We start from the raw sequence: 72,089 nt of genomic DNA, 5'->3' as shown, positions 1-72,089 counted from the left end.
TATATCGTCTGCTGGTTTTCCTGGGGTGTCACATATTGCAATGTACAAAAGTGTCGTTTAACCTAGAATTCATATTAGAATACCTTGGGGTATCATCTAAACCAAGAATCACATCAATTCACACAATTTACACAAGCTTAGCATTCAATTAACGACTAACGGAAACACCGCCAAACGAATATCCGAACAATATCAAATCTTTTTTTAGTGACCATCTTATGTTATTTGGATCATTTTGGTCTAGTAATGGTCACTTAACACCTTTTAAACACTTAAACACTAACACTTGAAAACAAATGAAACAAGTTGCAAACATGGACACCCCCAAGTGGGACCCACACCATCAAGTTACTGCCTAAAATATCTAGATATTTTACTTCCTTTTGCAACTTGGTGAAGTTAGTGATGGTTTTAACACTTACTTTCTAAGCTAACTAGCCATTTTCATCACAAATTACACCTTTTATTACACACACTCTCTCAACTATCATCTTTTAGCCAAGAACACCCACCAAAAACCTTCACATTTTTTGCCTTTCTTTGATGATCAAGATGGAGCTTGAATGAACTTAGGAGGATCTAAAGACACTACAAGTTGAAGCAAGCTTTTCTTTCCATTCCATAGCTTCCAAGCATCAAGATCAACATTTTTCTTTTCTTTGATCATCATCTAGATCATCCCTAGTCACAAGTGCTAGAAGTGAGCTTTCTAAAATCTCTTTTTCGTACTTATTTATGTATATGTTGTTTAAAGAACAAGTATTAACTAAAACAATCATACAAAATAAGATGAAAATACAAAAAAGCAAAATAAAAATCATGATATATAAGTTGGTTTATGTTGTGGGTTAAAGCTTATTTCTTGTATATTTGATCTAGTTATGGTGAATATCATATGAATAACTTGTTAGATGATGTTTGAAAACATGATCTAACAAGTATACATGAAAGTGTTAAAAGGGTTATGTTAAACATAATGTTTCATGGATGATCATAATCTTTAATAATAAAGTGAATAGAGTTTTTCACTAAAAATAATGCTTTTACAAGATTTATAAAAAGAAACATACAAGATGGGTTTTGTATAAAAGTTTAACAAAACTAGAAGCAAAGAATGATTTTTGAACTAGTAAACACATATAAAGATCATACTAAAACCCTACATGATTATGAGTTCATCTTGTAAGGTTTATGCTATAAATCTCATGTGCTTTTGCTTAGAAACAAGATGAGTAAATTGTTGGTGATTTTGAAAAGAAAAAGATACGTTTTATTAAACATGGAAAGTTTATGTTTCAAAGGAAATATGGCCAATTTTTTTAGAAATCATATGTTATAAAAACAATCATTTTTGGCAAAATCTTTATTAGATTAAAAAGATTTTAAAGAATAGTTTTTATAAAAGCAAAGTTTGATATAAATATATATCTTTGAGAAAATATATATTTCGTTAACTTAACAACTTATGTGCTATGTGTTATTTGTTTGTATTAGTTATATGTATGATAACTAGGAACTTGAATACAATGGTACAAATAAACACAATGTACATTTCGACTAAAGTCATACATGACTACATGTAAATACGCCTTAAAAACAACTTACGGACATTCCGAGCCTTCGGACACAACTTATGGTCAAAATGAACGACGGGCGAATCTATAAACATATCGCCATTCCGAGGAGTTACTACGACGCTTAGGCGATCTTTCGACGCGGATACATATATATATTACCGTTAACAAAAGTCGAAATTTTAGAAACTTATAAAAACATATATGTCTTGTATTTAACTAAAAACTCCATGTATGGTGAATTTTATAAAATGAAAATGTTTTATAAATGGGCTTATAATTACAAATGGGCTTATTTTTATAAATGGGCTTATACTTACAAAAGGGTTTATTTTTATAAATGGGCTTATACTTACAAATGGGCTTATTTTTATAAATGGGCTTATATTTACAATTGGGCTTATCTTCATAAATGGGCTTATCAAAATACTTGGGCTAAGCCCAATAACATGAATACATGGGCTAAGCCCAGTGTCAAAATATATGTGCTAAGGCCCAACAAGATTAAGCCCAATAACATTAATACATGGGCTAAGCCCAATGTCAAAACAAATGGGCTAAGGCCCAATAACATTTGGGCCCAATAAAATTTGGTCCCAATAATATTTAGGCCCAATAACATTATGGCCCAATAACATAAATTAATGGGCTAGGCCCAATAACATTAAGACATGGGCTCGGCCCAATGACATATAATTGATGAAAATACAATTATACAATTTATTCATACAAGACATGAAATCAAGAGTACATGACCCGATGATACAACACACAAGATACAAGATTACATATATATATTTGGTGAAATATATATGTATATATATATGTGTGTGTATATATATATATATATAACAGTTTAACAAATCATACATCTAATACACAGTTCAATGAAAAACAAAGACATACAAGTCTTACACACATTCAAGACACAAGACTTGTACTCAAGTCATTTATAAAGACCGAAGTGTCTAACAAATATAAGAACATTTGTAGGTCGCAACACTATTCAGGATGACCGCACGTGAGATCATAGTTACTTCTATTCACGGACGCGATTCTGTGAGTTCATGTCTCCTATTCATTTTAAATGTTTTACAACTTTACAACTATCAGGGAAAATACATGTTTATAGTATGATAAGTCATGGAATGAAACACCTTATATCATGTGCGATTAGGGTCATACATCTAAGCACCATTAATCCAGTTTGGACCTAGGTACAGAGGGTTAGATCTAATGGGTATTGGCGAGCCCCACTCTTGGTGGTGGACCCATACAGAAGAGTGCGTTTGTGTCCTAGTCGATAGTAGTCGACACGAAATCGTCTAGGTTTGGATTGCTTCCTAATTCGTCACACATATTAATGTCATCGCGAACTTTTATACAACTCACATTTTACATACTACATCATTACATACAGATACATTTTATACAACTCACATTTTACAGATACATTTTATACAACTCACATTTTACAGATACATTTTATACAACTCACATTTTACAGATACATTTTATACAACTAAACTGCATGAACTCGCCAACTTTTGTTGATGTTTTCCAACTTAACATGTATTTCAGGAAATTAGTGGACCATGCAGACATTTCAGTCAAGGAAAGCAAGTATCAAGACTCCATGCCACCATTTGAAGGGTTTGCCCGTTATATACGGCCTCTTTGCGGTGATATAGTGGTCAAAGCCTTGACATTTTAAGACTTACATTTTGATGTATAAAACAATGACAACTTATTTTCATTCGATGGTTTGTAACCAATACATTTAACTTATGTTGTGTTCTTTTGAAACGATTATGAAATGGCATTGGAGCTTGTTTTTATTCATTTAGTATGTTCACTTATATTGTTATGCAATGAGAACCGATCAGATCACACCTCGCGCTTCCGCAACGAGCAGGTGTGACAGGTTGGTATCAGAGCATCGATTGTAGTGAACCAGGATTCTTTCTCGAGTCTAAGTCTACAATCTCTAGGGACCTCTCACGAAAACCTCTTGTTCATGTTGAACATATTATAAATAAAATTGGACAGGTCAAAAAGGTTTTCATTGCATAAACATTTTTCAAGGTCCACTACAAAAAAAATTCACTTCACATAAATCAAGCGAGGACATTTCCATGGGTGAAGTCTATGAGAAATAGACACATTACATTAACAGACTATGTGCCTACAATAAATTACATTATCAGTTTACGCATTATAAACGGTTTACAAGTTCAGCTTATGCAAGATAGAAATCCTTGTTAGATAGGATTTTATGTGATTATATATAAATGATTTATATATGTGTTCTAAGGAATATTGTGGCAAGAACAAAATGACTTCGACTTCGAATTCCATTTTCATCCTTGACACACATAACATGGTTAAGACACGGCATCTTTTACACAAGATATGATACTCTATTTTCAAACATGACATATTTTATACAATACATCTTCCATGAGAATATCGACCTCATGTCTATTGCGGAGCTTATGACAAACGTTGTTCCTAAGTGAGACCATAAAGTATTGATCCCTTGGAAGATGGTTGCTTTCTCGCGGATGCTGAGATGCCTGACTTCAGTAGTGACGATGAGGCGGAGGTGGCAGCCTTGGACAACAACTCCATTAGTGGGACGAGGTCCATGTGGTTCATACAAATCATAATTGACGACACCCTTGTCCAGACAAGGAAGATGAAGTACTCATCTTAAAGGTGCCTCTCCAGTTGTTATTTTTACAAATTCTCTCTATTCCTATTTCATCTAACGTCGTGCCGTTCTGCGAGTAATGACAACGGACGTTGACACGTGAACTATCACATAGTTTCCTTCTATGTTGAAGGTATATAGACAATAGTGTCCTCTCTCCGACTGATCGCCTGATCTGAACGAGAGAATGCTAGGGTAACCATGCAAGACAATTTATTATTACGGAGGCCCACGTAATAACAACTTGTAGTGCATGGAAATTCTGGTGGACTCTGCGGGTCAAGCTAATGATCACTATCCATTCAAAATTCTTAAGTGTTCGAGTTTCTATCCAGTAGAACAGTAACCGAGATGGTTACTATAAAACCCTACAATACAATACAGGAAGATGATACGTATTCATTCACGTCTAAACATTTGATCTATAACACGAATTGTTCAAGACTAGTCATCTAAACAAACAAAACTTGTTAACCACTCATGGAGGATCTTTCCTCAACATTCTAGAATTTTGTACATGAGTTGGTTCCTTGGTGTCTATGACACCTTATCTTACTTATTGGAAATGAATACAATAAATTCCGTCATTTGACATTTGTCCTATCCAAAGGGATAGTATGGCATGAGCCATGCTACAACTCCCTCATTGCATTCTATTCGACATCTATGAAGATCTTAATGATCTTGTTGGAGCTCGTGAAGCTCAAGCACTATTACCATATTCGTCACATGGGCAAGTACGACAAAGGAATTTGTCTACTTCGGATGATCAAAGCCTATGTAGTATGGAATGCATACTATAGGGACGGAGGCCACTGGTTGGTTTCCCCTCCTCAACAAATTATTTCGTTTTCCACTTATACATATGTCCATTACACGCAAGAGGCGCTACACATTTTGGTTGCGGTTATCCACATTATCATTTATTCAAACATGTATGAACAATACGATCTTGAGGATTTTATGACCAATTTCCTTCTTCATTCTTGGGCACATGATAGACTATATTTATCCAAAATATATGTCTAGATTCTTTTAATGTTGTATATTAAAAAGATCATGGCGCCAGGAGGATGGTCTACACCCAAAAAGGGGTTAACTAATCAACATCTCACAGTCAAACTAAAGTTCTTATGGAACCACACGAGGGTGTAGAAATTGCAAAACATGGGGTTAATCGGGACGACACTAGTGACGGTACTGGTGGTACTGGTAGTTCAAGTGATTCAAATCCCGATGGATCGGGAATGAGTAGCAATGCCACACCAGAAGATGCGACTACACAAGCCCTTAATTTTAAGACTTTTCGGACTGTAAGCGGCAAGACCTCCTTAATACGAGAGGTGCGGTAGGTTCTCTCTGCCACGTAAAGACAATGAAGTCGGTTAGTCATACTAGGAAATGCATTCCTGAGTAGACAATTAGATACACAGAGAGTCTCCTGCTGAACGCAGCCTTAACTTGGTGGAATCTCCAGGTACAAACGCTAGGAAGGGATACAGTGAAGAGGTTGTCGGGGGGAAAAATTCAAGGATCTTATACGAGAAGAGTATTGCTCCCTGATTTAAATTCAAAGGTTGGAAACAAAATTCTAGAACTCGGTCATGATTAGAGCCAATGTTGTTGGTTACACTCGAGGCTTTCACAATATCTCAAGGGTTGTTTCCATACTACGTAACACCCGAATTCAAATGCATTGTGCGTTACATATGGGATTTAGCCCGGAGATCCGAGGCATGACCGCATCATCCCACCCTACCTCGATCACTCAAACAGTAATTACTCGACACGTTTCCAATCAACCAACATTTCACATCCATGTTATTTGATACTGGTGTCAATTTTAGCTTCATCCCAACATTTCACATACATGAGTTTCATGGCTAGGGACGGGATTGTCCTAGCTACAATTAGGCATTGGGTTATCCTACATCTACACGTTTCCAATCAACCAACATTTCACATCCATGTTATTTGATACTGGTGTCAATTTTAGCTTCATCCCAACATTTCATATACATGAGTTTCATGGCTAGGGACGGGATTGTCCTAGCTACAATTAGGCATTGGGTTATCCTACATCTAAACATATGGTTGGGTTATCCAACATCTAAGCATATGGATCGGGTTATCCTACATCTAAACATATGGATTGGGTTATCCTACATTTAAACATAGGGTTCCTAAAGCTTTACAGTGAAGTCCTCGCCACACAGAATTTAAAATGTACTTGGCCTAGAGCCAAGTAAGCTAGGCGTCCCCTCATTCTATAGAATCGACATACGGTAAACTAGTCGAGTCAAGGAAAGTTGTTAGAGGGTGTTCCTTGGAACTTGGGGAGCGAAGATTCAGTATCGATCTCTTACCCATTGAGTTGGGTAGTTTCGACGTAGTGGTTGGCATGGATTGGTTATCCGATAACCAAGCCGAAGTCTTGTCATGAGAAGGTCATTCGCCTACCACCACTGAACAAAGAGACACTTGTTATTCACGGATAGAAGCAAGACACACCATTGCGGATCATTAATTACAAGAAGGCACAGAAGTGCTTACAGAAAGGTTGTATTGCCTTTCTAGCACATGTTGTCGATAAGAAGGCCGTTGGGCCACAACTGACAGATATTCCAGTGGTAAAAGAGTTTCCTGAAATATTTCCTAAATACTTGTCGGGACTATAACCATATCGACAAGTCGAGTTTCATATCGACTTGGTATCGTGAACCGCACCCATAACCAAATCTCCATATCGATTAGCACCTTTTGAAATGCAAGATTTATTCACACAACTTCAAGTGTTATTGGATAAAGGATTCATTAGACCAAGCTTCTCGCCTTGGGGAGCTCCAGCTTTGTTTGTAAAGAAGAAGGATGAAACACTCAGAATGTGCATCGACTACAGAGAGTTGAATAAACTCACCATCAAGAATCGGTATCCACTATCGAGGATTGGTGATTTATTCGATCAATTGCAAGGTTCAAGCTTCTACTCCAAGATAGACTTACGATCGGGGTATCACCAATTACGAATTTAAGAGGAAGGCGTACCGAAAACGGCTTTTCAGACTCGTTATGGTCATTACGAGTTTCTCGTTATACCTTTTAGTTTAACAAACACGCCTGCGGTCTTCATGGACTTAATGAACCGCGTGTGCAATCCATACTTCGACAAATTCGTCATAGTGTTCACTGACGACAACCGTATCTTGACAAATTCATGATAGTGTTCATTGACGACATTTTGATATACTCACGATTGGCAGACGAGCACGAACAACATTTGAGAACCATCTTAGAACTACTCAAGAAGGAGAAACTATACGCGAAATTTTCCAAATGCGAGTTTTGGATTCATGAAGTACAATTTCTCGGGCATATAGTGAACGAGAAAGGCATTCAAGTAGACCCCTAGAAGATCGAAGCAATGAAAAACTAGGAGGTACCCAAGACTCCAACTAAAGTCCGACAATTCTTGGGATTAGTGGGGTACTATCGGAGATTTATAGAGAACCTTTCTAAAATTTTCTCAACCGCTAACCTCCCTCACCCAAATCTAGAAACAAGAAGAATCATTTCAACTTCTCAAGGATAAGTTGTGCGATGCACCAATCTTATCACTACCCGATGGTACCGATGACTTCGTAGTTTACTGGGATGCTTCGCATCAAGGATTGGGTTGTGTACTTATGCAACGGGAGAAAGTTATCGCATACGCATCGCGTCAACTAAAGATTCACGAAAAGAACTATACCACTCACGACCTCAAGTTAGGCGCGGTGGTATTCGCTTTGAAAATATGGCGACATTACTTATATGGTTTTCAGTGTACGATTTTCATAGACCATAAGAGTCTTCAGCACATATTCAATCAAAAAGAACTAAATATGCGTCAGCAACGTTGGATTGAATTGCTGAATGACTATGATTGTGAAACTAAGTACCATCCGGGCAAGGCGAACGTTGTAGCAGACGCCTTGAGCCGCAAGGAACGAGTTAGAACTTTGAGAGTTCGAGCATTAGAGACGACGATTCAGAAGGATCTTACCACACGAATTCATGATGCACAACAAGAAGCGCTCAAGGAAGAACATATTCGAGCAGAAACATTTTGAGTCACAGAAAAACAATTAGTGCCAAAAGAAGATGGAACTTTATAATTTATGGGTAGAATTTGGGTTCCACTCTTTGGCGGCCTTTGAGATGCTTGACTTGCGCGAAGGGCAAGGCCGAATATCAGAAACCCTCGGGCTTGCTACAACAACCCGAGATTTCTGGTTGGAAATGGGAACGAATATCGATGGACTTCATTACGAAATTACCCAGGACCTCAAGAGGCCACAACATGATATGGATAATCGTCGATAGATTGACAAAATCCACACACTTCTTGCCGATTCGGGAGAAGGATAGCACAGAGAAACTAGCGGAACTCTATCTCAAAGAAATAGTGGCTCGTCTTGGAGTGCCTATTTCAATCATTTCAGACCGAGACAATCACTTTATTTCAAGAATTTGGAAGTCATTCCAATAGACCTTTGGATCTCATTTAAATCTAAGCACGACCTTTCATCCACAAACTGACGGCCAGAGCGAACGGACAATCCAAACACCCAAAGATATGCTTCGTCCGTGTGTTTTGGATTTGGGCGGCAACTGGGATACTCATTTACCTTTGGTTGAGTTTTCCTACAACAACAACTACCATACAAGTATACCAACTGTACCGTTTGAAGCCCTCTATGGTCGAAAGTATCGCTCTCTACTATGTTGGGCGAAAGCAGGCAATAAACAACTAAGTGGTTTAGAATTAGTCCAACAGACTACGGATAAAATTTTTCAGATTAGAGACTGTATCAAGACGGCTCGCGATCGACAAAAGAGCTACGCAGACAAGAGACGGAAGCCATAATCTTTCGAGGTCGGAGACAAAGTCTTGTTGAAAGTCTCGCCTTGGAAAGGCGTAGCAAGATTCGGTAAGCGTGGAAAGCTTAACCCACGATATGTAGGACAATTTGAAATCTTGGAAAGGATTGGCACCGTTGCCTACAAGCTGAAGTTACAAGAAGAACTAAGTAGTGTACACGGCACATTTCATGAGTAGAATCTTAAGAAGAGTCCAACACAAGAAACAGTTATCATCCCGGCGGATGAAGTTCACATTGACGACAAACTCCAATACACTGAAGAACCTGTTGAGGTCATGGATTGGAAGATCCGGAAAACACGGAGAAGTCGTATCAAGTTAGTAAAAGTACGTTGGAACTCTCGACACGGACCCGAGTATACTTAGGAACGTGAAGATCAAATCAAAGCCAAATATCCTCACCTGTTCGAGAATACTCCTGCAAAGGATGACTTAGCTTGAATTTCGGGACAAAATTCTCAATAACAGGGGGAGAATGTGACAACTGCCACTTTTCGGTGACTTTCTTACACTGAAAGTACTCATTTTTAGCTACATTTTTATGCGTTTTGAACATCCAAACTGCATATTTCATGACATACACTTAGAATACTCATGGAATACATACTTAGGATGCATATGATCCATTTATATTAAGCACATTTGAAACGGTTTAAACAATGCATCAAAACTACTAGAAAAGCACCTAGTAAACTGGTATTCTGACGAAAACGCAGGATCCGCAGAAACCATCTTAATGACATCTTTAGGACTCAGGCGAAAGTCCAACATCTAATATACATTAAAACCTAACTAGGAATGCAAGGGTTTGGTTTAATACCTTCCCGAAGTCCGATAGCACTCAAAACTGCCCGAAAAGCACTAAAAGGCACAATTTCAACAATTTTCTGTAGAAATTTTGCAGAAATAAGCGTTGTAAGTTTATTGCAATGTACAAAAGTGTCGTTTAACCTAGAATTCATATTAGAATACCTTGGGGTACCATCTAAACCAAGAATCACATCAATTCACACAATTTACACAAGCTTAGCGTTCAATTAACGACTAATGGAAACAACGCCAAACGAATATCCGAACAATATCAAATCTTTTTTTAGTGACCATCTTATGTTATTTGGATCATTTTTGTCTAGTAATGGTCACTTAACACCTTTTAAACACTTATACATCAAAGCATTTCCTAATAACTTTCGAATAAAACTAACACTTGAAAACAAGTGAAACAAGTTGCAAACATGGACACGCCAAAGTGGGACCCACACCATCAAGTTGTTGCCTAAAATATCTAGATATTTTACTTCATTTTGCAACTTGGTGAAGTTAGTGATGGTTTTATCACTTACTTTCTAAGCTAACTAGCCATTTTCATCACAAATTACACCTTTTATTACACACACATAACAAACTCTCTCAACTATCATCTTTTAGCCAAGAACACCCACCAAAAACCTTCACATTTTTGGCCTTTCTTTGATGATCAAGATGGAGCTTGAAGGAACTTAGGAGGATCTAAAGACACTACAAGTTGAAGCAAGCTTTTCTTTTCATTCCATAGCTTCCAAGCATCAAGATCAACATTTTTCTTTTCTTTGATCGTCATCTAGATCATCCCTAGCCACAAGTGCTAGAAGTGAGCTTTCTAAAATCTCTTTTTCGTACTTATTTATGTATATGTTGTTTAAAGAACAAGTATTAACTAAAACAATCATACAAATAAGATGAAAATACAAAGAAGCAAAATAAAAATCATGATATATAAGTTGGTTTATGTTGTGAGTTAAAGCTTATTTCTTGTATATTTGATCTAGTTATGGTGAATATCATATGACTTACTTGTTAGATGATGTTTGAAAACATGATCTAACAAATATACATGAAAGTGTTAAAAGGGTTATGTTAAACATAATGTTTAATGGATGATCATAATCTTTGATATTATTAAAGTGAATAGAGTGTTTCACTAAAAATAATGCTTTTACAAGATTTATAAAAAGAACATACAAGATGGGTTTTGTATAAAAGTTTAACAAAACTAGAAGCAAAGTATGATTTTTGAACTAGTAAACACATATAAAGATCATACTAAAACCCTACATGATTATGAGTTCATCTTGTTAGGTTTATGCTATAAATCTCATGTGCTTTTGCTTAGAAACAAGATGAGTAAATTGTTGGTGATTTTGAAAAGAAAAAGATTTGTTTTATTAAACATGGAATGTTTTTGTTTCAAAGGAAATATGGCCAATTTTTCTTAGAACTCATATGTTATAAAAACAATCATTTTTTGGCAAAATCTTTATTAGATTACAAAGATTTTAAAGAATAGTTTTTATAAAAGCAAAGTTTGATATAAATATATATTTTTGAGAAAATATATATTTAGTTAACTTAACAACTTATGTGCTATGTGTTATTTGTTTGTATTAGTTATATGTATGATAACTAGGAACTTGAATAGAATGGTACAAATAAACACAATGTACATTTCGACTAAAGTCTTACAAGACTACATGTAAATACGCCTTAAAAACAACTTACGGACATTCCGAGCCTTCGGACACAACTTATGGTCAAAACGAATGACGGGCGAATCTATAAATATATCGCCATTCCGAGGAGGTACTACGACACTTAGGCGATCTTTCGACGCGGATACATATATATATATATATTACCGTTAACAAAAGTCGAAATTTTAGAAACTTATAAAAACTTATATGTCTTGTATTTAACTAAAAACTCCATGTATGGTGATTTTTATAAAATGAAAGATGTTTTATAAATGGGCTTATAATTACAAATGGGCTTATTTTTATCAATGGGCTTATACTTACAAATGGGCTTATTTTTATAAATGGGCTTATACTTACAAAAGGGCTTATTTTTATAAATGGGCTTATATTTACAATTGGGCTTATCTTCATAAATGGGCTTATCAAAATACTTGGGCTAAGCCCAATAACATGAATACATGGGCTAAGCCCAATGTCAAAATATATGGGCTAAGGCCCAATAACATTACGCCCAATAACATTAATACATGGGCTAAGCCCAATGTCAAAACAAATGGGCTAAGGCCCAATAACATTTGGGCCCAATAATATTTAGTCCCAATAATATTTAGGCCCAATAACATAAATTAATGGGCTAGGCCCAATAACATTAAGACATGGGCTCGGCCCAATGACATATAATTGATAAACATACAATTATACAATTTATTCATACAAGACATGAAATCAAGAGTACAAGACCCGATGATACAACACACAAGATACAAGATTACATATATATTTGGTGAAATATATATATATATATATATATATATATATATATATATATATATATATATATATATATATATATATATAACAGTCTAACAAATAATACATCTAATACACAGTTCAACGAAAAACAAAGACATACAAGTCTTACACACATTCAAGACACAAGACTTGTACTCAAGTCATTTATAAAGACCGGAGTGTCTAACAAATATAAGAACATTTGTAGGTCGCAACACTATTCAGGACGACTGCACGTGAGATCATAGTTACTTCTATTCACGGACGCGATTCGGTGAGTTCATGTCCCCTATTCATTTTAAATGTTTTACAACTTTACAACTATCGGGGAAAATACATGTTTATAGTATGATAAGTCATGGAATGAAACACCTTAGATCATGTGCGATTAGGGTCATACATCTAAGCACCATTAATCCAGTTTGGACCTAGGTACAGAGGGTTAGATCTAATGGGTATTGGCGAGCCCCACTCTTTATCGTGGACCCATACAGAAGAGTGCGTTTGTGTCCCAGTCGATAGTAGTCGACACGAAATCGTCTAGGTTTGGATTGCTTCCTAATTCGTCACACATATTAATATCCTCACAAAACATTAATGATCAATGATTTCATTGACGCTTTACATACTACATCATACATACAGATACATTTTATACAACTCACATTTTACAGATACATTTTATACAACTCAAATTTTACAGATACATTTTATACAACTCACATTTTACAGATACCTCTTATACAACGAAACTGCATGAACTCGCCAACTTTTGTTGATGTTTTCCAACTTAACATGTATTTCAGGAAATTAGTGGACCATGCAGACATTTCAGTCATGGAAAGCAAGTATCAAGACTCCATGCCACCATTTGAAGGGTTTTCCCGTTATATACCGCCTCTTTGCAGTGATATAGTGGTCAAAGCCTTGACATTTTAAGATTTACATTTTGATGTATAAAACAATGACAACTTATTTTCATTCGATGGTTTGTAACCAATACATTTAACTTATGTTGTGTTCTTTTGAAACGATTATGAAAATGGCATTGGAGCTTGTTTTTATTCATTTAGTATGTTCACTTATATTGTTATGTAATGAGAACCGATCAGATCACACCTCGCGCTTCCGCTACGAGCAGGTGTGACAATGCAGGTGGAGCAAAGAAAAGGAATGCTTTGTCGATCCTCAAGGAAACCCAACGGTTGATCCTGAAAAAGTTGATTTTGAATCACTAGTTGCTGCAATACCGACTGTGAGTGTCTGGTGTAAAGGACTTCAGGAGATTCCAAGGTATAAAGAGAAGGTTGAAGAAGGCATAAAGAAAGTGATCTATGCTAGTCTGGAGAAGAAGAAGAAGAAGATGGTTGAGGAGATTGTGAATGAGAGTATAAAGCTGGTGAAGGAAGTGAAGAAAGAAGACGAAAAATCTGAGGAAGCTGTTGCAGAGAAACAGCAAGTGTTTGTAGAAGATCAGACTCAACAAGCAAAAGAAGCCACAGTGCCAATCACTGAGGTAACTAATAAAACTGATTCTTCTGATCAATCAAATGATAATAAAGCTGAACAACAGTGCAAGAAATGCATGGAAACGTGCAGTGCTTGTACTGAAAAGGATGAAAAGCTTAAAATCAGAGACATTGAATTCACCAAAATAGAAAAGATTTCAAAGATAAATGTCACGAAAGGATTGAAAATGAAAAGTTTTTGAAACAACAAAATGAAAATTTGAAACAAAGATGTGATGATCTAGAAAAAGAAAATAAAATGTTAAAAGAAAAATGTTCAACTGTTTGCAACGAATGTGTTCCAAAAGATAAAACAATTCAAGAGTTGCAAAAAGAATATGATGGAATGAAATTGTCATATCATACCGTAAAAGAAGCTTATGAAACTTTGAAAAGTAAAGTCAAAAGTTTAGATGATAGATTGTCTGCATGTCAGAAAACAACTAAATTTCTTGAAGCTAGATATGAAGGTAAACAAATGGTTTTAAATCAGTATATTGACGATGTCGCTAAGCTTAAACAAGAACTGGCAGACAAAGAAAAGTTAGTCAATAAACTTCAAAGTTATCATGCATCTTCATACATTCTGGAACGTATTTTCAATATCACACCCGATGGGAAAGAACCAGAAAAGAACAAAAAGGGAATTGGGTCTGAATACCATCAGGTTCCACCACCGTTGGAGAATAATTATACATTCTATGATGGCGAGAAGGTGGAAAAAGAAATAAACATGGTTGACCAGTTACCCGACAACATCGATGTGACTTACACCAAATCTGATGACATCAGTGATTCAGAGGTGGTTGGTAAGGTCGTTGAAAGTGTTCTAGCAGAGGAGTCTACCAAAACAGATAAGTCTGAATCACAAGATGAAAATGAGGGAAGTTTTCATGATAGTTATCTTAAACACTCAAAACCTGAAAAAGTTGTGAATGATGATTCAAAAGGATTGGTTTATACCATGATTGGATCGGACAAACTATTTTCGGATAATGAATTCCCAAATCAAAATGTGATTTCAGATAAAATCAACAAAGTTTTCAAACTGGTAGAGATTCAAAAGTCTGAAACTTCAAAGTTTGTTGGAAAAGGCAAGAAAACTTTTTATAACAAACCTGGTTACAAAAAGAAAAACATGAAGGTTGGGTTGGGTTATAAAAAGAAACAGAATTGGAAAAGAAATGAAATGTCAAATTATCAGGAAAAGATGAACTTTGTTCACGGAACAAGTTCTAAAGAAGAGAAAGAACTCCAATTTAGACAACAGTCTAATGAAAAGTTCTATGCTCAAAAGAAAAAGCAACAACAACAGGTTAAAGATGTGTCCAGGAGAACATGCTTTAAGTGTGATCAAATTGGACATCTCAGTCGAAATTGTACAAATCTTAAACCTGTTGGTGTTGAAATGAAAAAGAAGTCTGAGGTTGTGAACCAGAAGTCAACCAAGTTTGATTCAAAGCAAACTTGGAAGCCGAAAATGTCAAATGCAGACTCACAACAAACATGGAAATTGGTGACACCCAGATTTAGAACAACACAAAGTTGGAAAACAATAGTTGATGCAGCAAAACCAAATCAGTTTTGGAAACCAAAAGTTGTTGTTCAAAATCAAAATGTTCAAAAAGATTCACATTTTTACAAAAGAGGTACTCTAAAAGGTCAAACATGGACAGCTAAGAAACAAATGACTTCGGTAAATGAAGAAAAAGATGATCTCAAAATTGAAAAAGTCTTTGTACAAAATGACAAAGATTTTCCGAAGTTAAATGAATCTTATTGTGTCGAAATGCCTAAGGTCAAACAGACCTGGGCTAATTTGTTCAAGTAATTGAATAGTCTGAATGTGCAGGTGCTTCTGAAAGAAGATGAAAGGAAAATCAATAGAGGAAGCAGCCTGGCACGAGAGGAAGAGGCTGCTGATCCCTGCAATTGTTAAACAGGGAGTTTGTTTGTTTTCTGTACATAAATAAACCATATTTCAAAACCATAAAAATTTAAAAACCAAAAATATGTTTTTATTTTGTAAAAATTTGAAAAATCAAAAATATGTTTGTTTTTAAATTTTACAAAAAATATGTTACTTGAATATGCTGAAACCCTCACGGCGGAACAAACATGATTAATTTCACAAGATTGAAAAACGGTTTTCAAACTGTAAAAGATCAATGTGTTGTAAATAATGGGGGTACGTTATATTTTCTACAAAACAGAGCATGTGAAGCAGAAAATGGATGGCGAGACAAAGCTGTCAGTATCAGGTTGTCAAATTTTCTTTAAATGTTTTGAATTTTAGGGGGAGTAAGAAAATATATCAGAAAATCCAAAAACATTTGAAAATTTGAAAAAGCCAAAAACATGATAAAATTCAAAAAGAGTTTTTGTGTAAAAAGAGGAAATGATAGTACATCAGTAGACAATCACAGTACGCTAAAGAAATGGAATGTTTTAATGTGATAAACGGTCTCACTGATGATATGCCAGTAGGTTTTTACTCACTTAGTAGATTGTTTTCGAGATATAAACCTAAATATCAAATACTTACTTATCTCGTGGGGAACATCTCTCGGATATATGGGTAACCCCCGAAATCTTGGTTGAGAGATTGCCTGATTCTGAGATACTAGGTCTTTATACTGTTTAATATCTGGGGTATTATACCTGGTCTTCTGATATTCTGGAAGCAATGGCCTAGACCTCGTATAATACTTTACGCACTTTAAAAGCTTACCCTCTGCACAAAAATTGAAAAATATCGAAAGATATGAATCAATTGCAGTTGAAGAAAAGATTCCCTAAAGGGAACACACCTAAAGTCGAGCTTTCATCTCTTTGACTGAACAGAAGTTCATACCTGAGCTCTCAAGGCCTCGCACTAACCCAGATACAGATATCAGATTGGTATACTCACCTGTAAGACTGAATCTAGGGAATTTTGATACGGGAGTATATTCTGAGGTGGGTCACGCGAATAAGTTTAAGTCTTTAAAACACTAATTCGTATCTCGAATCGATTGAACTTTGTGTGAAAATTTAAGTGGATCAGTATACTGACAATCTAGGTGAATCGTTTAGAACTTAAAGTGTTTAAAGCTCAACGATACTAGTGATTTGTCATAAACTGATATGATCCTCTGTCGCGAACTAAAACAAAAATATTGTCTGTAAACATGTCTGTAAATATTTCTTTACTGCTTTACATTTTCAGAAAATTACAAAAAGATTTTGATTCTATTTTATTTTCAACAACCGATGTCTGAAAGATGAGTTTCAAAATCTAAGTATGCTGATCGTGTTTCTAAAAATAAACAAGTTCATTAATTTGAAACTTAAAGTTTTTAATCAAAAATCAAAAACAGTTTGTGAAATCTCCAAGGTTATTAAATTGGACTTGGATGATTAATTGTGAGGGATTTGGATGCTTAAATTGTTAAAATCTGTTGTAAAGAGCTAGATTTCGATGTTGGATACTTAATACTGCCAAATCTATGAAGATTGTTAATAGGGGAAGAGAATCAAGTTTATCCTGGATATATTCATATTATTATATTTTAAAGCCAGGATATTGTTTAAAAGTTTTTAAGGGCCAGGTCACAATTCCTGGACAATTGAAAAAGCTTTCACTGTCGAAATATTTTAGCTTATGCTAAGAGAGCCAGGTCATCAATCCTGGATGTTCAAAATGCTTTTACTTAAAAATGTTTGAGAAAATGCAGATGTTGTACCAGACTACGATCCCGATAGCCGAGTCTAAGGGGGAGTCTGAAGACGAGTTCAACGCAAGGGGGAGCGTGCATTCAAGGAGCCAGGTAATCATCCTGGAGGAGCTTGTAACCGGAATGCCAGGTGTCGATCCCAAAAGCACGGGAGCTTGACGAAAAGGGGAGCCTGAAGGAAGAGTCTACCGAAAGGGGGAGAAGCTGAAGCTGAAGACAGATCCACGGGGATTCTGTTCAAGAAAGAGGGAGTCTGTGTTGCTGAAGACGGATAAACTTTCAAGAAGACTCAGAGAGAGAGAGAAAGACAAGACGCTATGAGATTGACTGCGGCAATATCCAAGGGGGAGTCTGTTAGTGCATTTATGTCTATCGCCTCCGTCAATCAGTTCGTAGCAGTAATCAGAAGGAATCTAGACTTTATATTGTAATACTTAGGGAAAAGGGAAGGTGGCATTTAAGTAATTAATGAGAAATCTCATTAAGTCCCTTGGCCTATAAATAGAAGTGCTAGGGTTAGAGTTTAGGACTTTTGCCATTTCTAGACTTGGAGCTTTGAAGGTTAGAGAGAGAGTCTAGAGAGAGAAAGTAGCAAGGTGATTGTTAGGATCTGAGTTTGGATTGATTGTGATTTGTGTTTGAATTAAGATGGAATTATGAGTGAGTTGTGCAGCGAAAATTAAATGGAAGCAAACTTTTCACAATCAAACAGAAGAAATGCTTTCAATCATACATTTTCAACACAGAATCAAATGATTAAATTTATTTCAAACTTTGATTACAATGCATGTATGATTCGCAAACTCCCCCTCAGCCCGAGCTCAGTATTTGTTCGTGCAGGAAGAAGATGGTGAATGAGCTCAACAGAACAGTACAGAGTACTGTTCTATTTATAGGCACTAGCAAACTACTGAGCATCTAAGCTGACGTCACCATGAAAGTGACATCTAACCTCCAAACAAACTCTTAACAACTGACCTATACAAACACTACTATGCTAACTACTGATGTTACAATTCAATAAATAAAGTAAACATAAACTGCTGTTGTATCCTTCCACTGCTGTGAACCCAATAGTACTTGTCATGATCAGCAGTGCTTCAAACAAGGCAGTAGATTGAGTAGCAGAGCTTTAGTTCTTCAACAGACTTTGACTTGATCAGCAGTTGTAGGTCAGCAGTATACATTATCAGCAGATAGGAGGTCAGCAGATGTTGAAACCACTTTCAAGGGGAGAGACTTGCAACCAAACATCTGCTTATTCTGGATCCGCTGCTCTGATCCAGTTTTGGCTTTCATTATCTGTTCCTTTGGCAGGGTTCAGTCCCAACAATCTCCCCCTGGAACAGATAATGCCAAAACTCTTCATTATTGTAGATATTTATTGCCTCATCAGCAGTTCTCTTATTTGCCCTTTGAGTTGCAATTCAAAAGTTAAGGCATCTGTATCATCATCATCCCTGCTAAGTGGAAGATCAAGGAGATCCTGTAAATCTTCAAGACTCTGGCCAAGAGCTTGTTCCCTTGTTAATTTCTTCACTTCTCCACTAGACTTGAACACTGTCAGTACGTGGGTCTGTTTATCAGTTTTCTACTTTAGTACTTTTGAGCCTGGTGGGTTTCTTGGGAGATTTTTATTTGAAGAGGTATTTGGTGATGCTGGCCTATTCATGACTGGCTAAGCAGTACTTGCAGATTGTTCCAGTTCAGATTCTTCTTTCATCATTAACATAATGCCCTCTTTTACAAGGTCATTTCCAGCAATTAGATCTTGAACTGTTTCAGCATCCAACTGGTTTTGACTCCTTCTTTTGTAGATGGCAGCACCAGCAGGAGCAGTGGTTCTTTTGGCTTGCAGCTTTGGTGGTCGTTTTGAAACCTCTGCTTTGGAGTAGTCAGGTTTTTGTGGAGCTGTTGGATCTTTCTTCCTAAGTTCCTCCAACCTTTTATAGGTGGCCCTGACCCTGGCTTCTCCCCACTTTGACACAGAGTTCCTTGACCCATAATCAGCTGTAATAAGCTCCTCTTTCATTCTCTTCAACTCTAATGCCTTTTCAACTTCAAATTGTTTGAATTTTTTAGGAGGAGTCTGCTGGACTTTATTTTTGATCATTTCATGAATCCTGGCTACTTCCTTTTCAAGCTCAGGAATGGTCCAGTGTTTGTACATGTGTTTCTCCCCCTTGTATTTCTTGTAGGTCATGATATTTTCAATGTAGTCTTTTCTCAGGGTCTCATCAGCCCTTTCTGAAATTTGTTGACTAACATTTTTGGCAAATTGCTCCATTGTTCTAACCTGTGTGAAAAGAAACTGATAGTTTTGTTGAAATTCCCTATCAGATTTCCCTTGTTTATTTTTGTTAGCGATATCCTCGGCTTGCTTGGCTTTAATTTCTAAATATTCTTCAATGTTGTTTGGCCTAGGATATCCTTTAACTGAAGGCAAGCTCCTTTTGGCAGGGTTATCCTCATAGTAGAAAGATTTGATTTCATCTCTAATTTCTATGAGTTCTAAAGGAAACACAACTCTTGTCGTCAATTCCTGGTACTTTAAACCATCACCCAATTTAATGGGATCATCTGATTTCCCACTAGCAGTGGTTTTATCAGATGTTGAGGTAGGGAGTGTACTCAACAACTGATGCCCCTTTTTCTTGGTACTGGAGTCTTCTTCCTTCAACACTTGATAATCTTTTGACGGAGCCACTGGTTAATACAAACTCACTAGCAGATAACAGAGGTGTTATGGAAGGAATTGCCTCCATGGAAGTCTTATTGGTGTAACCACTGTCCAAGTGTAGACCTGTAGGTTCAACACTTGTAGTGGCTGCTTCACTTGGATTACCACCAAGATTTACTTGTAACTCAAGTGGTGTAACCTCCTCAGGTTGTGTTGGTGGGTTAGCAAAGGTTGATACATCAGGCCCATTCTATTGTTGAGGTATATTCTCATGGACAGGTGATTGAGAAGGACTGGTTTGTGCCAGGTTCAGATCAATTGCATCCAACGGTAGTTTGGTGTTTGGAGGAATTGGGGATGTGAGTTTGGGTGTAGAAAGATGAGTTACCCCGGGTATTGGGTTGTGGATGATGGAAACAAGTGCTTCCAGAGCATCATGATGTGGTGACCCTTGTTGTACAACCTGTTCTTTTTGTGAAGAGACAGGAGGAGTTTCGGCTAGGGTTTGAGATATTTTTACCAACTGCTGTGAGGAAGTAGCAGCAGTGGTTTGTTGTGACTTTTGTGCTGTCACAGGCAGTTGCTCTGGTATCTCATCCTCCAGAGTTGCCTTTTTGGTGGGTTTGGGGGGTTTTTGATTTTTTGATTTTTCTTTTTCTGTGGCTTTTTGGTGATTTTAGGTGTGGGTTTCAAGGCAGTTGGTTAGCTACCTTGATCACCTTGAGCAGTGGGCACAGCAGCAGATACCTGAGGAGCAGTGTTTGCTGCTAAAGTCTGCTCAGGCACCTCTGTTTGTGTTTTGCAAGGTGTTGACATTCTTGTAAATGTTTCAGCAGTTAAGCTGTTTATCTGAAAAGAGTCACCTTGGTTTATTGCCGCAATATCATCCTTACTGAATTTTATCTCAAAACAATAACTTAAAAATCTTGGAAACAGTAAAAATGATTTTGTTTCAACATTTTTAACCAAATCATTGAAGATTACCTGGGAATAATTGAAATTTTCTTCTTGAAGTATAGCATATCCCAGATTTTGAATCTTCAATGGTATTTCATTAAAAAAAGTGGTTTTATTTGAAACACACATGAGGAGGGTATGGAATAATAATCGTGTTGCAGGAGGGAAGAAACCTTTTTGTAAGGTATCCCTCTTTATCATTGTGTCTGCATACCCTCTCTCAATGAAGTCAATTTTTAACTCAGTTTTAGGGAAAGAATTTTTACCTTCTTGATCATCGAGCTGAAAGACCTCTGATAAAGATTGCGGTGTGATGCGGACTATCTTTTTCTGCAGAGTAGAGTTAATGACTATGACATCTTCACCTTGTTTTTCAAGGGTACAGTTTTTCCAAAACTCTCTCTGAGTTTGCAGGTAAATGGGTGCATCAACGGTTAACAAAGTTTTGTACTTTGATGCGTTGAGCATATCGAGGATGGAATCAAATGTATCGATGTTGCCGGGTTTTGTGAGAAGACCCAGAAGATTATGAGACGGTTTGTGTGGGATTTCTGTGGAGGTAGCCTTTTGAGAGGCCCCTTTAGAAGATTTTGCGGATGATTTCCATTTTGTCATTTTGAAGATGAGAATCGAAAATGAGATTGTGGAGAAATTTGATGAAATGTGATGGAAACTGCTTTAAGAAGAGAACTTTTAAGAATTCAATTCGACGGTGAAACCCTGTTTGGGGTTTGAAAGGGGGGTTTTATGGAGGAAAAGTGAATGCTGACGTGGCAGCGGTTACAAAAGGTCTGACCACTATGTACTGTCCGCATGCCATCCCCTGGTGAAGTGAAGGACAATACTTTTGAACAGTACTTTTTGTGAAAACAACTGGTGAAGACAGTAGTTGTAATGGTAATGGAGAACAGTGGATGCTTTTAACTATCAGTGGATAGCACAGCAGTGGATACAACACTGATTTTGAACATCAATGCTTATCAGAGGAAAATGAGAATAGGGGATGACTTTCAGCAGTGGACAGACGTTTGAAGTAGAGCAGACTTTTGAACCCATCAGTGGTTATGGCAGACTTTTAGGATTTTTCATGAAAAATTCATTTTTAGCTATTTTTAAGGATGGATTTTTGATTTTCTGAAAACATTTTAATGCTTTTATTCATATAAAAACAGGATTTTGCCTGCTATTCCATGTTTAGCATGCCAATCCTAGAAATCAAGCTTTCAAAGCTGGATGTGTCTAATGCTTTGGTTAGCACATCTGCCAGCTGATCTTTAGTTGGAACATGATGCAGAGAAATCAGACCTTTTTCATAGCAATCCCTCACAAAGTGATGTCTGATGTCGATATGTTTGGTGGTTGAGTGGGAAACTGGATTTTTGATGATATTTTCTGTTGCCTGGCTGTCTAACATGAGTGGAGTCTTCAAGGCAGTGATACCAAAATCCAGTAACTGATTTTGAAGCCAGAGCAGTTGGGCTGTATAGCTTGCAGCAGCTATATATTCTGCCTCAGCAGTGGATGTAGAAACAGCTGCTTGCTTTTTGCTTTGCCAAGATACTAAGCAATTGCCTAGGAATTGGCACCCTCCTGAAGTGGACTTCCTTGTTTTATCACATCCAGCAAAGTCACTATCTGAGAAACCTGAAAGCTCAATTTTACCATCAGCTGGATACCAGATACCAAGTGTGGGAGCACCTTTAAGGTATCTGAATATCCTTTTTACAGCAATAAGGTTTGACTTTCTAAGGGTTGATTGGGATCTTGCACAGACACATGTTGCAAACATGATATCTGGTCTAAATGCAGTTAGGTACAACAAAGACCCAATCATGCTTCTATATAAGGTCTGATCAACCAAATCATCCTTTTCTTCAGACATGACCAATTTATTGGTTGCAATGGGTGTACTACATGGCTTACAATCATCCATATCAAATTTCTTTAAAAGTTCTTTGGCATATTTGCCTTGATGGATGAAAGTACCATTTTGCAGCTGCCTTACTTGGAGACCAAGAAAGCACTGGAGTTCACCCATTGCACTCATTTCAAACTCAGCTGTCATGAGTTGCCTGAACTCTTCACACATTTTATTACATGTGCTTCCAAAAATGATGTCATCCACATAAATTTGGACAATCATCAAATCCTTCCCTCTCTATTTTAAAAACAGTGTTTTATCAATCCTGCCTCTGGTGAAACCAATGGAAAGTAAAAAGGTGGACAGAGTTTCATACCAGGCCCTTGGTGCTTGTTTCAAGCCATACAAAGCTTTATTTAGGTTGTAGACATGATCTGGATTAAATGGATCCTCAAAACCTCGAGGTTGACAAATATAAACCTCCTCTTGAATCTTACCATAGAGGAATGCACATTTGATATCCATTTGATACACCTTGATGTTGTGGTTGACAGCAAAGGCCAGAAAGAGTCTGATAGCTTCAAGTCTTGCTACAGGGGCAAATGTTTCATCATAGTCAATGCCTTCTTCTTGTCTGAAACCTTGAACCACAAGCCTGGCTTTATTCTTGACAAAAATACCCCTTTCATCAGTTTTATTTTTGAAGACCCATTTTGTGCCAATAGGACTCACACCCTCTGGCAATGGAACAAGCTCCCATACTTGTTGTCTTCTAAACTGTTGGAGCTCCTCTTGCATGGCTTCTACCCAGCTGTTGTCTTTCAGTACCTCTTGGTACTTGACTGGCTAATGGAGTGATAGAAAACCAGCAAAAAGACAAATGTTTTGGGATTGCTTTCTTGTGAGCACCCCTTCATTAATGTTGCCAATGATTTGATCTGGTGGATGAGATTTCAAGAAGATGAGCTCTCCTTGGTATGGGACAATGGCATTGAGTGGTGAAGGCTGCAGATGTGTATCATCTGAGCTAACCACTGCTGGTGACTTTGATGACCCAGCAGTGGCTTCAAAAGGTGGTGGCATAGGAGGTAAAGATGTGGACACCTGCTGACTTTGATCCACCGTTTGAGGACTTTTGTCAGCAGTGTTTGATGATGTGGAAGCAGTGGTTAGTGGGCTACTTTGGTCAACAACTGTTGAGGTAGCAGTGGTTGAGCTTTGACAGCTGTTTTGGACATCTGCTGCTCTTCCCATTGTGGCAGACTTTTGTTGAGGAATGATGATCACATACCCATAGTTTGGTGATGAATTTTCTGATGGACCTGCACTGTTAGTCTGGACAGAAGTATTTTCAAAAGTGAATTTTTCAAGTTCAAACAATTCTGCAGGGCTTGCAGGGATTTTCAGTGATGAAAGTTCATTGAACTTTACATTCAAAGTCACTTCCACTGCTTTGGTCCGTGTGTTGAACACTTTGTAGGCCTTAGCAGTGGTTGAGTATCCCAGGTGGTATCCCATATCAATTTTGGCTGCAAACTTTGAGATAGAATCTTTTAAGTTTAAAATGAAACATGGGCAACCAAAAATTTTGAAATATGAGATTAATGGCTTAATTTTATACAGAATTTCATAAGCAGTCATTTTGTGCCTGGGGTTGATCAAAACTCTGTTTTGGACATAGCAAGCAGTATTTACTGCCTCTGCCCAAAAAGTTAATGGCAAACCTGAATCTGCAAGCATGGTTCTGGCAGCCTCAATCAATGTTCTGTTCTTCCTTTCAACAACCCCATTCTGCTCTAGTGCTCTAGGGATGTTGTACTGCCTTATAATCCCTTTCTTCACACAGAAAGCATCCAACTCCTTATTTTTGAATTCTGTGCCATTGTCACTCCTGAAGACTTTTAAATTGCTTTTCAACCTGTGTCACAAAGTCTTGCAAAATGCCTGCAGTCTCATCTTTTGAGTGTAAAAAGAAGGTCCATGTAAACCTAGAGAAGTCATCAACAATAACCAAACAATATCTCTTCTTTTTGAGACTCATGACTTGCACTAGGCCAAACAAATCCATGTGCAGCATTTGCAAACACTGGGTTGTTTTGGACTCTTCAATAGGCTTGAAAGAGCTTTTATGTTGTTTTCCTTTTAAACAGGAAACACAATGCTCAGGACATGAAAACATATTTTGTGGTAAGCCTCTCACAAGGCCATTTTTTGAGATTTCAGTGATGGTTTTGAGATTAGTGTTCCCCAGTCTTCTGTGCCAAAGTTCTGTCTCTTTGTTAGAGGCAGCTGATGTGACAACCTGTGCTTTGATATAACCTGTATGAACAATACGTGACTAGTTGAAGTGTTTGATTTCAATGGAATATTATGTTGTTATGCTATGTGTTATATGAATGTGAACGTGTGGTATATATTTCGAATAATAAAATCATTAGGGCCGCACATCTTGTCTTTCGTCACACATCTTTCTTGGCCCAACCCCACTCACAAACCACTTGGCCGACTCGAGACCAAGGGCAGCCCATTGATGGGTTCGGACCACTTCCCTTGTGCGTGTACACATACCCATTATGGGGCTTGTTCCTCATATTTTGCAAAGATAAGAAAACACTCAAACCCTAGAACTCCCTCCTCTCTCTCTCTCTACAACTTGACGGCAGCCCTTCCTTCATTCGAAGCCCTTGAATCGATTAAACCTCAGTTAGTGTTTCATCATAGTAGTTTGCTTAATACATGATACTTGATGTTATGCATGATGATTAATCTTTGATGTTGTGACAAACTATGAATATATGATTAAATGATGTATGTGTGATTGTTGTCTCTGAACGATTCATCCGAACCCACATGATGATCATGATATTAGTGTTTGGTTTAGAATTAGGATTTATGTGATGATGCTCTATAAATTGGATTGCATGATTTAGATCTAGAACCGAATGGATGTAATTTAATCGGCTGCATGTATGCGTATGATCGTTGCTTAATTAATCAAGTTGGAATGACTAGGGTGGCATATTAGATATTCAAATCACTGATTCGAATGATTCGATGATTGCTGTTCTTGGTTTGATTACAATTAGGGTAGTATGATTATGCATGATTGCTGAATTGAATGTTGTTTGATCTGATTTGAAACTGCCAAAGTTGCTTGCTGATGTTACGGATATAAATGAGCCGCAAATAAGGAAGTCTGTTACACACTTAGTCTCGACAAGGGTGCGAGTCGAGAACTCTCAGTCTCAACTCGAGACCACACCTTACCATCACACAGACAGGACTCGAGACCTCGGTTGCGGGTCTTGTTGCGACTCGAGACATGACTCGAGACCACCTGAGCTCGAGTGATAAATGCATGACTCGAGACCTTTAGCTGTGACTCAAGAACGTTAAGGCTATGACCCGAGACTGCGCTGTCTCGACTCGAGATCCCTAGTCTCGACTCGAGACCACATGATCATACATTCTGTTTGGACTTACAGGCCCAACCATTTGGGCCGCATACTTGGACTTTGTTTGTTTACGTGATGCTACTGTTGAACTCATATGTACTGTTAACTGCCATGATTATGCGTGTAAGCCATGATCACTGCTTGTATGCAACTTATTAGTAAACGTGTCGAAAACCATACGTGCATTACTTAAACCTAGACCTGACTGTATGGTAACCATGTTAGGACGTGGTTGACCACAAGTGACTCAAGTGACCTTTCGTTTATCTGCCGAGCAAACCAAGGTGAGTTCACACTCTTACCAAGGCATGGGATTCCCGGGGTTGGGAATGGGATGGAATGATAACTCGTACTTTCATTGTTACTGGAACATGTACCACGGTCCTTGTTAGGGAAAGGACACCGATAGATACATCTAGACTAGTAACCGATGGGAAGCCCCCACTAATCTTCGCAAACATGCCTGGAAGGCCGCGATACGAACACTAATCTTCGCAAACATGCCTGGAAGGTCGCGATACGAAAACTAATCTTCGCACACATGTCTGGGAGACCGCGATACAAATACAACTAGTCTAGGATACATGGGAACCCCCCACTAGTCTTCGCAAACATGTCTGGGAGACCGCGATACGAATTAATACGATACATGGTTTACAAAATGAACATATGCTTTACGAAACGAATACTATAGCTAAACAACCAACTGTGAACTCGCTCAACTTCGTTGTTGACTCTCTGTTACATGCCTTGCAGGACGTTAGGTACTCATGGAGCTTGCACTGGGAGGCGCAGTCGTTGTGGGACATGGACAGTGGATGCCATGTTAAAACAATATAACACTTTAAACTTATTACTTATGTTTGGGTTTTCACAATTATGCTTCCGCTAAACATTTACTATGCTTTGTTTTGAACACCTTTCATATTGTTTGGTTGAATTACATTTATTACTTATTATGTTACATATGATTGGTGGCTTGATCCTGGTCAGTCACGCCTCCAAGCGGTAGTACTCCGCGTGTGGATTTTGGGGGTGTGACAGCTGAGAACAGACAGGCATCAGCTCTGGGGCATTCTTTTAACATGTCAACAACATAAACATTGCCACTTCTTTGAGCAACAAGTTTAGTTGTGCCTTTCTTGATTATTGCTTTAATCTTATTAACCATTTCTGGTCCAACAATCCTACAACAATCCTTAGTGAAAAATGAGCCAAACCCTTTATCACTCATTTGAGACACACTCAGGAGGCTGAATTTTAGATTGTCTATAAGATTGACATTTTCAAATTTTACATTTCCAGACTTTACTGTACCAGACCCTAGAACTTTTCCTTTACTATTATTACTAAAGGATATATCACCCCCTCCATGAATTTTGAAATCTTGAAGAAGGGCTTTACATCCTGTCATGTGCCTGGAGCCTCCACTATCTACATACCAAAGACTATCTAAGCATGCAGAAGCTCCCTGCACATGAAGTAAAAGGATTAGTTCATAAAGGTCTCCAAAGCCAACAGGGCTTTGGATAGGGTCTCAACAGTGTCTGGGATGGATGCAGATGTATGGACAGTGGTTAGCACAGGGGTTTGAACATTTTTGAGAATGTTTTTCTCTAACCACTGTTGGGGGTCTTGACCCATCATCTGTTGATAACCAAAAGGATGTCTGTTCACTCTTGGTTTATATGACTTTTTGTAAGCCTCATAAACGTGTGGAATCCTTTGGTATGATGCTTTGTCCTTGCCTTTTCTGAAATGATTGGCTGGAGGTGCATCAGTCACCTGTATATCCCTTTGAACAGATGTTTGGTTCAGCTGTTTCATGACAGCAGTTTGGACAGGGACAAACAGTGGTTGTTTCTTGGTGAATTTAACAGATGATGCTGATGAACTTAAGGATGTTTTTGTAGTGTACTCTTTCTTCTTCTCATCAAAGATTTTGAGATACACACATTCCTTAGTTTTGTGGTTATTTTTACCACAGATGGTGCAGCTTTCAGCAGGAACAATGACATTTGTTTTGTTTAGATCATGTGCTTTTAGATGAAAACAATCTTTTGTTAGATGATTCCTCTTTTCACAAAAATCACAAAACAGGTTTTTAATCTTTTCTCTTTTCTTCCTTTTCTCAGATTCCTTTGCAACAGAGTTTTGAACCTCTGTTGGGATATCTTTGATAGGAATGACCCTTGCTTTTGGAGCTTTTACACCATCAGTGGTTGTGAAATCCATTGGTTTGAAGTTTTCCAGAATGTCACACTCATCAGACCATGTGGGTTTAAATTGGTATTTCTCAATCTCTTCAAAAGTTGAAGATCCCACAGATCTTTCCAGAGTAATTTTGTTACCAAGTTTGTCAGTTAACTTCTTGGCCACTTTTGTTGGTTGGTATGATTTCAGAAGAAAAAGCTTGTATTCCAGCAGTGTTTACAGGATCATCATATTTCCTTTGTCCTTTACCAAACTTGACATTGCTTTTAAGCTGTTTCTCAAGCATAACCTCATACCCTTTACAAGATTCTACCTTTCTTTCACAGGTGATCTGGGTAGACTCCAACTCCTTTTTGCAAACTTGGTATTTTTCTACCATAGTTTGGAGTTGAGTTTTGGTTATGCTTTGCTCTTCTTTTAGACTGCTGATCTCTTTATCTTTTTCAGCCAATTTGTTTCTGAGTTCTTTTAATGAATTTTCAAATTTGACTTCATCAGATAAGATTTTATTCCTAAGGTTTTCATTTACCCCTTTGATGTTAGCAAATGCAATAATACATTTGTCTGAACACAGTTTTTCAAGAACTTGAGGTGATACCTTAGCAGCAGCCATCATGGCACAGTCACATTGATGATCACCTTCTTCATCAGCTCTCTTCTTTTCTTCTTCCTTTTTGTCTTCTTTGGACCAGGGTTCAGACAGTGGTTCAAGCAGGGTTTCTGAATTTTCTTCCAGCAGTAGTTCACCAGCAATTGCAGTAACCACTGCTTCAGCAACTTCATCCACTGTTTCAGCACTTAGCTGTTCACCTTCAGTTTCTATCCCTTCTGGTATTGACTCTAATGCCATCAAACAAAATTCATCATCAAAAGTATCATTAGAGGCATAGAGAGCAAAATTTTCATCACCAAGTTCATCAGGCATGCTGCTCCAATCAACAAAGCCTTGTGTGAAAAAGCTTTGTTGATCTGGTTGTGTCACAGTTGGAGCAGCTTGTTGAGGTGCAACAGGTTGCACTTGTGCCTGAGAACAGGGGCCTGAACATACTGAATTTGTGGAACAGTGGTTTGAATATAATGCACAGGCACATGGGTTGCAGCATAATGAGCAGTGTTAACATGTGCTGCAGGGGCATATTTGGTATAGTGCACAGTGTTTTGTTGTTGTGGTCTAGGATTTGAGCCAGGGTGAGTGATTATAGGACCAGTGGTTTGACTCCTACATTCCGTAGCAAAATGACCTAGCCTATTACACTTGTAACACTTGATTTTTGACTTATCCAACCCCACCCTTAAATTCCAATGAAGCCTTGGGAATTTTCTCCCTGTTCTTTTGTAGAATTTGCTTGTTCTAACACTAAGCAAAGCCAATTGATGCAAAATGTCCATCTCTTCTAAGTCAGTGGGATCAAAATATTGCCAATCATGTAGTTCAAAGCATAAGTTATCTGACATCTGGTTTTCAGTATTTGTAGTGAAAGCATAATTTGCAGAGTGAGAATCAGAGTTGTTAAAATTTCCACCAGCAGTTATGTCAATAAAATGATCATAACTCTGATCCTTACTGCTGCTACCAGATTCTTCCTGACCAAATAGAGTTGTGCTGCCAAATGAATAGTCATCAGCAACTTTTCCAGACTCTTGCAACTTCCTTTTCTGGTTTAACTCCCTTTCATAGGTCAGGAGTCTACCATGGAGTTGGGTCAGGGTCAGATCTTTGAACTCAGCTGAATTCCTGGTGACAAAAGCAATTGTGTCCCATTTTTCGGGCAATGATCTAAGGAACCTGCTATTTTGAGTTGCATTTGGAAATGTAACTTTAACAAGCCTTAGTTCACTGATGAGACAACTAAAACGTTCAAATTGTTGGGTTAGTGACTCCCCTTTGATGTGACAAAATGTTTCATACTGCTGATTCAGAATTTCCCTGTTGTTTTCAATAACCTCTTCCGTTCCCCCAAATTGTTCCTTCAATGCATCCCACAATTCTTTGGCACTGTTACAATGTAACAGCCCAACATAGATTTCGTTGGGTAGTGCAGAGGCTTTGATGCTAAATGCTTTGGCATCAAGTTCGAACTTCTGAAAATCAGATTCAGTGTAATTTTCTGTTGGTTTAGGAACGAACTTCTTGGTGTCCTCAGCACTTGGCACCATAGGAACATGAGGACCGAAAACAACAGACCTCCAATATCCAGTGTTCTGTTGAGCAAGGATGTGACACATCCTTCTATCCCAGATGTTGTATTCATTTCTTTTAAGCATAGGAGGTTTAAAAAGCGAGCCAATGTTATTTTTATTATCTTGAGACTGTGACGACATCCTGGTTGTTTTACAGGCACTAATTAATCAACTTTATTGGTGATTAAACCTTGCTCTGTTTTTCAACAAGACGAACAAACTATCAGTATCAACTATTTCGAGCTGAACTATTTACGTCAAAATGATTGTTAAACTAAATTTGATTGTCCAAGCTCTGATACCAATTGTTAGGATCTGAGTTTGGATTGATTGTGATTTGTGTTTGAATTAAGATGGAATTATGAGTGAGTTGTGCAGCGGAAATTAAATGGAAGCAAACTTTTCACAATCAAACAGAAGAAATGCTTTCAATCATACATTTTCAACACAGAATAAAATGATTAAATTTATTTCAAACTTTGATTACAATGCATGTATGATTCGCAAACTCCCCCTCAGCCCGAGCTCAGTATTTGTTCGTGCAGGAAGAAGATGGTGAATGAGCTCAACAGAACAGTACATAGTACTGTTCTATTTATAGGCACTAGCAAACTACTGAGCATCTAAGCTGACGTCACCATGAAAGTGACGTCTAACCTCCTAACAAACTCTTAACAACTGACCTATACAAACACTGCTATGCTAACTACTGATGTTACAATTCAATACATAAAGTAAACATAAACTGTTGCTGCATCCTTCCACTGCTGTGAACCCAGCAGTACTTGTCATGATCAGCAGTGCTTGAAACAAGGCAGTAGATTGAGCAGCAGAGCTTTAGTTCTTCAACAGACTTTGACTTGAGCAGCAGTTGTAGGTCAGCAGTTTGCATGATCAGCAGATAGGAGGTCAGCAGATGTTGAAACCACTTTCAAGGGAAGAGACTTGCAACCAAACATCTGTTTATTCTGGATCCACTGCTCTGATCCAGTTTTGGCTTTCATTATTTGTTCCTTTGGCAGGGTTCAATCCCAACAGTGATTCACGTGACTTTGTACGTTTTCATATCTTCAATTGAATCACAGATTATATACGGTTCTTGTGTTCGGTCCACGCACGTGTACGGATTCCGCACGTCACACGTGTCGATACGCAATCGTTTCGGAGTCGAAAACTAATCCTACATTATGAATACTTATTTTTTATTTAAAGATAGTTATTATAAATTAACCAAATGAATTTAATATGAATTTAATTATTAGTTTTATTTAAATTATATTTTTCATTGAAAAGCTTCATAAAGTTCAAAATTATGTTGATTAAAATATTAAGAACTAAGAACAATTATGATTATTGTTTTTATGAGTGATTTTTAAAAATATTTTAAATATTTAATTTGGTTGGATGATTAAAAATACAATAGGTTAAATAATAGAAAATAGATTAAATTAAAAAATCAAAGTCAATACGCATTTTATAATTGTCACGTCAATGTACATTTTTATTGACGAATGTATACTATACTATACTATACTATACTATACTATACTATATTACATTACATTACATTACATTATATTACATTACATTACATTACATTACATTACATTATATACGGGTTTATTTAACCATGTAATACATATGTTTTTCTTAAACACAATTTTTTTATTATTAATTATATAATATTACATTTAACAACATATATAATACATGGTATTATAATCTAGTTACTTATAAAAACAAAACTCAAATATTTTATTTAATTGCATTATAACCTAGAAAATGAGTAAATAAAGTTAAAAAGGATTTACAATTATCAATATGAAAGGATCCTAAGCATTTTGACCCATCATGCTTCACAAAATCATTTATTTGAGGGTTAGTATGAAGACATGTGAAATGACTCTTTGTCTCTATTACTTTCACCTTACCATAATCAATCAATCAATAATCCATATCAAGATTAAAAACATCACTCTTTCTAATTCCCTGTGTGTGATTTTGTGTGTTTCTTCCTCCTTTTGACTTGATTGATTTTACCACCTATGAGACACCCCTCTCGCCCATGATTTTATAGCCTAGTGACATCTTAGAGGTGGTATAAAACTTTGGGACCAATAAGCCTTGGGTTTAATTCCCAAAAGGGGGTTTTCTTATATTTATTGGGTTTCCTCCTAAATTGGTGTATAGGCATTATGCCTAGTGGAGATGGATGTGATCGGGTGGTACCGTTGGTGGCACGATGATACTCCAATAGTCCGTCAGTGATCCAAATTTGCCGTTAAAAAAAATGAGACACCCCTCTCAATTATAGCAAGACACCATCATCAAACACTTGCTTACATGCTCTCTTTTGTAAATCGTTGAGTGTGATTTTTTGCTTTTATTCATAACACGCTAATACAACATGAAAGTTATTAATCATACAATTAAAAAAATAGTACAAAATAAAGTAAACATATTATATTACTCTACATGAATAAGTTTCTAATTCATATTCATATTTTGATATAAATATAAAGTTGTATGAAATAGAGATACTCATAAATTTTTCTAAGAGAATGACGTGTTTCCTATTGAAACCGGTTACAATGTAATGAAATGAATTCGTGTGTATAAAAATGGTTTTTGCGGATAATATTTTTATCATTTACACTAACTTCAAGACAACCATTTTTACAAGATAGTGTTTACGTACAGTGGCGAAGCTTGAGATTTCCGACAGGGGGGTCAAAAACGTATATACCAAAAAAATTCTATAGAACCGGGGGGTCATAAACGTATATACCCAAAAAATTCTATACAAAAGCTACAGACATAACACTACTGAGCGAAAAGTTCGGGGGGTCGGACGCCCCTCCCGGCCCCTTCTAACCTTCGCCCTTGTTTACGTATATACCAGAGTCTACATGACATCTACGCTAACCTTTAATGGGATAGTGGTCCATTGACAAAGGTAAAACCTTTAAAAACACCTAGGTTGAGAAGAGGAATGTCTTAGGTTTCAAATCACACAGACAATAAAGGATTAAAAAAATTATCCGTTAGAAAAAAAAAAAAACATGAGTCATAAAAAACCAACAACTACACACAACTACACAGATATTTTGGGTGACTTGTACCTGAAATTTGCAATCATTTTCTTTGGGTGACACAGCCCATAATCAAGCAACAAAATTACAAAAGGTGTGGTCCAAATCTCCAATCACCACAGACCATTTATCTACTTTTGAGGTGACCAAGGCAAACCTTTTTTACCTCAAAAGTCAGTGTACAAGTCTTTCAGAATTGTGATTACTGATTAGGTAAAAAGGGTTTATGAAAATACATAGTTTTTTTTTCTAGGGCTAACGAATAAAAATCCAACTATTCAGGACAATCCAATGGTAAATGACAACCTCATACGTCCATGATTATAGGCAGCGTTGGATAGTCCAAGCTCATCATTTTCGGTTGCGAGGAAACCTGTCACCCGAAGGCCCACTACGATAAAACCCGGTTGGAATCGGATTCAAACTTGAGACCTGTGGTCTTCAATCCAAATCTTCACTTCCCCTGGCAGTTTAGCTTCAACTCATTGGCACTAAAATACATAGTAAGGACCAATCTTTAGGGGTTTAGATGAGTATTGATGAGCTTCAACTCATAGGTGAAGGTTGTATAAAAAAAATTGATGTTTGAAGTTGTAGGTGAGTTTTTTGGTTGTGGTTTGTATAAAATGGATGAGGATAATGGTATTTATATAAAAGTTAAATTGAAAAAAAATATATAGCCGTTGTAATCAAGACCGTTGCCAACGATCATTGGCCAAATAACTCTCTCCGGCGTTGATTTTAAAACGCTCCAGCCAAATTTTGTATAACAACGCCCATGGGGGCGGAGACGAAGGCGTGGAGGGGCGTTGTTTTCTAAAAAACGCCCAAAAAACGAACGAGTACGGGTGGTCTTAGAATGAGGAATATGCCACTTCTTGAACTTGAAGTAAAACATAGATACATTACAACAAAAAAAAAAAAAAAAAAAAAAAAAAAATCCCAAATCTGCAAAAATCACATTTGACTTTGCTTATTCCTTCTGAGATCTTCATTAAAGAGCAAAAATAAGACATTTGTTCACAAATACCCAAATGGGATTCTTCAGACTTTCTTCAGCCAATCTTTGCTTACAATGTGTCAAAGTGTCTTAATCTTTACTATTTCACGGTTTGTCGATGCATTCGCTGTCCACGGATACCCTCCCAGAGCCCCGACCCACCATTTTACCAAACGATGGTACACCCGAAAGACCCTTGAAACTGCTGCTTCCCTCACTAAAGTTTCTAGCTTTTCTCAACTTTGGCGGTTTACAAGAGGAATAAAGGTCAAGATCATGATCAAAATTGTCGACTTTGACTTCTGCAACCACCAATCGGGCAATGCTGCTTCGGTAAAATGGGCAGACGGGTGCGGTAAGTGATGCGATTGTTGGGTCGGGTTTGTTGTGGCAACATAAGGCTAGGGTGCATTGAGCACACATTTGATGACCGCAATCTTGGACCTCAATTGTGCAAACTTGGTCGAAACATATACAACATAACTCCGTTTCGCTTACCTGCAAACATATACCCATGATTACATTTTGATAATGCTACAAAGAAACACCAAAATTCAACTAGATTGTATATTTTTTTCTTCTTGTTTGAGCAAATAGCCATAAACCCATGATCATATTTGGATGTCACCAAGATACACCAAAATGATGGTAAATTAAAAAACTTTTTATTGTTTAATCAGAACCCATGATTAAACTGGAAAATACCACCAAGAAACAAAAATTAATAAATAAATAAATAGAATAAAATAAAATAAAATAATCCCAACTTTGAATGTTTGCTGGCAACAGTCCAGCTAAGAAATTTTTTTCTAATAGTCCCAACTTTTAACATATTTTCCCTTAGCGATCTTATATTAACTAAAAGTTAACCCAATTAGTTTTGGGAAATTGGCCTGTAACAATCCTACCTTGACCTTATTGGCCATTAATAATCCCACTTCAGAATATTCCTTCCACCAGTCCCACCTTTCACCTATTTTTCCTACAATGGTCCACCGTTAAAAAAATTTAACGGAGTTACGCTTTTTTCCAAATTACAAAAAGATTTTTTAGGGCTTTAGATTAAAACGACGATACGAGTCCATTGATGTAAAACTTGCCTCGAAACGGTGCTCCAAACGATGAAAACGCCGCTTCAATTCGGGTGTTTAAATTTCCATTTAACCAAAATCAAGTCATTTGGAGCACCGTTTCGAGGTAAGTTTTACATCAATGGACTCGTATCGTCGTTCTGATCAAAAGCCCTAAAAAATCTGTTTGTAATTTGGAAAAAAGCTTAACTCCGTTAAGTTTTTTTAACAGGGGACCATTGTAGGAAAAATAGGTGAAAGGTGGGACTGGTGGGGGGAATATTCTGAGGTGGGATTATTAATGGTCAATAAGGTCTAGGTGGGATTATTACAGGCTAATTCACCATTAGTTTTTGCTGACTTAGACTACTACACAAGCAATCCACATCATCAAAACTTTGTCTCATGAGTTGTCCACGTCATCAAAACTTTGACTATTTACAGTGTCGGCTTTGAAGGTGTGCGGGGAGGACCTCCGCACAAGACCCGTGATTTCCAGGGGCACGCGATTTTTAAAAAATCCAATATGTATATGTTATTTTTTTTTAAATAGTAAAAACATAACAATTCCAATATAGGCCCATTTACACATTACTTTTTATGGTTTAGAATTTAGTCCACTTGGCATTAGGTTTCTTGAACCCAATACAATTTGATTATTATTTTTTATTTTTTATGATTTTGAATTTAGTTCACTTGGCATTAGGTTTATTTAGACCAATACTAATTTGATTATTATTTTTAAATAATAATAAAACATTACAGCAGTGTCCGCTATGTAGTTTTGTTATAGAATTTTTTAGGTATATACGTTTCCGAACCCTCGGTTTTATAATTTTATTAGGTATATACGTTTTCGACCCCCGGTCAGAAATCTCAAGCTTCGCCACTCTACGGAAGGGCATATTTTTTCAAGCTCGAACAAGGTACGTGAATTCTCGGAGACGCCTCTGCTTATTTACCACATAAGCAATCCATGTTAGCAAATTGTTTACTTTTTGACACATATGGCTACAGGGTGTGGTCATCATCCTCATGGTCACAATAACCCTCCACATCAACGTCATGCCACCCACTTCTAATCCATCATCCAAAACCACTACCCTAAGAGTGTGGTCATGACCCAAACCACTATTCTCTTATTTTAATTTATTTTTGTGAATAGGAAAATGAAATATTAAAAAAGGAAAGGAGACCCATGGATGCCATGGTTTAATCCATGCAAACCATGGTAGATGAGGCAACGGGTGGTGTAGCAATCCATTAATGGTCCTACGTGACGATTGATGACCCAACCCATGACCCCCACACCCTTTTAGCTTAAGTAGTCCACATCAGCAAAAAAACAAACTGAGTTAACTTTTAGTTAGGGGTAAATTAATGTTTGTATCGGATTGCAATGGATACCCTTTAACTTTAATAATTACAGACACAATCCTTTATTTATAAAGACCATTACACTCTAGGTCCTTTAGCATTATCCTAATTAAAATTTTCAGTTAAGTCTCTTCCCTTAATAGTATTTTTGTCATTTCATGTTTTTATTTAAAATTTCTTAATAAATAAAACCAAAAATTTTCAGTTCACCATTTCCAGTTTCTACTCTCAAATAAAACTCTCTCTCTAAACTTTCTCTCACTAAACAAATCAGTTACACTCTAGGCTGTGTTGTGCATCAAATAATGCAGATTTGGGCTCTGTTCAACACAAAAACCCTAATCCCCAAATTAATAAAACTACGATATAAATCAAAGCTACAACGCCTACCTCCATAATCACAGACTCACCTATCAGACACTGTTGGACCCAGTATGGCCTTAACAACTTCTTTTTACGTAATATGGCAAGTGATTTCAGTATATGTGAAAAAGATGTGCGGAAATGGAAATCAGACTTTCAAGAAACAAGACCTACAGAATTATCAAGTTTATATCACTTTGAAACAAATTAGTTTAACAAGGTGATTGTAAGATTATTATCTAATACAAATGAATCTTGATTTCTATGGGTGAGAAGAGTAGTGGAGTTTGGGTGTTTGTATATGAATGCTAAGCTTCAAACTCAAGTATCTTCTGCCTCTCGAGCCTTCTATTTATAGACGGCTGTGGACATGAATAAACATTTGTTTATTCATGCAATAAGTCCTGCGTAAAGTAGCAATTTGACATATTCATTGAATCCATCGTTCAAGTTGCATTTGTAATCATGATAACCAATAATGTCATGCTTCGGTCATTGGTGGCAGGATAGAGTTGTGATTTTTAGACAAGTGGGGCTTTCATCAGAATTTCTGATAAAGCATTTCATCAGAAATTCTGGGAACAAGTCATCAGAAAGTCTGATGATCAAAATCGTCAGAAACTGATGATATTTCATCAGAAATATCATCAGATCCATCAGAATTGACCTTCTCTGATAATCCAAATAAACTCTTGATCAACTTGTGATTCTTTGAAGTAGATACTTTGCATTTCAGTTGTCCTATCTGATCTTCTTCTTCTTGATGTGATCTTCAGGACTGTTATCTTCTTCAGAGATCCAGTTGATACTTACAAATAAAGTTTCCTAACAGTTTCCCCCCTAAGTATTGTAAGAAAATGAACTACCTCATGAATATAAAATTTCCAAACAGTGGAAACTTAATACTTGCAAATTTAAACCAGTTGCTAAAGTTTTGAAAAACAAATTACATAAAAGATGAAAAGAAAATAAACAAGTTTTAATTCAGCTTCACTCTCTTATGCACATCTCCTTTCTTTATCTTCTTTTTGTAGGAGATATGCTTGTTGCAGCTAACATACATGTCTTTGTACCATTCTCTTGCTTGGATCCATTCTTCAATCATTTGCTCAATTTCTTTTCTGCTCCCCTCCAAGTTCTTTTCTATCTTCTGAAGATGTTCTTGTCTTTTGTTCATGGTTTTCAAGATATACCTCAGAGTTTGATTTGAGTACTTACAGATGTCAACACTTCTGAACAAAGCTTTGTTATTATCATAGTCTCTGAAGATTACACCATATTCTTGTTTTACATCTTTGTTTGTCTGGATAATGATGTCTCCAGATCTTGCATCATCCAATATTTCTGAGGGAACTTTTGTCTTTGGTGATCTAAAGTACACCTTTTTGTTGTGCACATGTTCATAATTGATACATAGATCAAAGTCTGAAAAAGCCATTCTTTCAAATAGCAATATTCCAGCCTTTGATATGCCATTTAATGCCTTTCTGACCTCTTGGTTATTTTTCTTTTCCTTTTCATAGTGATCCTTCATGAACAAAATGTCCAAAGGATGCAACTGGTCAGCTAATTCTTCATCAGTCACCTTCTGTTCATACCCATTTTCTCTTTGAAGTGTGTATCTGTTTTGCACATAAGTTCCTCCTATATCATCAGTTGCAGATTTCACTTCATCCACCTTTAAAATTCTCCTTACCGGATTCTCATTATGCTTATGAATGCTAGCTGACCCTCCTTTCATTCTTTCTTCTCTTAAAGCCAGTCTGATAGGAGATAGTGATCTTGGCATTTCATCTTCCTTTGTCAGATAATAACTCACCAGATTGTATTCAGGAAATGTCATTACATCCCTGGCAATTTCTTTAACCATGACAGACTTGGTTTTAGAGATTTTTCTTTAAACAATCTTTGACTTCGCCACTGAATCAACTTCTTGTTCCCATTCCTTCATCGTTTGTATATTCATATACTTGCTTAGTGCTGAGTCATCAGATACTGTTGGATTTGGAACAGCAGCTAGCAATTTCAAATTTGTAATAACTTGATGTTTTGCAGCTGCTAATCTTTTCAGGATTTCATCTTTTGGGATGTTTGGAGGTGGACCCATCATTGTGGTTTCAGCTTTGGTGATTGGTGTGGTTGATGATTGTTGAGGAGTTGACTTTGGAGCTTCCTGATGTGAGCTTTCAGCAGGAATTTCTTTCATGAGTTCTTGAGGATCCACTTTGGCTAATCTTGCAATATTGTATTGCATCTTCTCCATTAGTTGTTGTGCTTCTCTTGCCAGTTTTGAGTTGCTGACCATGTTTTTCTGAACTTGGTTGAATTCAGCTTGAGCTTTCATCTGACTTTCAGCCCATTCTTTTGACAGCTTCTCAAGGGCATCTGTGATACTGTTATTACTTGCCCTTAGAATGGTAACTTCTTCCAAAACTCTGTTTCCACTGCTTGACTGCCTTGACTCCATCACATTTACAACTTGTGCTTTGATCTTTTCTATTTCTGTGAGAATCATTTGGATTTCTGATGCAGATATGTTGAGTTCTGGTGCCTTTTCTTTCATCTTCTGAAGAGACTTTAGTGCTTCAGTGTTATCATCAGTTTGTTTCTTTATTGCTTCCACTGATTCTGACAAAGTCTTCATCTTAGCCCTTTGACCTTGCATTTCTGACAGCAGCATGTCAGGTTTTTCTTCTACTGGATTTCTTTTGCAGATTTTGTAAACATTCTCCAACATAGTTTCCAGATTTTCTTGATTCATGGGTTTTTCAGGGATATTTGGAACAACAGATGTTCCTGCTAACATTCCAGCTGCAAACACATTTGCTGCTGTTTTGGAAATGATAGGGTCACTTTTGGCTTTAACAGTATTTGGTGCAACCTTAAGTTTACCAGTATCATCTCCACCAATGGTGAGTGACATACTCTTGGATTTCCTTATATCCTTGAATCACATCAATATGTGATTCTCCATAAGTTTTTAAGGTAAACATATTACCTTTTTCCAGATTTCCTTGATCAGTTTCCTGATCTCTATCTGTTGAGACCTCATTCTCCTCCTCATTTTCTAATTCAGAGTTGAGATTAAAAGCACTAGTAACCTCTTTATCAACATCAGTTTTTTCATTTTCTAAGTTGTAAGAAATATTTACTGAACTTTCTGAGTTTGTTTGTTTTGAGTGAGTGTCAACTAAAACAGTTCTTGAGAGAGATGTACCAGCGATATGGGATTCATCATGATGTATTACTTCAGTTGCTTCAATTTCAGTGCCATCAACTTGAGCTTCTTCATAATGATCTCCAGCATCTTCATGAATTCTTCCAGCAATATGTGATTCTGCATAATGTTCTTGTGCTGTCTCTTGTAGCATATCAAAATCTGGATGAATTCTTCCTTCATGAATTTGATCGTTTTCAGCATCATCTGGTAAGTTGGTAATCATCAGAATTCCTTCTCCTCCTGCCTCTTTTGATGATCTTGACTTCTGTTCTTCATCTCCTTCCAGTGATGAAGAGCATTTGAAAACTTCTCTGCTGGCTCTTTCTGTTATGGAGTCTGATTTGGTTAGAAGTGCCTCATGCTGTATTCTGAATTGTGAATCTGGTGTAATGAAACATAGCATGCTTTCTGGTAATTCAGGGATATCTTTGTCAGATTCCCATCCATGATTAGAACTCCAGGCCTTCATTGTGTTTGATCTCCACAGATTCTCCAAAATTGGAATTTCTATTCCTCTTGCAGCAAAGGTTTCAGAAATGAAAACAGAAATTAACCTCGGATATGGCAGATGTGAGATTATTTTTCCATTTTTGGTGATGATTGACCTCTTGATCAGGTTGAAAATTTCTAACCCATAATCAATTTTGAACCCAGTTATGAGTCCATACATGATTGTTAGAACAACTTGATTGATCTGATCAGTTCCTTCGATTTTTGAGGTGAGACATTTTTTTAATAGTTATATCATCACTTGCCATATGGCTGGCATTTCATTTCTTCTAATTGAACCAATTTTGTTGATATTCTTGTTTTTGTAACCAAGCCCAATGATAAAACTTAATAGCTCTTTTCTGCTTGGTGCTTCAACATAGTTATCAAGAACAGGTAGTTCGAGCCATTCTCTTAACCTTGCAGGAGTTAATGTTACAGAAACATTTTCCCATACATGAGCAGAGATTTGGTTTTCTTCAACTTCATCAAAGGTGTGAACAGATTGTTGTAGTAGCTTTTCTGGTACTTCTCTCTCTTTTGTTAGAGCTCCTGAAATTGGACAGTTCATGAGATACTCTATCAGAAGTTGACATCTCACATCATATTCTGAATGCTCTGTATTTATTAGCAAATTGTTTTCTTTCATTGGCAGAAATTCAGTGTCTTCAATAAAAGATACATCGATGTTGAGGTTTACTTCGGCCATTCTTGAAGTTTGTGAATTAGGGTTTGGAATTTAGGGAGTTCTTGAGTGAGGAACAAAGTTAGCTTTGGTTTGGAATTTGAGAGAAAGGTATGATTTTTGAATTTTCTGCTAAGTGAGAGTTATATAGTGAAGGGTTTTAGCAGAGAGTAGTGGGTTTATGGAGTTGAGAGGATATGGAACGTGTCATGTAGTGGCGGTTAAAGGATCATTAATTGTCTTTATTACCGTTTGATCATGGGATGTCGGTTTTTGGTTCATGATATAACCGTTGGATCGTGGGTATCAAGACTTTAAGACTTTAATGATGATTAATCGTGTAATCGTGGTTGTGCCCTTTCAACTTGTTCTTTTAATTTGCAGTTTCACTGAAGTACTTCATCTGAGTTCAGATGGAGACAATTATCGGTTGTATGACACTTTTCTATTTTTGTGGACCCTACTCTTTTGAAGAGGTCCAATTAACTTTCTTCATCTTCATCTTTTCTTTCCTTGTAAGTCAAAGTTCCATATCATCAGACGTTCAACAATTTCTGTTAACAAGTATGTATTTCCTTTGTTCTGACTTTTGTTTGACCCCTTTTGATAAGGTCAATAAAAGTCAACAGAAGTCAACAGAATTTGATGTGTTTTTCCCCCTAAATTTGTGACCGTTTTTACCAGATTTTAAAGCAACACTTCATCACTTTTGGTATTGAGTGAATACCCTTTTTTTAAGATGAGAGGGAATGAGATAGAATTAGAAGACTTACACTGGTTTTTCTGGTATCATTCTTGTCTCTTGGTCTTTTTCTGATATTTCCTTGTTTTAACAGAAAATTAGATTGTTTTACCAGATTTTGTTTTTGGTTATCAAAAAATTAGAATTTTGAGTTAAAATTTCTGACGATCATATCCATTTCCCTATTAGCAAAATAACACAAGAATCAATTTAAAGCAAAACAACCAGCATATTATATAAATATATTTATCATACAATCTATCTACACACATAAGGTCCAATCATGGAGAGTTCTAATCAATATCTATTCCATCTCCATATTCTATCTCAAGAAGTACCCAAAGTTCAGTTACCAAACCAGAATTTTTATTTGTTGGTCTGAGTAAACTGATGCTTGCATTCTTTTGAAGATACAACTCTGCTCTTTGATAACCAGCAGGTATACCACCAAAGCCCAGTTGGCTTGTGATTATTTCATCAGAAAACGAGGATACATCAAAAATGGCTTGCTTGACCACATGTTGCTTGCAAAGTCTCTCATTAAATAATAAGAGAAGTTGTAAGCAATTTTCAATGTGATGGCTCGACAAATTTCTAACAACTTATTAGATGCTTCATGATGATTTATGGCTTTCTTTGAAAAGCATGCACCTAGTTGAGTGATCAGAAACTGCCATGGCTTGATGAAGCCATTTTTGTTGATTGCTCTGGGATCATTTTCAGGATTGTACCCCATATTCTCCAATGTTTCTTGAATCTCAGGGTATGAGAACATCAGTACATTGTTCTCATCATTTAGTTGAAGAGCCATTCTGATGTTACTTTCAGTTATTCGGATTCTTTGATTGAGCACCTCACTTTCAATATATATTCTCTCTCTATCCTGACTTTCTGACAAAGTTGCGTTTTGCCAAAAGGTTTGAAGGATTTCAGGGAATATCGTTATGTTGGCAGTGAGAGCATATCCTATGTTGCTTGCCAGTAGCATGTTTACCACCGTTTGACACCCATCCCAGAGAGGACCCTCAAAGCTGGTTCTGAGTTTGAGGTTGTGGTATGGATGTTGAGTAAGTGGAAATCGATCAGCTCTAATTTTAAGCATGTTGTGTGTAACAACTCTCACTAAAATCAATACTTATTATGCTAATTGTCCAATAAGAAAACCCTAATTGAGAAGCCCAAGTAATTCTGCATAAACCCTAAAATTTTTAGAACATTCAGAATCAGAATCAGGGCCCCTAAAACTCAAGGGGGGTAAACCCTAGCCAACGATTATCCTTATAATTTGCTGTAGGAATTGAAATTCGTCGAATTATGACTCACTAAGGCTATGTTGGACACGAACCTACCCTACCCTACTTTGTCACCACATGCGATACGCGGCACAGGCCACGTATTCTTCCGCGACACGCGGGAGGTTCAAAATTCCAGTATAAATAGAAGGGCTTGGGACGTGAATTCTGACACGACGTTAAAATTCCAAATGCACACTGAGACATAGTCGAAATACTATAAACACACACGATTCACGAATCGCTGCCACAATATCGGGTAATAACTCGATCGCTATTACGATTCAACGTCCGATCGATTGAAACTATCCAACGTATGATTAAGTGCTGCTCAAATTGAGTTTATACTTTGTTATTTATCGTGATTTCGACTTGAATGTTTGAGTGCTGTCCGAAATCGGGCTATACTCTGTCATTCGTTGTGAATCCGCTGAATTGTTAAGTATTGCACTTTGTTAATCGTTGTGAGGGTTTGATCTCGTGAATTGACGTAACTGCTGTATTAGTTACTAACCCTGTTTGCGTGTATTGTGAATTAAATTAGGTTAATCAAAGCTAATCAGTAGGCTTATACTCTGCTCGTTAAATCTGCAATGTGAGTCCATTCTCTTTTCTCACAGTTTGTGAGTCATTCTCTTTTTATCAACTGTCTTACAATACTCCAAATTATTTTCAAAAGTTATAATCACAGGGACTAAGTCGTGGATATCTTGAATCACTGGCTAGTGGGGTATTGTGCACATTACTAATTTTCTCCCAGTTAGGTTCATTGACCTACTAGGGATAATCATCACTATTTGGGTTCATTGACCTAATAGTGGTATGACCATCGTCACCATTGTGACATGTCACCATTGTGACACGGCGCCAGATAAATATAAGATATAAACCATTGTAATCGCTCTTATGCTGTAATTTTATAACTAAGGGTCATTTTATAAAAACCTGAATGAACTCACTCAGTATTTCCCGCTGACAAAACATTTTTCAAACATGTTTCAGGTGATCTGTTATGATCCAGGAAAAGTGCCGTGAAGCACTACAAGCTTAAGAAAGTGGCTCATGATAAAATAAAGAAACATGTTTTGTAAAATAAAAGATTTCCCAGTGAAATCAAATGATTGTAAATTACCGGGGTTTTATCCCTAAATTATGTAAACGGGCAGTTTTAAATATTGAAAGATCCTGTTTTAAAAGACTTCCGTTGTCGCCTAAATTAAATACCACGGGATTTCTGTCCCGCGGCTCCTGAAACGGGTCAAACCGGGTCGGGGGCCGTGACAGAAAAAAGTGGTATCAGAGCCACTGATTTAAGCTTACTATTGATTTTAGCCTATTAAAGTAATTAAGAAATACTTAGGAATTTCTAATTGCTATTTTGTGATTATGTGTTTTATTATCTGACTAATTGTGTACAGTATGGGCAGATCTTTATATGCTAGCCAATGTAGCGATTAACACAAATCTGACCCAAGTTTTAGCACCTTCATTATCTACAGTCTAGAAATCTTATTCAGTAAATAAATAAATTTACAAATAAAACCTAGTGTGTTTTAAATTTCCGTTGTTTTGGTAGTTACCCAGTATGAAATAATATTTAAAAGTTTTTCTATAAAATTTTGTTATAAATTTTAACTTAGTAATTGTGTGTATTTTGCAAAACAGCATGAGTGACTTGTCTGACGCCCTTTAGAGATTAAATCTCTACCCAGTAAAAATAGAGGTTTCTAGAGATTTCAATGGGTATATACCAGACGTAGAAGAACCTATAGAATTCAATGCTTTACCTCTCGAGAAACCCAAGCCTAAGAAAATGGAAATTGGGGAAAGTTCTAGGCAAATTGAAAGGTTACCATCTCAGGAAGAGCTAGATTTTATATTGGCAAGCTATAATACTATTAAGCCTGTTAATAAAAATGCTTTTATTCACTTTCTTGAAACACAACTACCAATGAACTTAGAACCAGCCATTCCAAACCCTTCAATCCACTCTCAAATAGATGAATGGTTAACTAATGAAATACAGTTCCAAAACAATCCCTATAAGCTTTTTCCTCAGTTCAATCCAGAACCTTTACCAAATCCACCAATGAGTAACGAGAATATGGCTGAACTCCGCCAATTTGGCAAAGAACAAATGGATACTGGGAATAGGATCCAAGAGATTGGGGGACAGATCTCCTGGAAATACGATGAGAGGGAACACCATTACTAGAATATCATTTGACAAAGGATAGAGGAGTTATGGAACTGTGGTTATATAATAGTAATAGTCAAAATTAGGCTGTAAAATAACCTAAAATAAAATTTTGTAAGATAATGGTGTGTATTGATGCATACTATTAAATATAAATGGAAATCAAGAAATCAATAAGTTTGGCTATATATGTATTGTGAAATTAATATAATTATTTTATGTATATGTATAATTGTTATTATTAATACTAATAAATATATTATCAGATGGAAAATGCTAATAATGAACCAGTTAATGAGGTTAATCAATCTGAGCAACAACCGGGGGATCAATATATGACTAGGCAGGATATAGAAAATATCGTTGCTCAAGGGATAGCCAACGCTATTCCAGCAATAGTTGCTCAAGGGATAGCTAACGCTATTCCAACAATCATTGCTGCTGTTAAAAATCCAATAGAACCGCAACAAATCGTTCCTAGCAAACGTATTTCTGAAGATAACTTCAGTAATAGCGTAAACGGAGGCAATAATCATACTAATCATGAGAATGAACCACGGAAAGCTCCTCCCCCTAAGAAAATGAAAGCTGCAACGCCTGGTTGCACTTACAAAGAATTTCTTGCTTGTAAACCCATTGAGTTTGCAGGCAATGAAGGAGCGACTGCGGCACTACGTTGGTTAGAGAAAACTGAGGCAGTAATTGCCATAAGTAAATGTGCTCAGGATGATCAGGTCATGTACACGTCAAACCTTTTCAAAGAAGGGGCGCTAGAATGGTGGAATACGGTGTTACAAGCAAAAGGAAGAAGGATGGCGTATGCTATGAACTGGGAAGAATTTAAGAGCTTTGTAGAAAGTAAATTATGTCCCGAATATGAAAAGGAACAAATGACAAATAAGTTTCTAACCCACCGGATGGTGGATGTAGATTGCCGAAGGTATACTTCGACATTTTTCGAGTATGCTCGAGTAGTACCAACACTGGCTTCGCCAGAGCCGGTACTTATTTCTCGTTATATTTGGGGATTGATTGCTGAAATCCGTAATATCGTCAAGGCTGCAAAACCTCACACGATTGATGATGCAGTAGATTTAGCCAATACTCTGACTGACGAACTAGTACGGACAAGAGAAGAAAATAGAAGGAAGGAAGTAGCCCAAAAGATTACCCAAGGATTCCGTCCGGGTAACCATAACAATTTCAAGAAAGGAGGGAATGGGCAATCTTCCACTAGCCCATTTTGCAATTCTTGCAAAAGAAAGCATTTTGGAAGATGCAAAGGATATTGCAATTTTTGCAAAATTCCGGGGCATCAAGAAGAAGACTGCAGGAGGAAGAGATTTTCAGTCTGCTATAACTGTGGAGAAGCTGGACATCTTAGGCCAGATTTTCCAAAACTGAACAAACTATCTAACAATAAAGCCAAACCTGCAGAAGAAGCAAAAAGGAATGGAAGAGCCTTCCAACTGACTGCTCAGGAAGCAGAGCTCATTCCAGATGTGATAGCCGGTACGTTCTTAGTTCACAACGTTTACACAAAAATATTATTTGACTCTGGTGCAAACCAAAGTTTTATAAATATTTCATCCTTCCAAACTCTTAACTTACTTTTAACCAGCATTAGGCAAATTTCTACAGTAGAAACGGCAGATGGGGATTCAGTTAAAATAAATAAGGTTCTACAAAACATAGAAATAGAACTTTTAAGTCATAAATTTCTGCAACCCCATTATCTATGAAATTAGTGATGTGTTAAGAATGGATTGGTTAGTAAACAACCATGCTTAAATTATCTGTGATAAGAATTCCATAGAAATTTGTGCACCCACTGGAGAAGTAATAATGATTACAGGAGATAAGCCATGTAAACCCATAAAGTTTATATCAGAAATGAAAGTTGCTAATTATGAACAAAAGCAAGAAATAGTATAAATGATTCCAGTAATCATTAATACCAAAGATAAAGAATTTAAGGGAATTTCTGTAGTTTCAGAATACTCAGATGTATTCGCAGAAGAATTACCGGGATTACCACCAGATAGGAAGGTAGAATTTAGGATTCATCTAATTCCAGAAACTATACCAATAGCTAAGGCACCTTATCGGTTAACACCCACAGAAATATAAAAACTGAAAAATCAATTAGATGAATTATTAAGTAAAGGTTTCATACAACCTAGTTTATCCCCGTGGGAGGGGGCACCAGTGTTGTTTATTAAAGAAAAAGGCTGGTCCGATAAGAATGTATATTAATTATAGAGAATTGAATAAGGTTACAATTAAGAATCGATATCCATTACCTAGGATTGATGATCTTTTCGATCAATTTCAAGGAGCTAGATATTTTTCTAAGATATACCTACGTTCCGGATATCATCAATTGAAAGCAAGTGGAAGACATACCTAAAACTGCTTTCAGAACTAGGTATGGTCATTACAAGTTTACAGTCATACCCTTCGGATTAACGAATGCACTTGCAGCATTCATGGACAAGATAAATAGGATCTGTAAACCATATTTGGATAAATTTGTAATTATCTTCATCGACGATATACTTATTTATTCCAAAAGTCGGGAAAAACATTATCAGCACTTGCATGCACTCTTAAGAGAAGCTTTTCGCCAAAGTCTCGAAGTGTGAATTTTGGCTGCCAGAAGTACAATTTCTAGGTCATATGGTGAATCGTGAAGGTATTCACGTAGATCCTGATAAGATAGCAGCAATTACCAAATGAAAGGTTCCTCAATCCGCAATGGAAATTAGGAGTTTTGTAGGTTTAGCCAGATACTATAGATGGTTTATTAAGGATTTTTCCAAGATAGTTATATCATTAAATAAGCTAACATGTAAAACAGTTAAGTTTGAATGAGGACCTTAACAAGAAGAAGCCTTTAGGATCTTAAAGCATAAATTAACAAATGCCCCAATCCTAGCCTTACCAGAAGGAACAGAAGATTTTAAAGTATATGGTAATGCATCAAAGCTAGGATTTGGATGTGTGTTAATGCAACGCAAAAAGGTAATTGTGTATGCATCAAGACAATTGAAAAAGCACGAAGAAAGCTATACCACTCATAACTTAGAATTAGGAACCATAAATTTTTGCCCTTAAGATTTGGAGACATTATCTGTATGGAAGTAAGTTTACTGTCTATACGGGTCATAAGAATTTAAGATATATTTGAGCAAAAAGAATTAAACATAAGGCAAAGGAGATGGATAAAAATCCTAAGTGACTACGACTGTGATATTCAGTATCACGAAGGAAAGGCTGAAGACAGCTAGAGATCGCCAGAAGAATTATACAGATAATAGACAAAAGCCGTTGGAGTTTCAAGTTGGAGACAAAATGCTATTGAAAGTATCTCCTTGGAAAGGAGTTGTTAGATTCGGTAAGAAAGAAAAGCTAAGTCCAAGGTACGTAGGACCATTTCCAGTGATCCAACGTATAGGACCAGTTGCTTATCGTTTACAACTACCAGAAGGGTTAGCTAGAGTACATGAGGTATTTCATGTATCCAATCTCAAGAAATGTTTATTAGACGAATCCTTGGTAGTACCTCTTCAAGATGTAGAGGTAAATAAAAAGCTGAAATTGTAGAGAAACCACTACAAATAGAAGATAGAAAGATCAAGTTTCTCAAACCCAAACGACTAGTATTGGTCAAAGTCAAGTGGAATTCAAAGAGAGGACCAGAATACACTTGGGAGCTGGAATCAGAAATGAAGTGGAAATATCCTCATTTATTCCAGTAAATCTCGAGGACGAGATTTTTCTTAAGGTGGGGAGGATGTAACAACTCTCACTAAAATCAATACTTATTATGCTAATTGTCCAATTAGAAAACCCTAATTGAGAAGCCCAAGTAATTCTGCATAAACCCTAAAATTTTTAGAACATTCAGAATCAGAATCAGGGCCCCTAAAACTCAAGGGGGGTAAACCCTAGCCAACGATTATCCTTATAATTTGCTGTAGGAATTGAAATTCGTCGAATTATGACTCACTAAGGCTATGTTGGACACGAACCTACCCTACCCTACTTTGTCACCCCAGGCGATACGCGGCACAGGCCACGTATTCTTCCGCGACACGCGGGAGGTTCAAAATTCCAGTATAAATAGAGGGGCTTGGGACTTGAATTCTGACACGACGTTAAAATTCCAAATGCACGCTGAGATATAGTCGAAATACTATAAACACACACGATTCACGAATCGCTGCCACAATACCGGGTAATAACTCGATCGCTATTACGATTCAACGTCCGATCGATTGAAACTATCCAACGTATGATTAAGTGCTGCTCAAATTGAGTTTATACTTTGTTATTCATCGTGATTTCGACTTGAATGTTTGAGTGCTGTCCGAAATTGGGCTATACTCTGTCATTCGTTGTGAATCCGCTGAATTGTTAAGTATTGCACTTTGTTAATCGTTGTGAGGGTTTGATCTCGTGAATTGACGTAACTGCTGTATTAGTTACTAACCCCGTTTGCGTGTATTGTGAATTAAATTAGGTTAATCAAAGCTGATCAGTAGGCTTATACTCTGCTCGTTAAATCTGCAATGTGAGTTCATTCTCTTTTCTCACAGTTTGTGAGTCATTCTCTTTTTATCAACTGTTTTACAATACTCCAAATTATTTTCTAAAGTTACAATTACAGGGACTAAGTCGTGGATATCTTGAATCACTGGCTAGTGGGGTATTGTGCACATTACTAATTTTCTCCCAGTTAGGTTCATTGACCTACTAGGGATAATCATCACTATTTGGGTTCATTGACCTAATAGTGGTATGACCATCGTCACCATTGTGACACGGCGCCAGATAAATATAAGATATAAACCATTGTAATCGCTCTTATGCTGTAATTTTATAACTAAGGGTCATTTTATAAAAACCTGAATGAACTCACTCAGTATTTCCCGCTGACAAAACCTTTTTCAAACATGTTTTAAGTGATCTGTTATGATCCAGGAAAAGTGTCGTGAAGCACTACAAGCTTAAGAAAGTGGCTCATGATAAAATAAAGAAACATGTTTTGTAAAATAAAAGATTTCCCAGTGAAATCAAATGATTGTAAATTACCGGGGTTTTATCCCTAAATTATGTAAACGAGCAGTTTTAAATATTGAAAGATCCTGTTTTAAAAGACTTCCGCTGTCGCCTAAATTAAATACCACGGGATTTCTGTCCCGCGGCTCCTGAAACGGGTCAAACCGGGTCGGGGGCCGTGACATTGTGTGTGTGTGTTTGAAAGTATGTAGAAGAAGATGAGGAAGTTTTCTGGTGAATCTCTAAGTGACAGGCTTTGCTTAATGTGGTAAACATATATAGTAAATTCAAGAACTGCCATAAATGGTATCTACCCACTGTATCTTGTCTACCACAATCTTGGTTATTTAATTGTTTATCAGGTGACATAAAGAATAACCCAGAAAGAACTCTCTTCATTAAATGATTTAGGCGGCTATTTTTCAGTTTATATATCATGATTACCTACTGTTGTCACTTCAGTGTATTTAATGAAGAAGAAAAAATCTCTACACCTACTAACAATCCCCAGAAAAACTTCTGTCAAATGATGTTTTCAATTGTAGTAACTAAAGAAAGAGAAAAAATAAAAAAAAAATAATAATAATAATAATAATAACAGAAAGTTAAGAGTATGCAAAATTTCAGATTATGAATTTGTCAATAAAAAAAATAATAACAGAAAGTTAAGAGTATGCAAAATTTCAGATTATGAATTTGTCAATTTTGAGTTGTAGATAAAGCTGATGAAATGTATGAACTTTTTAAATAATCATTCAATAATTTTGTTCCAAGAAGTCTTCTGATTTGTTACCAGAATTTCTGATGATTTGTTAGATTTTCTGATGATGTATCAGATTTTCTTATAATTTATCAGAATTTCTGGTGCTTTATCAGATATGCACTTTTTCTTCTTATGATTCTTTTATTTAAACGAGTTACAGATCAAAAAGAACTTTATCACAATTTTGACCATGATTTAGCAGATCATACCTTAAGCCTTTTAAACATAGGCTACTTTCTTCAATTATCAAATTATCTTAAGATCCTTCCATTTATTTCATTTCTAAAGTTCACCATTTTACCAAGCTTTGAGACAAAGTTTCTAAGTAAGCTCCTATCCCCAGTCATTTGCTTGGAGCTTCCTGAGTCGCAGTACTAGATCTGCTGCACATGATGGTCTTGAAATGAAATGGTTAGAGGGTTTTAGGTACCCAGGCATGCTTGGGTACTCTTTCTGATGATATTTTAGCCTTATTATTTCTTCTAAATGATCTTTCATCAGAATTTCTGTTATATGCTGAGCCATTAACAGAATTTTTCTTTTTCTTTTGGAGATGGTGTTGAACAAGCTTCGGTATTTCAACACACATACAAGAATCATCAGAAATCTCTGATGTTCCTTCTTGTGATGGAATGAAGGGATAATTTTGAAACGATGAGTGAACTGTTTCTGAAGTTTTTACAAACTCTTGATTGCATTCACTTCTTTTTTGTTCAAAATTTGGTTTATCAAAGGAGTATTCAGAACATGTTGATTTGCAAGTGTCAGTATCAGATTCTGATAAAAAATTATCAGAAATCTGTTGAGTTGCTTTTACAAAGACAGTGGGTTTGTTATTATTTGTTCTCACATAACTCAAACCCTCTCCTTTGTTCTTTGGAGTGGACTCTATGAAATTTATGAATTCTTTTGCTTCTTGAAAACCTCTTACATTAATTTCTTTATCATTGATTTTCTTGTAAAGATCTCTTCTTTCATTTTCATAGAACTTAATTTTAGCTCTTTGATCTAAACTTTGTTCTATAAGTAGTTGATTTTCAAGAATAATTTTATTCAAGGTCCTCTGCAACTCATCAGATTTTTTACCATCTGATTGATGTTTAACTTGCAAGTTTAAAAAATCTGACATGAGCTCATTTAGTTTATGTTCAAGATCAAGATTGTCTAAACTTACCTGTTGTCCTGAAGTTTCTGGTATGTCATCAGAAAGTGCCATGAGACAGAAATTAGTCATTTCTTCTTTCTTCTTCATCAGAAGAGTCATCAGATAGCCATGTATCTGTCCCAGCAATTAAGCTGACTTGTTGTTGTTGCTTCTTAGCTTCCTCAAGCTTCTTTTCATAGTAAGCAACATCTTTCAGCTTCTTGGTCTTGTACTTAGATGCATAATGACCTTTTTGCTTGCACTTGTAACACACCACCTCAGCCTTTCCTTTATCTTTAGATCTAACTTCTTCTTTAGATCTACCCTCCATCCTCCCTCTATCACTCCTCTGGTATCTCTGGCCTCCTCCCCTCAACCTCTGCTCAAATGTTTTGGTGAGCAGTGCTATTGCATCAGCAAAAGCTGAAAAATCTGAAGATGTATCAGAAGTTTCAAGACTCTGACTGTTTGATGGTTGTGGATCATTGGAAATTGTTTGTCTTTGTGGGTTTGAGATAAGAGCTAAAGATCCCCCTCTTTGAATGGTTTCTTCAAATATTTCTTCCTCTCTGGGGATCAAGATGCTGTATAAGTCATGAAGACTCATGTTTCCTAGTTCTAAGGTTGAGGACAAAGTCATTGTGAGACTTCTCCATTCTCTAGGCAAAGCATCAAGAAATTTTATGTTTCTTTCATCATTTGATTTAGTTATTCCAAATTTCTTTAGCCCGTTTAAAAGTTTTGTGAACCTTTGATATGTGTCATTTAACTTTTCATTAGGTAAACTTTTAAACCTTTCATAAGATGAGACATTATTTGTTCTCTTGTTTCTTTTCATCCTTTCTCCTCCTTAACAAAGATTTTCCAACTGATCCCATATTTCCTTGGCTGATGCACAAGCATCAACTTGTGAAAATATGTCATTGGAGATGGCCATAATTAAGATTGATTTTGCTCTTTCATCCCCAGCTACCAGTTTCTTGTCTTCCGCGCTCCAGTTTATTTCACTTTTGGGAGCACGGGAGGCAGGGATTTCTGGTGTTTGGTCAGTTGCTGGAACTGCTGGTATATCAGTCATTGGTATATGTGGACCCGTATATGTGGACCCCTTTCAATGGATTGAAACAGAGCTCGGTCATGACAATTAAGGAAATTGACCATCCTGATTTTCCATTGGAGGCATTCCTCTCTGACCAGAGTCGGAGGTTTGGACATAGAACCAATATTGAAAGCATTATTCCAGGATTGAAAGCTGGCCATATTTAGAAAAAAGAAGAAGAGCGATTGATCGTTTGAAAATAATTTATTCAATCTGCTCTGATACCAATTGTTGGACCCAATATGGCCTTAACAACTTCTTTTTACGTAATATGGCAAGTGATTTCAGTATATGTGAAAAAGATGTGCGGAAATGGAAATCAGACTTTCAAGAAACAAGACCTACAGAATTATCAAGTTTATATCACTTTGAAACAAATTAGTTTAACAAGGTGATTGTAAGATTATTATCTAATACAAATGAATCTTGATTTCTGTGGGTGAGAAGAGCAGTGGAGTTTGGGTGTTTGTATATGAATGCTAAGCTTCAAACTCAAGTATCTTCTGCCTCTCGAGCCTTCTATTTATAGACGGCTGTGAACATGAATAAACATTTGTTTATTCATGCAATAAGTCCTGCGTAAAGTAGCAATTTGACATATTTATTGAATCCATCGTTCAAGTTGCATTTGTAATCATGATAACCAATAATGTCATGCTTCGGTCATTGGTGGCAGGATAGAGTTGTGATTTTTAGACAAGTGGGGTTTTCATCAGAATTTCTGATAAACCACTTCATCAGAAATTCTGGTGAACAAATCATCAGAAAGTCTGATGATCAGAATCGTCAGAAACTGATGATATTTCATCAGAAATATCATCAGATCCATTAGAATTGACCTTCTCTGATAATCCAAATCAACTCTTGATCAACTTGTGATTCTTTGAAGTAGACACTTTGCATTTCAGTTATCCTATCTGATCTTCTTCTTCTTGTTGTGATCTTCAGGACTGTTATCTTCTTCAGAGATTCAGTTGATTGAGATTTTCTTCAATACTTACAAATAAAGTTTCCTAACAGACACTACTCATAAGCCCTTATCTACATCTATATTGATATGTAATTATAGATACTCTTGTGTTTTTTTATTGCCTCTGTGAGATAAATCCTTTGAAATTTCAGCAATTAAATCGATAGCTTCATGTATTTACCTTCAATTGAGGGGTATAATCATTGCGGAAGCGTTGAGTTGCTTCCTTTTTTTGGATCACTGGAAGCAGCTAATAAAACTCCGTTGGATACATCTATTGTTATTATTTATTTATTTATTTATTCAAAAGATTAAATATCATTCCACACGAAAAAGGACAATTACAAAGCAATGGCAGGTAGTCGGGCAACAAGTTGCGTCGCCACCCCCTTTTGAATAGAAAAACCAATTCTGCTACGTTTGGTGATCCAGTGATGGCATGATGTCTTTGGGACCTGATTTTAATGACAATTATAAGCATTCTATGTTGAGTCTTATTTAAAATTTGAATTTCTGTATTATTCATATATTTAACAAAAATAGTATGAAATAATTTGAGATTTTGGTTCTTGAAGTGATGAAGTTTGCATTGGGCACTACGAGTGATTAATTTATTGCTTTGATTGATAAATAAAGCAACCTAGAAAGCTATTGTTTATAAGGGGGTGTCAGTGGTGATGATGGTTGTTGCCGGAAATGGTGGTAATGGTTGTTGCCGGAGATGGTAGATGGTGATGTGGTGACAGGTGGTGGTGGTGGCGGTGGCTAGGAAAGAAAGAAAATAGTGGTGGTTCAAAGGTGTGGTGGTAGTGGGTGTTATAAATGAGGGATTATAATGGGGAAGAAATAAGGTGTGGAAAGACATAAATGCCCTCACAGGAGGTGCACATGATATTACTTAACTGAAAAATTTAACTAGATTAATGCTAAAGGACCTAGAGTGTTATGTTTTTACAAATAAAGGATTGTGACTGTAAATATTGAAGTTAAAGGATATCTATTGCAATCTGATACAAACATATGTGATCGCTGAGGAAAAAAAGGTAAAATTGGGACAGTCATAAAACATTTCCTTAGTTGGGACCGTTGCCGGCTGATATGTTAAAGTTGAAAATTGAAATCATTAAAATCCAATTTTCCTAAAAAGAATCAACCATCTTTCTAAATTGAGTAAAGTCAACAAAGATATGCATTGAAAGTCAAAAGTCATCAACTTTGACCCTTTCAAACCCAACATTTTTCTAAACATATCTGAAGAACTGCATAAATAACATTACCTGAGAGATGTTATCATCGGAATCCGAATGTGATGGAGACGGTAATGAATAGCCGGCGCCGTTTAGTAGTGTTTTCTCTCTCTCCCTATTAGCTTCCATCAAAGCTTGCTCTAACAAGGCTTTTGCATCTTCATTAAGCTCACTCATGAATTTTAATGCTGATGATGGCCAAACCAAAGCCTCTGCAGACGACGGATTTAATAAAGCCGCACACGCTTCGTTCTTGTGCTTTAACGCAACCATATATGGAATTCTTCTGCATTTGTTTACCAAAGTTAGCTTGACTAGGGCTGCAAACGAACTAAACGTTCAGCGAATAGTTCTTGAACCGTTTAGCGGGATCGTTCGTTTAAGATAAACAAGAACTTTCGTTTGTTTAGTTTAATGAACGAACATGAACAGAGGACGTGTTCGTTCATTTATGTTCGTGAATGTTGCAGTAAGGTGTTCGTTTGTATTCGACAGTTTGGTTTTAAAATGCGCCCATTAGGAACGCATAATGCGCGCGTCATATGATGCAATGATGAGATCGCATCGCGTGTTGTGGTTCCATGATGCGCGCATCACATGATGTGGTCCAATGTGGGGCCTTATGCAGTTGACTAGTATTTGAACAAATTAGATCTTTAATTGAACAAATCTGACTTTAGATGATGAGAATATATTATATTTTAGTGTTTAAAGGTTAAGTTAAAATATTAGCTATGCATATTTTTTAGTATTTTTGAATAAGAATACCTCGCATACGTAATGTGCGCGCTTCACGCATTGCGCATCACGCATCGGATTTTGGGATCAAAACGCATCGGATCACTACACGAATTTTAAAACCAAGTTGGATAGTTCATTAGTGTTTATAGTTTTATATAAATACTTCAAAATTCCAACAATTAATATATTATATAAGTATTAGCGTATTATTATATATTCTGTTCATGGACGCTTGTGTGTGTTCATGAACATCAATTTGTGTTCATGAACTTCGGTTTGCGTTCGTTGCCTAAAATTAACAAACAAACTCTAACACGTGCATTTCCTTAACAAATGAGCATGGACATAAAATGTGAACAGTTCATGAACACATATATTTCCTTAACAAACAAACTCTAACACGTGCATTTCCTTAACAAATGAGCACGGACATAAAATCTGAACAGTTCGTGAACACATATATTTCCTTAACAAACGAACACGAATAAGGTCGTGTTTGTTCGATTCATTTGCAGCCCCCCTAAGCATGACTGACCATACCAAATCTTATTGTAGGGATGCACTATAAAGGTCCATTTACGATACCAAGAACTAATCTTGATGCATTACACTAATCAAGAAAGTGATATCAACTACACTAGCATATAAAGATTGTTATAGTTTGAAAAATAAGTGTACCCAGATGCATCTCTGTGAAGACGATATGCACCCCACGTCAATAATTCTCGAATACAATCAATTGATCCCCCTCTTGCGCCTAAATGAAGTGGCGTGCTACCTGGGAAGCTGTACTAAATGATGACGATTAGAATGACGTATAAATAAAGACGCTAAATACTAGAGTTTACAAAATGGATGAGTCAAGCAGGTTAGAAAACGGGTCAAATGGGTAATTTTGTTATGAGTTGAAACGGATATCGTGAGGCCGAATTGACCCAAAGCAGTTTTGGTCCGTTCTTTTATAAAAACCTCGTTATTAAACCGTTAATCCGTTTTAACTAAATTTTCTTATTTGACCAAGTTAATCCGTTTGAGACAAATATATAATCAAATTCGCCCAGTTTTTAAATCGGGTTTTTGCATAAAATATAAATGTATTTTTTTTATTTGTCCATAAGATATAAATGTATTTTTTTTCATTTGTCCTTTTTGGGTCATTTTGAAATCATTACATCCGACATTTTTGTATAAAATTTAACATATACATGTGTGTGTATGTATGATATTTGTTTATATAACTTCAACAATTTTTTACAAAAGTTGTCATTTTTGACAGCTGGTTTTTACTTTTTACCTATTAAATCACCCAAAAGGGACCACATGTTACCTTTCCATAAGACTGTCCGCAGTGCAAGAGGCTGCATTTACTACATGCATCCTAGTCATCACTGCCACATCAGCTTTTAACCCATTCTTCCCACATGCATTCTCTCTCCTCTTTTTAACTCCAACCCATCCTTCCCACATGCATCCTCTCTCTTCCACATCACCATTTCTTTTTCTATTTTTCTTTAAAAACATTTAATTTGTAATCTTAAAAAAATATTTAATAAATAATTGTAAAAATATATTTAAATAATATAAAATAAAAAAAGATAAAAATAAACATTTTATTGATCGCTACTGGGCCAAAGGCCCATTCCAGAAGTGTGGGTATTTCGGGTGGGAGGGTATTTCAGGTGGGAGGGTATTTCGGGTGGGTAGGGGTATTTCAGGTGGGAGGCACTTTCGGGTGGGGTGTTTGGTCCAAGGGTGGGTATTTCGGGTGGGTAGGGGTGTTTCGGGTGAGGTGTTTGGTCTAAGGGAGGGTGTTTCGGGTGGGTATTTCGGGTGGGGTGTTTGGCAAAAATGGCACTTTATTAATTATATAAAACATATATTAATAATACAGGACCCACCTTTACCTTTTCTCTCCTGCATGCGTGTGCACTCCCCTACGTGCAAACCCCCTTAAATGCTATCAACTCCAGTGCTTCATTTACAAATGCGTCCTCCACATCATCAAATGCATCCCCTTCAAGTACGCATTGAAGGCAGTCTAACTAAGATGTCCCAAAAAGTACAATACATAAAAAGTAACAAATGATAAAAAAATATTATATGCAAAATGGAAATTGCCAGTTGTACTCATTAAGGGATGTGACAATAGTAGCAGTCAAGGAATAAGATTTTAGAGGTGTGGGAATAAGGGTTAAAGTGGTCTAGCTGCCATGAATTCGTACCTGTATCCGCCAGTGGAGGCACTAACAAGAGCCCCACTGTCTAGAAGCATATGAACGCATTGTGATCGTCTTTGACACGAAGCCAAATGCAAAGGCGTTGCCCCTTTACCGTCTTTAATATTAACAAATCTTGAAAATCCCCTGTAACCAGAATTAGATTTACATAACTTTAGCATTATTAAAAATATATATATAAAAAAAACTATAGAAGTTGTTCATCAATTAAATGTAGCAAAAATATTATTTGACCCACCAAGAAGCAGCAACATGGGAAGTCCGGGCAGCCGAAAGAATGGTTTCGAGACAATCGGAATGTCCATAACAAGCAGCATAGTGCAAGCATGTTCTTCCATTTAGTGAATCAAACATCAAGATCTAACCAATTCAGATAACAATTAATAATTATCACCAATTTGGGTTCAAAGGAGAAAATTTGATAATGTAAATGAAAGAAGTTTACGTACATTTGCATTAGCTTCAATGAGCCTTTCAACACAAGCAATCTTTCCATGCATTGCAGCCAACATCAAGGGAGTCTACAACAAGATGAACCATAAAAAAAAAAAATGGTACCAACTTCCAACTTCCAATTTTCCATTTATTTTTATTTTTTTTTTACTTTCTACATTGGTAACAAAACAATGTATTTCTAATTTTTTGTTTAATATATGTAATAAATATATATTAAAACTTATATAGAAAAATGTAAATATTTTTTTTAACAAACAAGTATACCCGATACTCGAGGGTAATTACCCGGCTTATGCCAGACGGGTATTGGGCGGATATGAGACTAAGATTACCATTATCCGTCGTATTGTCATCTGTTACAAACCTGCTAATTCAAATCTGGATTGGCTGAATTTTAGGAGAGTCAAAGTCAAAAGGCTGAATTTAGGGGCTGAAGTTTAGGAAGTAACTCTTTTATTTTTCGTTTAAGTATTTCAATTCATGTTCTAGTTGGGGATGTCTTGTTTATTTGGATTATCTAGTGTTTTTGTATTGGAGATTAGCCCCTCTCGAATCGGGCCAACTATCTTATTATTTCAATAAATCAGCCTCTTGTTTTCGAGTATCTATCAATGGTTCCATTGCCGGGAAACCTGATGGTGCAGACCCGGAGCAACCATATTGGAGGCAGCGAAATTTTTTATGATTCAATCGCTGCGCAATTGGAGATCATTTCAGAAAAACTCGATTCCTTGTTATCTCTGAAGAATGATATTGCAGCGATCAGGGAAGCTTGGCTAGCAAGACAAACACAGTTAACCAAAGAACTCGAGGATGAGCCTCACGGACCACTCCCAGGTCCGGTCAAAGAGGAAGATCTTGATAGTATCGACGCAGATCGATTTGAGCACGTCTTGGGTGGTCAATTGAAGATCAACGACCATGTCTTGGGTGGTCAATTGAAGATCAGCTACCATGTCTTGGGTGGTCAACTAAAGATTCGCGATGGTGTTTATGGAATCAGAGGTGGTGTTCGATGGAAGGTAAGAGATGGCGTAGAGAAGAAATCGTTAACTAATCAGCCTATGGCTGTCCATTCTTCTTATGATGGTGACTACAAGGTTTGGGTTAACGATCATGAAAAAGTTGCAATTCATAGGTGGAAGCAGAAAAAGAAACAACTGTTGACGGCCTTCAGGGAATTTGTTATTGACTGCAATCCCAGTTTCACCTTCTTTTCGACTTGAGGACAAGTCGATTTTTTCGGGCCAGAAGTATTGTTACAAACCTGCTAATTCAAATCTGGATTGGCTGAATTTTAGGAGAGTCAAAGTCAAAAGGCTGAATTTAGGGGCTGAAGTTTAGGAAGTAACTCTTTTATTTTTCGTTTAAGTATTTCAATTCATATTCTAGTTGGGGATGTCATGTTTATTTGGATTATCTAGTGTTTTTGTATTGGAGATTAGCCCCTCTCTAATCGGGCCAACTGTCTTATTATTTCAATAAATCAGCCTCTTGTTTTCGAGTATCTATCATCATCCCAACATAAAGATGAAAGCAAGACACACCATACCATACCTGTTTATGCCTATTCAAACAATCAGGATTAACTGACCCATCTTTCAAAAGCAAACAAACAATCTGAAGAAAACCCACCAAGAAACAATCAAATGTAGATGCTTTACATAACCATGAATCAAGATTCCAACTTTAAAAAAAATCTTGAAATACCCACCTTAATCTGGCCATTGGCAGCAGCTATATGAAGAGGAGAATGACGATCATAAACAGTTGTTTGATGAATTAAAGATGGGTCTTTGTTTAAAAGACTCTTTACAATCTCCAAATGCCCAAAACCCATGTTCATCTTGCACCCGGCAACTAATCCCCTGTCCCATTGTTTACATTTTTTTGTTGAACAGGGGGTGGGGAGGTTGGAAGAAGAAAGTGGTCAATCTTTCACATTTAAGCAGGGGGGTTGGGGCAGGTCGAGGAGGGAGAAGAACGGGCAGGTGGGAACGGTAGAGGAGGGGGCTAATCTGGCAACGGGCAGCAGTCAGATATTTTACGGGCAGCTTTGTTGATTTTTAAAGGTTATTATATTTTCACACCCCTACTTTCTAATTTTTCACATCCATAATTGTATACGGGCGTATAACATTATACTGCTCGTATAAAATGTTGTTGCACAGAAAGAGATGTAGTAGAATGTTTTTTTTGTTTTACATGTATACGGGTCGTATAATCTTATATAAGCAGTATACAATTGTATGCGAGCAATATAATGTTATACGGCCTGATATATATCGTTTTTGAGGTTTTGATCAGTTTTTTTGGGTGTTTTAACACCTATATACGGGCCGTATAATTTTATACGGCCCGTATAATTTTATACGGCCCGTATATAATAAATATATGTATATTTTTTAAAACGAAAAACCGTTTAATAAATTTTAGTGATTGTTTAGATAGCATTTTCCGTATTATTTAGATATATCCGATTATGTTACGAGTTGAATAATTTTCCACTTTATTATGTGAAACGTCTATGTTACAAGAATATTTGCTGTATTATTTTTTATATATATCGGATTGTGTTACGAGCTTGTAATACTATGAGTTTTAAATAATTAGAACATTTATTAACAACAAAACATGTGCATAGGATAAACAATACGATAACAATTATCAAACAAACAAGATAAAATGTAAACATAAGATTAATATTTACAATGTTTTACATCTAAAACAACGAAAGATAAATATTTAAAATGTTTCAAAAGTAAAACAACAAAACAAAAAAATACAATAAGCAACTACGGTGATGGTGGTGGTGGCGGTGCAGTGCCAGCTCGTGGAGGTAGAGACGCGTCAGAATGCATAGTAATAATCGCCTCCACGTCCATTGTATATCGCTCTGCATATGCGATATGTCCACCCATATAGCAGCTACATCTGACTCGACCTGAGCTAGTCTCTCCTCCACCCCCGGTGAAGGCATCACACGTGGTCTCACGCTCCGTTGCTCGTACGGGCAATCAACCTATACATCCTCCATCAGTTGCGAAGCTTGACCCGAATGACCGGGGGGGGGGGGGGGGGCGAAAATGTATATACCAAAACAATTCTATAGAACCGGGGGGTCGAAAACGTATATACCCAAAAATTTATATACGAAAAACATATATAACACTACTGAGCGAAAAGTTCGGGGGGTCGGGCGCCCCTCCCCACCTATTCTATACTTCGTTACTGTCCTCCACACCCATCTGCGATCTATCGACCGTAGCATGAACTACCTCCTCTACCCCGCCTCCCTCTCCTCGCCTCCCTCACCCCCGTCACCTTCACCATCACCATCACCCTCGCATCCCTCGCCCCCTGGCCTCCCTCCCTCGGTAGTGGCTGCCTTGGGTACCACTCGGTACGACCCTCATCAAGGGACCAAATCACTCTGAACTTGTCCGGTAGCACCTCGTGAGCAATCTTCATCGAGCATGCTATGCCCTACCCACCGGATCAACCTGGTATATGACGGTCATATCCAGAGACACCTATGGGGACAAGCGGCGCGGCCAGTGCTTCGCCAGATGGGTGACGAAGCCGCCACAGCAAATGTGCCTAGAGGTACGCTTAAAAGCGTACTCGGTGAAGTATGTGGCCAACTTGTATGCCAAGTCGCCCCCCTCGCCAGTAAGTAAGTCGTGCATAAAGAACATGTCATTTTGGGTGACCCACTCCCTACTATCGTGCCGACCCGCAATCGTCATGGCAATACATCGACGTAGGTATCGATGCAACGGGTCGTAAATGCGCGACACCCGCGCCTTCGGGAACCGTGAACACAATGTCGCAAACTCCCCAGTCCCAATAGTGCGCCACCAGGTCCACAACACGTCAAAGGACGTGGTGGTCGGCGCATCCAAAAATGCCTGGTATATTGACTCCTCCTGTGAGTACAGACCCGAGGCAACAACAAACTGGGGGAGCGTCATTCGGCGACTCTCCCCGCAAAGAGTAAAAGAAACCGTGGTGGTATCAAATAAATGTTGTAAAATCCTACCCCGGGTGTCCGTAAATGTAAACGTACATAAAAACTCTAAAGTAATCTCCCTGTGGGCCCGCTCTCGGGCGGCCTCAAATAAACGGGACCACGTGGATGTAGTTAGCATGAACTCTCGGACCCAATCGATCGATACAATCTCGATCAAAAAACCAATATCAATGGTCCGAGGCACATCCAGCTCCATCTCGCGTAATCTACCCAAAAACCTGTGGGCAGCCGTACCTTGGGAGATAGCACAAATAAACTACGCTGCCTCCGTAAAATCAACTACAACCTCCTCCTCCTGTCCTCGACCTCAACCTCGACTTGAAAGAGCTCTACATCATCCAGCCGTTGATGATTTAGCCATATCGTCTGTAAACAATAACAATCACAGGTCAGTAAGTATTTACGATTAACGTTCACGTATTATACGTCTCGTATACGATCCATTCAAAGCTCGTATACGCACATATTATACATTTCGTATACGATCTGTACAAAGCTCGTATATGCTTTGTATACGCACATACTATACGTTTCGTATACGCACGTATTATATGTCTCGTATACGATCCGTAGAAAGCTCGTATACGTTTCGTATATACACATATTACACGTCCCGTATACGATTCGTACACAACAAGTATATGTTTTGTATACGAGCGTATTATACATCTTGTATACGCTAAACACAATCAAGGAAAAAAGAAAAAAGAAAACTGAAAATTCAAGGGTATACGATCGTACGATCTCGTATATAGGATCGTATACATTGTATACGATTGTATACGATCGTAAACCCTTTGAATGTTCAAAGCGTATACGATCATGTACAATGTATACGGTCGTATACACTTGAATTTTCAGTTGTTTTTTTCAAATTCAGTTTTTTTTTTTCAAATTCAATCAAACAATCAATTTCGTTACGCTAATCTACGCTATTCAATATGCTATACGATACAATAATCTAACAAGTTACGTAATCTGAAATTCTATTCTACGAACGAGGGTTAGAAACGTACCGTAATAGAAGAATGAGAAGAAAACGTCGAAGAACGATATCCAAGAACGATCCAAGAGAAAACCGGGAGAATTTTAGTGAAATTTGCGGTCGTATGGTGGATATGTGGTCGTATAGCATATTATACGATATTTTTTGATTATATATGGATCATATAACATTATACGGGTCGCATAAAATGTTTATTATTTTTTTATTTGCTCGTATACACAATATACGAGCACTGGTTTTGTCTTGGATACGGGCCGTATAACGTTATAGGACCCGTATACAATTAACTTTTATTTAATTGATGAGTTAAATGCTTGGTTGGTCCCTGTGGTTTGCAAAAATTTCATACTTAGTCCTAGTGGTTTACTAATTACACGCGTGGTCCCAAAAGTTGTCAAAAATGAACTCGGTTGGTCCCCAACCCTAACCTCGGTTAAATTTCTCTGTTAAAACACCCCCATGTGCTTGGCATGTGAGGGTAATTTGGTCCTTTCATTCCAGCCCAATTATAAAAAGAGTTAAATACCTTGTAGGTCCCACCCCACCCACTTCTTCTTCCCCCAAACCACCACCACCATCTCTGACGGCAATTGCTTCTCCTGCAATTTCTTCGACAAGTTGTTGTTCTGGCATTTTACTCTATTGCAAACATTCATCAGAAAACACACACAAAATCATTACAATAAAAACACTATTACTTATTAGATAGATTATGCCACATAAAAATAAGCATCCTCAATTCCTCATGTTCAAGATCAAATTAACAGAAATCTTCCTCTCTCTCCACTCACAACTAATCAAATCTGCAACCTAATTACCTAAATAGCTCAATCTTCAAATACTAATCTACTCTTCCTTATAACAGCTAGACGCATACAACTAATTAGCTTATTAACATAAATTACCGAAAAATCTGGTTCCATAGCATCCGAAACCACAATTGAAGTCGGAATCATTGGATTTAAAAAATCGCCTAATCTGAAACCTGAACTGTCGTCGTCGTCTACATCGACGTAATCACCGTCGTCGTCTCCGTCATATTTGAGGTGCTTGAGATCATGTGAATCGTCGTATGTGCGCATCCCCATGGTTGTTATTGTGAGCTGAATTAGATACTACAGGGGTGAATCCACAGCCGCAGGAAGGGAGATGGATGGAGGTAGCCATGGTTGACGGATCTGGTGGTGGTGGTCGGGTATTGGTGTTCGGAGGTGGTGGTTGTGGTGATCAAAGATGACGGCTGATGGTGGTTACTGGTGTTCGACAGAGAGAGGGGGGGTTATTGAAGAAGACAATGAGGGTGGGCTGAAAAAGAGGGGTTGTTGACCAAGCATTTAACTCTTTTTTTATTTCTTTTAATTGTCCAGGGGTAATATAGTCATTTCACACATAGTTAACTGAGAAATTTAACAGAGCTTAGGTCAGGGGACCAATCGAGTTCATTTTTGACAATTTTTGGGACCACGCGTGTAATTAGTAAACCACTAGGACCAAGTATGAATTTTTTGCAAACCATAGGGACCAACCAAGCATTTAACTCTTAATTGATTATATGTGGAATTGACGAAAACGCAGTCGATATGTGTTCCGAGATTATATGTCGATAAAATGCATTTAATTAACCTACATCAATACAGTTTTCATTTCATACATCTTTTCAATTCCAGGGTTTTCTCTACAGCAAACAAAAAGTCTTTTTCAAGTTCCATTTCAACAAGTTGCCAAAACATTGATAGAACGTTAAAGAAGAAGATCAAGCTTATTGCTTTTGCTTTATGTTTATCAACTGGTCGTTTGTTTGAGTCCAAGCGAACCACTTTCTTTTGATTACCAGTATTGGTCAACTGGTCGTTTTTTTAGTCCGAGCGAACAACTTTCTTTTGATTACCGGTATAGGTCAACTGGTCGTTTGTTTGAGTCCGAGCGAATATGTCCATACATAGATGTCAATCAAAGTAGTAATCCATAACGAACTCATTTTTTCAATATGTGGAATGGACGAAAAGGCAGTTGGTATGTGTTCGGAGCGAATATGTCCATACATACATTTAATTCACTTACATCATAAAAGTGAACCACTTCCGTTTGATTATCGGTTTTGGAAGTTGGTGAAAGATAAAGATGTTATACATAGATGTCAATTAAAGTAGTAATCCATAACAAACTCATTTTTTCAATATGTGGAATGGACGAAAAGGCAGTTGGTATGTGTTTAGAGCAAATATGTCCATACATGCATTTAATTCGCTCACATCCTTACAAATTGAATCCGTTTCAAAACCAAACTTTAATTCTTTTGATTTTTACAAGTTTTATTCAAATTGAATGTTCGATTTGAATCTGAAAGTGCCGATTAGCATGATTATGGGTTCAATTTTACATTTTGACCGTCCAAATGACCTAAATCTAAGTTTTTATCTATTTAAGACCGAATTCATCAATTTTAGTCCAATTTTCAGGTGTTATACCTTTCCCATAGTAAGTGTCGTGCTAATCAACACTCCTAGGTGATTTTTTGCAGAGTTTGGTCACTTAAATAACTTTTTCTCTAAAATCAGTTCTTAGTGCGGAGGAAGACGTTTTGTGCGTATGAGTGTACTTTCGTGCAAACAAGTATTTATGAACACACTGTTTCCATATATATATATATATATATATATATATATATATATATATATATGTGTGTGTGTGTGTGTGTGTGTGTTGTATATATACACACACAAATTAATCACCAACATCTTTGTGTATTAATGCGTTGTACTTAGTTCTTTGTTGATGTTTTTGGTCAACATAAACCATATTTGGCCTCTTAACTTTAGTAATGGTATTTTAGCCTTTTAATTTTAATAAAGTTTTCTTTTATTTTTATTATCAACCATACACTATATTATAATTACTTTGGGTCCTTAACTTCGATATTGACATGCTTAGTCAATTTACGTTAATGGTTGCACATTGTGCTTTGTTAATATTTTTTTTATTTCTTTTAAGTTGATTTACTGATTATGTTCCATATTTTAACGTTTCGATCTAATATACCGACACGAAAAATAGCATCACAACGGGAAAAATCCGCGCTTTCGACTGAGTCGATTAGTTTTATTTTTGCTGTTTCTTATTTCTTTTCTTTTATGAGTTTTTCTAGCATTGGAGCGATGATATTATTGCTACTTGACACCGATTTACGCTAACATGAGATATGTATATTCAAGAACTATTAGGTTTTTTTTTTCTTTTTCATTATAGAATATTATCATTTATTGTGTGTACATTTTTTAAATGAACTTTTATCAAAATGACAATGTGTGTGATACTTTTTTTCACATGTTCATTTGTATTTTATATTTGGTTGTACATTGTCAAATGCAAAGTTTTTAAACACTTTAGGAGGGGGAAGTTTTGGGTTCAAATCACATAGACGACAGGAATAAAAGAAATTTGTCGCTCAAAAAAATTATTTGCTAAAATAGGGCTAGGCCACTAGGTAAAAACTCATGCCTTTTATAGTAGGAATTTAGAACAATTGACGTAAATCAAAGTAGAATTAACATTTGTCGATAAAAATAAATTGTGCGTTATATTAGCAAAAATAATATGTTTGTCACGTTTTTACCTATCTGATTCTAGCTTATTGGTTTTCCTTTCCTATTTTCTTAATTACAAGGTTTACATCTTGTTGGCCCTATCAAATCTAGTGTAGATAGGTTACACTCAAGGGTATAAGCCATTATATTTAGGTTTATTATTGACTCTCGTTATTCTCATACTCCTATATCTTGTTTTTATATTTTTTTTCTCTCTATCTCTCTCTATAAGTATCTATGTATGTATAAAGAGAGATAAAGATGAGTGGTGTGTGAATATCATAGGGTCATCTTAGAGCATTCACATCCGAAGAACTAAATTGTGAGTGTGAGGTTTTTAAAATATAAAGAGTATAAAAAATGGTTGTGAGTGGAGGAGAGAGAAAATGTTACTGTTTATCTGTATATTTGGGGGGACATTGTTCACCCACTATAATTTTTTAGTATATATTGAAAGTGGTTGTGAGGGAAGGAGAGGGAAAAATGTAATGATAAAGGTATAAAAATATAATTTAATTGAAAAGGAGAGAGAAAATATTTGTTTTTAGTGGAAATATATTGATATAGAGGTTGTTTTTTAGTGGAATATATTTATAATTTTAGGGTGCTGGATGTGAATGCTCTTATTCTCATATCCCTATATCTTATTTTCACTCTTTTTCACTCTTACCTCTCTGATGTATGAATACTAAGACTCTTACTATGTCTATAGATACACATCATTATAATTGTAACATTTCTACAAAGAAAATTCTTTAGTTTCTATACATTGTTGAGTAATCCATAATTTATAATAAAAATTAGCAATGTTTTAGAGGTGGAGAAAGGAGAACGACTTGGAGAAGGATGGGAGACATAAAAGGATATGTTTACTAATTATTTGCAAAGATTTATTAACACTTGTTTTGCAACTTATAAATTAAGGGAGTAGGATCAAATACAAACCACATTTCGCATACAAACTGTAAGAACCATTTAAAAAGTGTCACATGGTATCCAACCAATTATAGAGAAATGATAAAATAATATCCTAAATAATATCAATTATACTGAATTCCCTACAAAACATGTTAACAAGCAATTAATTCTTTATTTGGATTTTTTTTTTGTTTTCAATGTGCTGATTAAGAAAAGTGCTAATATCATTCAAGTATGTGCTAAAATCAATTATCTTGATTAATTTTCATGTGCTAATATAATTCAAATATGCTACTTTTATGTATGTATTATTTTGTATGTGCTAATTTAATTTTTCTTAAGTGTTAGGATCTGCTCTTACGGTTTGTGGATAAATATGGTTTGTACCAGAACCAACCCCATAACTTAAGCCCAAATGAACAGTTATTAAAGGAAACTAGTGTTTTTCAATGACGCGCGTTGCGCGAAAGGCATTGGTGTTTTCGACCAACATCATTCTTCAAACGATTCGAGATAAACGATGCGTAACCAACCATATCCGACATCGTGGAGTGTATTAAAAAGGGAGCAATTGGACGATTGGATGCTGGGCTAGGTGTTTCTTGGAATGCCCACGGATTGTTCGGGTCAAAACCACGATTATGAGGATTCATTTTTCGTATTGTGGTTGGATGAGAATTTTTTTTTAAAAATAAGATAGAAATGATTATAGAAGAGGTGGAGTAGTTGTGGTAAAAAAATGAATAGAAGTGTGAGTATTTATAGTGAATAATTTTTTTTTAAACACATATCCGTTGGCCAACGGCTAGTTGTCTTGGCCAATGAGATCCCGCCATGTCATCTTGATAGCCTCGTCCAACGCCCGGGCTGAAACCCCCGCCCAAGGGGCCACGCCGAAACCCAAGCCCACCCGGGATGGTGACTTGGGCGTTTGTACCCAACCCACGCCACAACCCCCGTCCCCGGGCTGAAACCCCCACCCAAGGTGCCACGCCGAAACCCAAACCCACCCGGGGTGGTGAATTGGACGTTTATACCCAACCCACGCCCCATACCCCATATTCTAATATACCATAAATTCACTATTCATTTAGTTTGATTTTTATCATATATGAATATGAATTCTAATTGGACTTAAAGCCCATGTCATGAAAGGAAAAACAAGGAAAGACTCATAGAGGGCATTTTAGGTAATTGGACACACACATAAATAGGAAAGGAACCCTAATCCCCTCATTCTTATAAGCTAATAGGGAGAAAGAGTATGTGTGAGAAACGAAGTGATATTCTAGTAGGGATGAGCAAATACTGATACTGTCTCGATCTCGAAAAATATCGATCCCGAATTTTGTGTAAACTTGGTACCGATACCGAAATATGTCGGTACGGTACGGTATAGGTATTTTGAGGGTAAAATTCGGTATATTACCGATACCGAAAATGCCAAAAATTGGATACCGTTTCCGATACCGTTTCCTAAAATTGTGTATTAATGCGTTGTACTTAGTTCTTTGTTGATGTTTTTGGTCAACATAAACCATATTTGGCCTCTTAACTTTAGTAATGGTATTTTAGCCTTTTAATTTTAATAAAGTTTTCTTTTATTTTTATTATCAACCATACACTATATTATAATTACTTTGGGTCCTTAACTTCGATATTGACATGCTTAGTCAATTTACGTTAATGGTTGCACATTGTGCTTTGTTAATATTTTTTTTATTTCTTTTAAGTTGATTTACTGATTATGTTCCATATTTTAACGTTTCGATCTAATATACCGACACGAAAAATAGCATCACAACGGGAAAAATCCGCGCTTTCGACTGAGTCGATTAGTTTTATTTTTGCTGTTTCTTATTTCTTTTCTTTTATGAGTTTTTCTAGCATTGGAGCGATGATATTATTGCTACTTGACACCGATTTACGCTAACATGAGATATGTATATTCAAGAACTATTAGGTTTTTTTTTTCTTTTTCATTATAGAATATTATCATTTATTGTGTGTACATTTTTTAAATGAACTTTTATCAAAATGACAATGTGTGTGATACTTTTTTTCACATGTTCATTTGTATTTTATATTTGGTTGTACATTGTCAAATGCAAAGTTTTTAAACACTTTAGGAGGGGGAAGTTTTGGGTTCAAATCACATAGACGACAGGAATAAAAGAAATTTGTCGCTCAAAAAAATTATTTGCTAAAATAGGGC

The 72,089-nt window shown here is 36.7% G+C and overlaps 1 pseudogene; it reads right to left on the bottom strand.

Annotated features, from left to right (window-relative positions):
- Positions 1 to 35,133: 35,133 nt before the first annotated feature.
- LOC110905866 lies at positions 35,134 to 62,210 on the bottom strand (annotated as a pseudogene).
- Between the last annotated feature and the right edge of the window lie 9,879 nt (positions 62,211 to 72,089).

This window comes from Helianthus annuus, chromosome 11 (assembly GCF_002127325.2).
Source record: "Helianthus annuus cultivar XRQ/B chromosome 11, HanXRQr2.0-SUNRISE, whole genome shotgun sequence".
Classification (NCBI taxonomy): domain Eukaryota; kingdom Viridiplantae; phylum Streptophyta; class Magnoliopsida; order Asterales; family Asteraceae; genus Helianthus; species Helianthus annuus.
The sequence above is the reverse complement of the archived record's forward strand: the minus strand, read 5'-3'. Positions and strand labels throughout refer to the sequence as shown.